Source organism: Heterodontus francisci, chromosome 2, assembly GCF_036365525.1.
Source record: "Heterodontus francisci isolate sHetFra1 chromosome 2, sHetFra1.hap1, whole genome shotgun sequence".
Classification (NCBI taxonomy): domain Eukaryota; kingdom Metazoa; phylum Chordata; class Chondrichthyes; order Heterodontiformes; family Heterodontidae; genus Heterodontus; species Heterodontus francisci.
Window position 1 is genome coordinate 116669285 of NC_090372.1, and position 72089 is coordinate 116741373.

The window sequence follows — 72089 nt, forward strand, 5'->3', positions numbered from 1 at the left end:
CTCAGTATTTTCCGATTAATTGTGTATTCCTTTGCCTTGTTTGACCTCAACAAATGGATCACCTCACACTTCTCCAAGTTGAATTTTATTCGTCCCTTTTCTGCCCATCTGACCAGACTATCAATATCTTCCTGCAGCCTACTGCTATTCTCCTCGCTATCTACCACACAGCCAATCTTTGTGTCGTCTGCAAACTTCTTGTCCCCTACATTTACATCCAAATCGTTAATATACACCACAAAAAGCAGGGGATCCAATACTGAGCCCTGTGGAACGCCACTGGAAACAGCCCTCCAGTCACTAAAACAGCCATCAACAATTACCCTTTGTTTCCTGCCACTGAGCCAATTTTGTATCCACCTTGCTGCATTTCCCTGGATCCCATGGAATTTTATTTTTTTAACCAGTCTGCCATGTGGGACCTTGTCAAAAGCCTTGCTAAAATCCATGTAGACTACATCAACTGCACTACCCTCATCTATCTTCCTTGTTACTTCTTCAAAACATTTGTTGGTCAAACAAGATCTTCCCTTAACAAATCCATGCTGACTATCCTTGATTAACCTGTGCCTTTCTAAGTGACAGTTTATCTTATCTCTCAGAATAGATTCCTATAATTTGCCCACTACTGAGGTTAGACTGACTGGCCTGTAATAATTCGGTCTATGCTTCGCTCCCTTTTTAAACAGAGGTACAATGTTAGCAATTCTCCTATCCTCCAGCACCACACCTGTAGCCAGCAATGACTGGGAAATGATGGTCAGACCCTCTGCTATTTCCTCTCTTGCTTCTTTTAACAGCTGAGGATACATTTCATCTGGCCCTGGTGATTTATCAACTTTCAAGGATGCTAATCTCATTAATACTTCCTCTCTCCCTATGTTATCACATCCACTACTTCAAACTCTTCCTCCTTAATTACAATATCTGCATTGTGCCCCTGTTTTGTGAAGACAGACGCAAAGTATTTATGAAGAACCATACCAATATCTTCCACTTCTACACACAGGTTACCTTTTTGGTCTTTTATGTGCCCTACTCCCTCCTTAGTTATCCTCTTACTCTTAATATGTTGATAAAACATCTTTGGGTTCACCTTGATTTTGCTTGCCAATATTCTTTCATGTCCTCCCTTTGCTTTCCTAATTTCCTTTTTGATTTCATCCCTCCACTTTCTATACTCCTCTCGACTTTTCGTAGTATTCAGTTCTCTATTTTTGTCTTTACGCCTTCCTCCCATAGGCATGGTTGATATCACGTGATCATGTGTTGATGGGGCGACTGACCAATGGCGAAACCCTGTTCACGGTAATTCCCATTGGCTGTCCTTGGAACCAAACAGCACATTGAACACCAGAAGCTCCGCCTATCTGTCAACGGTTGTCCAATGCGATATCAGGAATTCTCATTCCCTATTTGTCGTTGGATGTGATCGGTGTCAATCACAGTGAGCAGCTCAGACTCGTGGCGGGGGTAGTTGGGGTAGGATGAAGATTGTGCGCTGGCTGTTGAAGGGCCGGGGTTCGGCCTCGGCCCCGGTGCCAAGGCAGCTTGAGCATTTCTCCAAGTTCTCGCCATCGCCGCTTTCCATGAAGCAGTTCCTGGACTTCGGTAAGAAAGCGGCTCGGGCTTGATGTGCGAAGTGGGCGGTTCCATGTCTGTACTTGCCCCGCTTCCAGGGGTGTGAGGATTCTGGCCATCAATCTGGGAGAATGCCTCCGTGCCCTGCAGCCACCCCTCTCTTGGGGCCCCCATATCTCCATTCCTTGTACTTCTCCCTCTCCCTGGGAATGTAGAGATCCTACTCCTCAGTTCGGGGGACTGTCTCCTACTGAGGTCAGTCACCTCACCTCACCTCATCTCATCTCGTCTGGATGGAGATAATCTATCCGTGCTTTCACCTGAAGGGGTTCTCTGTGCCCCTCTGTGGGGTTCCCATCCTGCGGAGGAGCCATGTCCTGTACCTAATCCTTTCAGGCTGTGGGATTGTTATATGTGTCCACCTTCATTGTAGTATCCTTGCATTCTCTAACTACCCATCTCCTGAGAGGGGATCCCTGTGAGTTCTGGGTCCTGCACCTGCCCATCTCTCAAGTGAGATGTCCCTGTGTTTTGTGACTGCACCTATCTCCAGGGTTTCATGTATCCTGCACCCACTCCTCCACAGGTGTTTGTGTGCCCTGCATCTGCCCCTGTTCCTGGAGATGAGGTCCCTGTGGTGGGGTGAGGTGGATTGATCCCTGTGCCCTTTAACTTTGTTCAGTAGCAAAAACTAATGGGAACAATGATGTACAAACTTCATTAATTGTTTTGCTTATTGATTTTTGTGAGTTTTAGCTATTTTGTAATGTTTTGATTTTTGTAGTTGCTACTGATCATAAACTTCATTGAAGTTTATTCAAAGCATGGAGAACAATCACAATCTTGTGAATTATTTTGCAACAAAAATAAGCATGGTATAAAATTAAGACAAAAAAAGATGGCCATCACCGGATGTCGTAATAGTCATAATCTTGAGTTTATTTTTGGGTATTTGGAAATTCTTGTAATTTTTTAAAGACATTGTTGCATTGTGTAAAAAATAAGTATTTTGTTGTAAAAGTAATATAAGATTGCATTGTTCATGTTGGTATGCTGACCTTGATAGGTTCTACTGTTCCTTTTCAAAGTGATGTACAACTGGTGCTCTTTGCATTCTTGGCAGTGACAGGAGCCAGATTTAGCTGAACTTAATGTTAAGCAAAAGTCAGTCCAGAGCTATTATTACAAGGAATGCATATCTCTATTGTTCTATGCAATGCCACAGCGTTAAACAGCATATGAATTTTCAAGAAGGAAAGTCTGAAGATCTTTATATGTCTTAGTTTCTGAACCATCTGGCATCATGTTCCTATCTGCTTCAAACAAACATGATCATTTTCATAGTTTAAGGATTAAAAATAAAATTCCTAGTTAAGACACTATTTAGAAGTTACCTTGGGGGCAGTGAAGCAGTTCTGTACTTAAAAGTATGTTAGTAGTTAAAAGTCAGGAAAAAAACTGAGTTATATTTTAATAGAAGCAGGAGGTAAAAACTGGTTTTCGTTCATTAAACCTTTAAAAGCCTGTTAGATTACTGAAATCAAGAGTGAAGTGATTTTAGTCCACATACACAGGTGTTTTTCGGTCTACATCTTTAATTGTGCTGGTAGTGTGAGCAGTACAGCTGGAAAAAGCTCAAGCTGCTTCATTTATTGAATGTGTCTTAATGTAGATGGGTGTTTTGTACAATACAGATTTTAGCTGTACCCAGATTTAGACGTGTTCTTGAATACGTGCATCTGCATTCTTTGATGTGTCACTGTGTGCTTGATTTAGCTTATCAATAAAATTGACTATTTTGTATAGGGCATTTTTTTCTGTTCTCCCCTGCTCCTCTTGTATTTTAAGAGAAACCTTGAATACATGACAATCTGTAGAATATTCTTGATCAAAACACTTACCGGAGACTTGAATAGTATTTTTTCTCTTAGGTTCCACAAACGGTTGTGAGAAGACATCATTTGCATTTCTACGACAAGAACTTCCAGTACGGCTTTCGAATATCATGAAGGAAATCAACCTCCTTCCTGATAATTTGCTGGGAACTCCATCTGTTCAAGTTGTTCAAAGTTGGTGAGTGATAGAAATAAATAGTATAGAAAAGTGTTTTATGAGCTCTAATTAGATTTTTGTATGCTGCCTGGAGGTTGAATTTGAATAACAATTTTTTTGTAGGAAGGACTGGCATTAGTTAGCAGTATCCTAATGTTTGATTCCTTACAGCAGGTTAATTTTTCTGGACAATTAATTGAGCTTTGCTATAAGCATAATACCTGCATTTTAATCACGTTAGTTGCTTTTCTGTTAAGATACAGTAGAGTGAAATATCATTCCCAGCACTATTTTCTGTGATTGTTTTTAAAAGGTTATTTGGGAATAGCAAAAACATCACCTCAACTCCTAAATTTTGAATTTGATAACCATTTTGTGTTGTTACATTTGAAGAAATTGCATCCCTTGTCAGTAAATTTGGTTGTTCAAGAAGTTGTTGATGTTGAATATCATGAGTATTCAAATGCTAAGGATTCTTGCTCGTTCTGTGGTAGATATAATAGGGAGTGACTTATGCTAATTTTACCATATTTCTAGAGAAGTTGATTGAAAATTGGATGTTAAAGGCATTTTTTATTTTAAATATTTTATGCTATTTTCAAAAGAGGTTAATAAAATTTAAAAGGAAAGTAAAATGTTTCAGTTGATGTATTTAGATAACCCAAAAAGTATCCAAGTTGTATTAAAGAAAAGCGTGACCTTTGTAGCTGCATTAAATGCTGAGAAACAGAAAAAGAGATGAAACTGATGGAGCCTGGCAGAGAGTGCAGAATTCTTTGTTCCGTTGGCATTGAACTTGGTGGGGAGGGTTCGGGTGAAGGGAGATTTAGAAATCCACAGAGAAAGTTTGATGCATCGGAGTATAGCATTGTGGGTAAAGACAGGCAGAATGGGATAGGAAGGGACGGAGAGTTTAACAAAAATTGTACATCAGCGAATAAGGTGATTGCAGGCCATAGAAGTTTTAAAAAAATGAAATTAAAGGTTCTTTATCTGAAAGTGTGAAGCATCTGTAATAAGTGGCACAAGTAGAGATAAATGATTTAGGTGTATATTACAGAGACATGGGCCGGGATTTTATGTTGGGCAGACGGGAGCTGGCCACTGACTGAAAAGTCGGTGGCGAACCGGCTTCCGCCTCGCCAGGTGATCTATTCTGCATTTTGCGGGTTCCCAGGCTTTAATTGTCCCAAGGTGAACTTCCACCGCTTGATGAGGAAGTCCTGCTTCATTGAGCTACTGGCCAATCAGTGGGCTGGCAGCTGTTAGTCCCAGCAGTGTCACCGGGAGCGGTGGCCACTGCTGGGACTGCAGCCCAGCCGATCGCAGAGGAGGACTTGGAGCCGGGAGTTAAGGTAAGTTTGGGTTGCCTTGCCGGGGGTAATCGGTCGAGTCCCGGCGAGGCTAGGGTGGTGGGTTGGGGGGAAAGGGGTGTGTTGGCTGCTGGGGGTGGTTTGGGTAGCGGGGCTGCCCGATGAGCAGGCCTCCCCCTCCCGCCTGGGACAATCAGCAGCTGTCTGGTTTTCCCAGGCGGCTTTTCCCGGCTCCAGGACGCCCGCTTGCCGCGCATAAAATTCACGTGGAGGCAGGGGAAAGTCATTGTGGCCACTTAAGGGTCTTGATTGGCCTGGGGTGGGCGGTCTGTTTCTCACCGCCCCCCCCCTCCTCCCCCCCCGCTACGTAAAGGACGGCAGAGGCGGGAGTGGGTCGGGAAAGCCTCCCGGACCCTCCTGCTTCATTTTACGCCACCACCCCCATCCCCCGCCACCATCCCGCTTGTTGGGGTGGCATAAAATTCCATGGTTACATGGTGATCAAGGTTGGGCAATAAATATTTCAAGATGCATAATATTTTGGAAAGACAGACACAATGGCAAAGGAGGAGAGGTAGCTCTGATAGTAAGGGATGACATAAGAATATTAGTGAGAAAGGATCTCGCCTCAGAAGATTATGAAGTAAAATCAGTGTGGGTGGAAATTGGGAATAGTGAGAATCAGAAAACGCAGGTAGGAATAGTTTATAGGCCCCCTAACAGTAGCTGTACCATTGGACAGAGCATTAAATGAGAAATTACTGGAGCTTGTTGCAAAGTCAATGTAATAATTGTGGGGGACTTTTATCTTCATATAGACTGGGACAATGAAATTGGCAGAATTGGTCTAGAAGATGAGTTTGTAGAATATTTTCCAGACAGTTGTGGAATCAACCAGGGATAAAGCTATCTTGTGTAATGAAGCAGGGTTAATTAGTAATGTTATAGTAAAAGATCCACTGGGAAATAGCGATTATAATACCATTGAACTCCGTGTTAAGTTTGAAAGTGACATACTCCAATCTTAAACAAAGTCAATTACATAGCTATGAGGGAGAACCGGCTAAGGTAAATAGACTAAACGGTATGGTGGTAAATGAACAGTGGGAAACCTATTGAAGAAACAATTGAAAATGTTCAACAAAAATACATTCCATTGAAAAATTAAAACTCAACAATAAAGACCCATCCGTGGTTCACTCAGGAAGTTAAGGATAGTATTAGATTAAAAGAGGCTTGCAATGTTGCAAAAAGGAGTAGTAAGTCTGAAGATTGTGTTTTAGAAACCAACAAAGGGCCGCCAGAAAGATGATAAGGGGAAATAATAGAATCTGAGAGCAAACCAGTGAGTAATATTAAACAGATTGTAAGAGCTTTTATAGGTATATAAAAAGGAAGAGAGTAGCTAAAGTAAACATAAGTCCATTAGAAGCACAGACAGGAGAAATTATCATGAGGAATGAGGAAATGGCAGAGGCATTGAACAAGTATTTTGTGTCTGTCTTCACAATAGAAGACACAAATTTCATACCAGAAGTAGACCGTAACCTAGGGGCTAAAAAGGAAATTAATATCAGCAGAGAAAAAGTATTGGGGAAACTTGGACTAAAATCTGACAAGTCCCTGGAATGGCCTACAGCCTAAAAGAGATAGCTGCAGAGATAGTGGATGTGCTAGCTATGATTTTTCAAAATTCCATAGATTCAGGAATGGTCCCATCAGATTGGAAGTTGGCAAATTTTCCCTCCTTTCTTGAAAAGCAGGGTAAGGAGAAAAGAGCGAACTACAGGCCAGTTAGCCTAACATCAGTCTTTAGTAAAATGCTGGAATCTATTATTAAGGAAGTCTGGTCTGGTTGCCTGGTCTGGAGGGCATTAGCTATGAGGAGAGGTTGGATAAACTCGGATTGTTTTCACTGGAACGACGGAGGTGGAGGGGCGACATGATAGAGGTTTACAAAGTTATGAGCGGCATGGACAGATTGGATAGTCCGAAGCTTTCTCCCAGGGTGGAAGAGTCAGTTACTAGGGGACATAGGTTAGAGGGGATGTGCGGGGTAAGTTCTTTACACAGAGGGTGGTGAGTGCCTGGAACTTGCTGCCAGGGGAGGTGGTGGAAGCAGGTACGATAGCGACGTTTAAGAGGCATCTTGACAAAAACATGAATAGGATGGGAATAGAGGGATACGGATCCCGGAAATGCAGAAGGTTTTAGTTTAGGCAGGCATCAAGATCGGCGCAGGCTTGGAGGGCCGAATGGCCTGTTCCTGAGCTGTACTGTTCTTTGTTTGTTAACAATGCACTTAGAAAAGCACAGAATGATTAGAACAAGTCAACACTGTTTTACTAAAGGGAAATCCTGTTTGACAAGTTTATTAGTTTTTTGAGGATGTAACTGACAGGGTAGATAAAGAGGAACCAGTAGATGTAGTATACCAGAATTTCCAAAAGGCATTTAATAAGGTGCCACACAAAAGGTTAATGGGCAAGATAAGTGCTAATGGAGTTGGGGGTAATATATTAGCATGGATAGAGGACTGGTTACCAGACAGGAGGCAATGAATGGGCATAAATGGGGCGTTTTCAAATTGGCAGGCAGTGAACAATGGAGTGCTGCAAGGATCGGTGCTGGGGCCTCAGCTATTTACACTCGATATTAATGACTTGCATGCAGAGAGAGAGAGTAATGTATCTAGGTTTGCTGATGATACAAAGGTAGGTGGAAAGATAAGCATTAGGGAGGACACTGAGAGGCTACGAAGAGATAGACAGGTTAAGTGAGTGGGCAACATGATGACAGATGGAGTATAATGTGGGGAAGTATGAAGTTATTTACTTTGGGTGTAAGAATAGAAATGCAGAATATTTTTTATGAGGTGTGAAACTTGTAAGTGCTGCTGTTCAGAGAGACTTAGGTGTGCTTGTACAAGGAATGCAGAAAGTTAGCTTACAGGTAGAACAAGCAATTAGGAAGGCAAATGGCATGTTGGCCTTTATTGCAAGGGGATTGGAGTAAAGGAATAAGGAAGTCTTGCTACAATTGCACAGGGTTTTGGTGAGACCACATCTGGAATAGTGTGTGCAGTTTTGGTCTCCATATTTAAGAAAGGATATACTTGCATTGACGGCAGTACAGCAAAGGTTCACTAAATTGGTCCCTGGGGTGAGGAGATTGTCCTGTGATAGGCTGATTAAATTGGGCCTATATTCTTTGGAGTTTAGAAGAATGGGAGGCGATTTCATTGAAACATACAAGATTCTGAAGGGGCTGGATAGGGTAGATGCTGAGGGATTGTTTTCGCTGGTTGAGGAATCTGAAACACGGGGGTACAGTCTCAGTATAAGGGGCTGATCATTTAGGACTAAGATGACAAGAAATTACGTCAGGTTGTTCTTGTGAATCGCTGGAATTCTCTACCCCAGAGGGTTAGGGATCGTTGAATGCAATAAAGGCCGGGATAGACCGATTTTTGATCTCTGAGGGAATCAAGGGATATGGCAAGCGGGCAGGATAGTGGAGTTGAAGCCTAAGATCAGCCATGATCATATTTAGTGGCGGAGCTTTCTTGATGCCATATGGTCTACTCCTGCTCGTGGGTACGTGTGTAAGTAGGACATTCCACCGTCTCAAGAAAGAGAAGTGTGAAGTGATAAATATTTTCTAGGAAGAATGAAGAGAGGCAATATGAAGGAAATGGTACCATTTTAAAGGAGCTGCACGAACAGAGAAATCTGGGGGTGTATGTACACAATTTTTTGAAGGTGGCAGGGCAAGTTGAGAGTGCTTTTTAAAGAAAAGTGTGTGGATCCTGGCCTTTATTAATAGAGAAATAGAGTACAAAGACAAGGAAGTTATGCTAAACCTTTAAAATACACACTGGTTAAGTCTCAGCTAGGGTATTGTGTTCAATCCTGTGCACTACACTTTAGAAAGGATTGCAAAACCTTGGAGCAGGTGTAGAAGAGATTTACTAGAATGGAACCAGGGATGAGGGACTGCAGTTATGTGGAGAAACGTGAGAAGCTGGCATTGTTTTTCTTGTAGCAGAGAATGTTAAGAGAAGATTTGATCAAGATGTTAAAATTCATGAATGGTTTTGTTAGAGTAAATAAGGAGAAACTGTGTCAGACCAGAGGACAGAGATTTAAGGTATTTGGCAAATAACCAAAGCTGACATGAGGAAACAATGAGACACCTGCTATAGCTCCAGTTTAAAATGACATGAGGATCTGGAATATGGTGCCCGAATTGGTGATGGAAGAAGGTTCAATAGTAGCATTCAAAAGAGAATTGGATAAATACTTAAAGGGAAATCATTTACAGGGTTATGGGGAAAGAGCAGGGGAGTGGGATTAATTGAATAACTCTCCAAAGAACCAACACCGGCACGATGGCTGAATGGCCTCCTTCTGTGCTGTATCGTTTTGTGATTCTGGTATCGTGCTGTTCACGAGAACAGGATGTTGCAAAATGCTTCACAGCCAATAATGTAATTTTGAAATATAGTCGCTTAGTGATGAAGGGAAACACCGAGGCTAATTTCTGCAAGCAAATCCAACAAACAGCAATGACACGATAATCTGTTTTAGTGGTGTTGAGGGATAACTATTAGTCAGGACACCAGGAAAATTCCCCAGCTCTTTGAATAGTGCCATGGGATCTTTTATACAAACTGAGGGACACCTTAGCTCTCGAGTACACATCTGATCTGAATGATGGTGATTTTGATTGTGTGGCACTTCCTCAGTACAGAACTAGTGTTAGTCATCAATTTGCACTCAAGTCCCTGAAGTGGGGCTTTGACTCAGACAAGAGTACTATCACTGAGCCAAGGTTAACACTATTGATGGACTATTTTAACCTGGTTGAAGAGAGCCCATCTGTCTCTCTTTTTCCGTCCCCCTCCCCGACATTCCTAATTTAATGTTGTTATACTATATTTTTGGAACTTGTAACAGAAAATTGTTGACATGGACCTGCATCTAAATAAAGAGGATTATCTCCCAGAATTGGGCATACCTCATTTTTGCTATATATTAGAAGTCAGACTCCTTTTTAAACTTGTTTTTTTTCAAAAACTAGAGCTATAGCAGGTGTCTCATTGATTTCCACAGGTTGCTGACTGTTCATCCACACTTCTCCATGAGTGGAAATTAACTGAAACTTCCCAAATTGCCTGCTGGATGAAAGCACTGTGTAGTGTAGCACTATGCCATACTAACTAGAAAGTCCCAGATTCAATTCCCAGTCTCTGCTGAGTTAGTTTGTCTTATTTGGGGAGCATTTTACAATTAATCTTAGCACTGCAAAGAGAGAGCCAAGTCAGCCTGGTTTCAAAGGGTTGGAAGGTGATATCTGCCCAGTCAGGCCTGGAAGAGAAAGGAAAACCGGAGACACAGGGGACCCTCCTCCAGCCAGAATGGAAGCTGCTGTGAGCAAGAGCAAGACCCGGAGACCTGTGTGCTTCCATTGTAATAAGGCAGGGCATTTAAAAGCTGACTGCTGGAAACTAAAGGGGAAACCGGTAGGGTTAATCAGGGCACACCTGCTCAGTGCAGACGGGGACCTGATGCAAAACATAGAACAAGCTGTGGCTTTAACTGCAGTAAGAGTGCAACCCAGGAAGCTTACTGCGGCCAGTGCAGGAAAAGGTAATAGGATTCCTGAAGGATATTAGGGTTTTGTAATTAAAGGGAAAGTAACAAACCCTCGAATGGGGCAAGCAAGCCCGTGGTGATTCTCAGGGTCACAGGGGCGACTAGATCCCCCAGAGAGTGCAGTGAACACCAAAATGGTGGTGAATGGTTCTGGAGGGCCGTGTATGCCTGTACCTGTACACCGGGTGCACCTGGAGTGCGACCTAGTTTCGGGATCAGTGACTGCAGGGATTGTCCCTAGTTTGCCTGTGGACGGGGTTGACCTGTTCCTGGGTAATGATCTGGCAGGGGTGAAGGTAGTAGCCCCCCCCACCCCTGTAGTGAAAGAAAGACCGCAGGAGGTCAGAGAGACAGGGCAGTGGCAGGAGACTGTCCCCTGCCAAGTTCCTGAATGCGTAGTGGATCAGACCATAATCAAATCAGCTTCCCAAGAGGAGACTGCATAGGCACTGCAGGCAAATGACCATGAGGTCTGCCTGACCGAGACTTTCTTTCGAAAGTCCCGGGGAGAAATATTAAGAAGGGCCCATGAGACTACAGTGGCTGTACATGCCGGTATACGAAAGACCAAAGCCCGCATAAGACAGCAGTTTGACTGGCCAAAACTCCACAAAGATGTGGTGGAGTACTGCAGGAGTTGCGACATGTGCCAGGTTTAGGGGAAACTCCATCTACAGTGAAACCTGCACCCTAAGTTCTGGACTGGTGTTGGGACTCTCCAGCAGAGGGCTGGTGACCTGTAAGGGACCCCTGCCGAGAATAAAAGGGGACAGGCAGGCACACGGCTGGCAAAAGTTTAGAAAGAGAAGGGGAAAAAGTGACCAAGAGGGCAGGTTAAAGGAAGTCCTGGAAGAATCCCGGATGAAAACCCTACTGTCCAGTCAAACAACCCCGAACAATGTGAAATGTTAGACCCCCAAATCCTCCTATGTGAATGCAGACTCTAGAAGCGCCCCTCCAGAGTTGCTAACAGTATTTACAGGAACCTGCAGAGACAAAGAGAAACCTCTAGGGGACACAGAAATCGTGAGGGTGATGCCTCACCTAGCCAAGGTGCCACAGGAGAGTGCAGCCAAGTCTGCACAAATACCTGCAGGTAGGAGCGTCCCAGAGAACAAAGGGGAGAGTAACAAAGACTCCTCCTCTACAGTCAGAGGAAAAGGGAACTGAAGTGAAAAGTCTTTGTAAAGCAGCCCTGGCCCCCCAGAACAGACCATTTTTCATAAGCTTTAAGATTGGTGAATGAATGGAAATGAATGAGAGAAATGCATGTTTTTCTTTCTGTATCTTATATTTCTCTCAAACTCTGTAATGAAATGTGCTGTTTTTCTTCAAATCGCATTTCATTTCCCTGGGTGTGGAGGTGTCAGGCAAGTCCCCCACAGTAACAGACCCCTAGACACCTTTCTCACCTGGTCGTAACACCATGTTGAAGTGCTATATAAGTGTAAGTTGTTATTGTTCTTTGAACTGTCCCAATGGTTTGGTATGAGCAGAATAGGATATCTCAGGTTCAGTTACCAGAATGTATTGGGATAGCTAATGTCAGCATGGTGTTAATAGAGACACTGCATTTGGTCTCTGTCCACTCCCGATTCTGGGTCCTGTTATCAGACAAGACACTGTCTCCTGATTACAATCCATTTGACCTTGCTGGAAAATGTTTTTATGTGGACATTCACTGAGGGTAAGATTGGGCATGGTTATGATGTCCCTCTGCAGTCCAATAACATCCCACTACCTGTGCCTAAATTTTACATTTCTGTCACATAAGTGCATTTCTAGGGGACGCATGACTTCTGCCCACCAATTATATGTGCCCTGACAGAGAATGATTGGATTTTTTTTCTGGCCTTATGATCATATGAATGCTGGAGGTTGCCCCCAAATCGTTGTCTGGTAATCCTGTCGAAATACGATTTTGCTTGGTGGTCTGTTGTGTTGAGATGTGGGCAGTCTTCACAAAGTTTTTCAAACATTGCCTTGGCTTTTTGGCCTGTGCAATCCATCCCTTTGAAAAACCTGTCACGTAAACTTAGTTTCCACCATCTTTGTTACCTGGGGCTAATGCATCCAGCATAGCAGTGACGCAAATGGATGATAATATGCGAGTGGATGTTGTTCCCTAGTTTGCGTTTAACCCCTTCAATATGCCTGCTCATATATGAACACGGTGGAGCATGATTCTGAGCAATTTCCTGCTGAAAGGTGCCGGAGCAGTGGATGGAAAATCTAGGCCTTACTGCGGAGGCTTGCATGACTGATGCAGATGGAGCTGCAGTAGTTGGTACCCCCAGCAACAAACAGAGACTCTGATGTGATGGTTTATGACCTGAAAAGGTAGCCCCCTGGAGAGAGAGGAGAGATCAAGCTAACGCTTTCAGAACGCAGTCCAGTCAGAGGCTGTGGAAAGAGATCCAACCAAACAGGGAGAAGCCCTGCTGCTATTTCTGCACTTCAACTTGCTGCAGCAGGGAACTGCAAGCGACTACCACTTTCAGTCTGAAGTCTTAACCACCAGAAATTTACAACACCTCAACAAGTTCAAGACTACAAACAACCAGACCTGCATCTTAAAAGAGACTGACCTACTTAGAAGATTCAACAGGTTTACTGTAAACCACGAATACCTACCTCATGTTGAACTGCATCCAACCCTTTTCTCTCTATCTGTCAAACCTGTATGAGTGAATATGTGTGTGTGTGTGAGTGAGGTTGCGACCATTTTGAGAATTATGTAGAAATAGGTTTTCTCATGGTGATCTTTTGTTAAACCGATCATTTGTCTGTTTATTTGACCCTAGAAGACATTCCGGGACTAACTTTTCATTTTTAACAGAACACAATTGCAGTCAGTTGGGAGGCGCACATTGGAATCAAAAGGCCTGCTACCCGACCCGAACCCAACAGGACCCGATGACGTGTCGGGTTCGGGTTGGGTCGCTCCTCCGGCTCCGGCTTTTGGGCTGGGCCAGGTTGGGTCGGGTCTGGGTCGGACACACACAGGAAGTCTTGCATTTTGCTTTGCTGGAGTGGAGAGTGTAAAAGTTTTAAAAAAACTTACCTGAGCTGGAGTCCGTGACGTCAAGGAGGGAGACTCTGAGTCTGCGCAGTGAGCGTCTCAATGACGTCATCACGCTCACGCTGCAGCTTCCTTAATCCATCCATCCAAAAGCGGTACAGTGAGTACACTATGGAATCGAGGTAGGTAACCATTCCGGTGGTCGGGTCGGGCGCGGGAAAAAGTGGAGGGACTCTGGCCCGGGTCCGATGTGGTTCTGTTGGGTTCGGGTCGGGTTTTTATTTCCTGACTTGAGCAGGCCTTTATTGGGAACCACCCATACCTCTTTCAACCTGTCCGTAACGGGGGAATATTTCTTGGGCAATCATTTGCTGTAATATGGGCTAGTTTTAGGAAATTTGTTCCTTGTTGCTTCCCAGCATTCTTTGTGGAAAAGTTTTTAATGCTGCTAGCAATTGATATTTTTTCCTTGCCTTTGCCTAGTTTTTATGGCAAATCATCTACAAAAGTAAAACAGGTCCTGAGTAGTATGTAAAAGTGAGTTAGTATTCAGATGGTGAAAGAAATTCTTCTGTATAAAGCAAACATTTGACTAAGCATTGTTTTTGATTTGAATGCAGTATTAATAGTTGCATATGGTAGTGTAGTGATTATGTTACTTTACTAATAAGGCAGAGACCTGAACTACTAATCCAGGGAATTTGAGTTCAAACCACATCATGGTGGTTTGGGAATTTATATTCAGTTGAAAAATTCAGGAAATAAAAACCTAGTATCTGCCTGATTATGTGACTCCAGTCCCACACTCTCTTAACTGCCCAACTGCCCTGTTCACATCACCATCTCGACAACTAAGGATGAATGAAGAATGCTGAACCCAGCACCCATATCTTAAGAATGAACTAAAGAAAATAATAATACTTGCATTCTACTTCTGATCTGGAGTCTGGACTAGAAATTGGACACTGCTCGATAACGATCAAGAGTTTGAGGAACAGCATTCTAAGCAGGTATTACGAAAATATCATTGGTATATCAAACCTTTTTTAATTCACCATTTACTGCAGGTATTGCTTCTTGTACATTTTAGATGAAATAACACTGTTTTTTCTCCCCTTTGTTTTTTTTCCTCTTTAGGTATGTGCAAAGTCTCACCGATATTCTGGAGTTCTTGGATAAAAGTCCTGATAATTACAGAGTTTTGTCAGAGTAAGCTGCATTATAATTTTAGTATACTTTTTAAAATCCTAATCTGTTTCTCGAAATTCACTTGTGTTTTCAATAACATTTATGAGTATACAACTGAGGATATTATAATAGCTGGAAAGTAGTGAGTCAGCAAACTTTCCCTTTTATGTTTAAAAGTAAGATTCTTTTTGGAACATCCAGCCTCTCTCATTTGTTAGCTATAAATGCTCAATGGGTTGCAACTGGTTTCAAATACATAGAAAGCTCCTATGTCAGGCTATATATTTGGTACAATTCATGTGTCAACATTTACTTGCAAAACTAGTTACACCTACAGTTGATGCTTTGTTGGGCTTTTACTATGTTCAAATACTTATAACATAATTTTACATCCAAAAAGCCATTACTGGTACAGTTGTTACGATCCCATTAGGGATCATTAACTTTTAAAAAGAGCAAGTCGAATTCATAGTTATTACTGAAATAATTACGCCACAAGATTTCATGTTTTAAACAAAAAAAACTTTACTGTACAAGAGTTAAACTTAGCAAAACACGACAAATTTCACATTACTACTTGAGACATTTATATTTTAAGCTTAAAATCTTCACAACATGAAGACGTTTTCTTTAAACTCTAAATCTTAACAGAACACTCCTGTTTGGCTAAAATAAAAGCAAAATATTGCCGAAATCTGAAATAAAAACAAGAAATGCTGGAAATACTCAGTGGGTCTGCCAGCATCTGTGGAGAGAGAAGCAGAGTTAACATTTCAGGTCAGTGACCTTTCATCAGAATCCAGTGCTGATGAAAGGTCATTGACCTGAAACGTTAATTCTGCTTCTCTTTCCACAGATACCGCCTGACCTGCTGAGTATTTCCAGCATTTCTAGCTTTTGCTCCTGTTTGGCTTTTCTTTCCACCCCAAGAATTCCCTCTACATGTTACAGGATTTTGGTGGTTTGTTCACTTCTCCTAGGACCAATCCAAAGCGTATGACAGCTCTTGGGAATTCACTTTGGTTTCCTTAATTTCACAGCTGTCTTCCAAGGTTTGAGATTTCCTGGGGATTCTCCCTCTAGCTTCAGTTAGGCAAATCCTCCAGTTCACCTTCAACACCTCACACTTCTGGATTTCCCAGCTTGAGCACAGGCCTGCCTCAAAAGAGAAACAGCCCTGGTTCCTGATGACCTCTTTGTTCCTGAGTCCAGCTGCTCCCAAAACCAACAGCTTTTCCAAAATCCGACGGCTCCTTCTCTCCTTCCTCCTCCTCCTCCACTCCCCCTCCATTCTCCCTCAAATCCTCCTCTTCCTCCTCCTCCTCCTCCTCCTTCTACTCTTTCCCCTTCATTCCTTCTCCTTCTACTCTTTCCCCTTCATTCCTTCTCCTCCTCCTCTTTCCCCCTTCCCCTTCATTCCTCTTTCCCCCTTCCCCCTTCATTCCTCCTTCCCCTCTTTCCCCCTTCATTCCTCCTTCCCCTCTTTCCCCCTTCATTCCTCCTCCTCCTCCCCCTCCTCCTCTTTCCCCCTTCATTCCTCCTCCCCCTCCTCCTCTTTCCCCCTTCATTCCTCCTCCCCCTCCTCCTCTTTCCCCCTTCATTCCTCCTCCCCCTCCTCCTCTTTCCCCCTTCATTCCTCCTCCCCCTCCTCCTCTTTCCCCCTTCATTCCTCCTCCTCCTCCCCCTCCTCCTCTTTCCCCCTTCATTCCTCCTCCTCCTCCCCCTCCTCCTCTTTCCCCCTTCATTCCTCCTCCTCCTCCTCCACCTCTTTCTCACTTCATTCCTCCTCCACCTCCCCCTCTTTCCCCCATTCCTCCTCCACCTCCCCCTCTTTCCCCCATTCCTCCTCCACCTCCCCCTCTTTCCCCCATTCCTCCTCCACCTCCCCCTCTTTCCCCCATTCCTCCTCCACCTCCCCCTCTTTCCCCCATTCCTCCTCCACCTCCCCCTCTTTCCCCCATTCCTCCTCCACCTCCCCCTCTTTCCCCCATTCCTCCTCCACCTCCCCCTCTTTCCCCCATTCCTCCTCCACCTCCCCCTCTTTTCCCCCATTCCTCCTCCACCTCCTCCTCTTTCCCCCATTCCTCCTCCACCTCCCCCTCTTTCCCCCATTCCTCCTCCACCTCCCCCTCTTTCCCCCATTCCTCCTCCACCTCCCCCTCTTTCCCCCATTCCTCCTCCACCTCCCCCTCTTTCCCCCATTCCTCCTCCACCTCCCCCTCTTTCCCCCATTCCTCCTCCACCTCCTCCTCTTTCCCCCATTCCTCCTCCACCTCCTCCTCTTTCCCCCATTCCTCCTCCACCTCCTCCTCTTTCCCCCATTCCTCCTCCACCTCCTCCTCTTTCCCCCATTCCTCCTCCACCTCCTCCTCTTTCCCCCATTCCTCCTCCACCTCCTCCTCTTTCCCCCATTCCTCCTCCACCTCCTCCTCTTTCCCCCATTCCTCCTCCACCTCCTCCTCTTTCCCCCATTCCTCCTCCACCTCCTCCTCTTTCCCCCATTCCTCCTCCACCTCCTCCTCTTTCCCCCATTCCTCCTCCACCTCCTCCTCTTTCCCCCATTCCTCCTCCACCTCCTCCTCTTTCCCCCTTCATTCCTCCTCCACCTCCTCCTCTTTCCCCCTTCATTCCTCCTCCACCTCCTCCTCTTTCCCCCTTCATTCCTCCTCCACCTCCTCCTCTTTCCCCCTTCATTCCTCCTCCTCCTCCTCCTCTTTCCCCCTCCATGCCTACTTCTCCTCCTCCTCTTTCCCCCTCCATGCCTACTTCTCCTCCTCCCCCTCCTCCTCTTTCCCCCTTCATTCCTCCTCCTACTCCTCCTCCTCCTCTTTCCCCCTTCATTCCTCCTCCTCCTCCTCCTCCCCCTCCTCCTCTTTCCCCCTTCATTCCTCCTCCTCCCTCCTCCTCTTTCCCCCTTCATTCCTCCTCCTCCCCCTCCTCCTCTTTCCCCCTTCATTCCTCCTCCTCCCCCTCCTCCTCTTTCCCCCTTCATTCCTCCTCCTCCCCTTTCCCCCTTCATTCCTCCTCCTCCCCTCCTCCTCCTCCCCTCCTCCTCCTCCTCCCCTCCTCCTCTTTCCCCCTTCATTCCTCCTCCTCCTCCTCCCCCTCCTCCTCTTTCCCCCTTCATTCCTCCTCCTCATCCTCCTCCTCCCCTCCTCCTCCTCCCCCTCCTCCTCTTTCCCCCTTCATTCCTCCTCCTCCTCCTCCCCCTCCTCCTCTTTCCCCCTTCATTCCTCCTCCTCCTCCTCCTCCTCCTTTCCCCCTTCATTCCTCCTCCTCCCCCTCCTCCTCTTTCCCCCTTCATTCCTCCTCCTCCTCCTCCTCCCCCTTCATTCCTCCTCCCCCTCCCCCTCCTCCTCCTCCCCCTCCTCCTCCTCCCCCTCCTCCTCCTCCCCCTCCTCCTCCTCCCCCTCCTCCTCCTCCCCCTCCTCCTCCTCCCCCTCCTCCTCCTCCCCCTCCTCCTCCTCCCCCTCCTCCTCCTCCCCCTCCTCCTCCTCCCCCTCCTCCTCCTCCTCCCCCTCCTCCTCCTCCCCCTTCATTCCTCCTCCCCCTTCATTCCTCCTCCCCCTTCATTCCTCCTCCTCCTCCACCTCTTCCCCCTTCATTCCTCCTTCTCCTCCACCTCTTCCCCCTTCATTCCTCCTTCTCCTCCACCTCTTTCCCCCTTCACTCCGCCACCTCCTCCTCTTTCCCCCTTCACTCCGCCACCTCCTCCTCTTTCCCCCTTCACTCCGCCACCTCCTCCTCTTTCCCCCTTCACTCCTCCACCTCCTCCTCTTTCCCCCTTCACTCCGCCACCTCCTCCTCTTTCCCCCTTCACTCCGCCACCTCCTCCTCTTTCCCCCTTCACTCCGCCACCTTGTCATCATTTGCCTCCTTCTCATCCCTTACTCGTTATTCTTAAGTCTGTTTTCTTTTTCTCCCACTTGCCTACTGCTGCCTTCATCTTATTCATTCTCCTCCAACCCTGCCTGGGTCCATTTATTCCTCTGACCTATAACCTGCTTGACTTGAATACTGCCAGTGTCTTGACACAACTAGTGCTGTAAATAATCCAATAAACATGGTACTGTGATTTTTTAGGCTTCCTGTCTTGGTTATTCTCAATATCTGTTAAGTGGAGCTATTTCAAGTAATATAACCTACTATAGATGTTTTGATTTATTAATACTGTGTGTTTTAGCTTCTCAGATACACTGATCAACATTCGAAATCGGCACAATGATGTCGTCCCAACTATGGCCCAGGGAGTCATAGAGTATAAGGACGCATTTGGGGTTGATCCTGTAACTAATCAGAATGTGCAGTACTTCTTAAACCGATTCTATTTGAGCCGAATCTCTATCCGCATGCTCATCAACCAGCACAGTAAGTATGAGTGGAAAGCCTTATGGTGAACACTGGTAGCTTACCATAATTGTACTTTAACTAGCAATATACTGTCTGTTGTTGCCATGTCAAAACAACTAAAAGGATTGGTACAAAAGCCAAGTATGGCTGCTGGAAATCTGAAATAAAAACAGAAAATGCTGGAAAACACTCAACAGTCAAGCTGTCTTTATGTAGAGAGAAACAGAGTTACTGTTTCAGACTGATGAGCTTTCATCAGAACTGGAGGATTTTAGAAATTAACAACTTTAAAGCAAGTAAAGAGCCAGGGAAATGGATTTTGGAGGGGTGCGGGAGGTGAAAGAACAAAGGGGACGATCTTTAGGTTGATTGGAGTGCAGGAGTGATTAAATGACAAAAACGTTGTAAATGCAAGGCAAAGAGGAGAGGATAGTAATGAAACAAGTCCAGAGGAACTATAAATGGTTATAGCTGAATAACAGAGTAAGTATGAAAAATCTGAAAGAGGGGAAGGCTTCCACAACCTGGAATGTGGCAGAGAAAGATGGGTAGACCCCAGGTGTGCAGCAGTGTACCTATAGGTACTGCTCCAAGCACTGCCCACATCTCCTCCGTGTCTAGGTTATTTAGGAGTGGAATCAGTTAGTGGAAATTGGAACATACTCTCCCAAATGGCTGTGAATGCTGGGTCAATTGAAATTGAAACAAGTTAGGCCAGAGAATCAGAAGATATGGATCAAAGGTGGGTAAATGGAGTTGACGTACAGATCAGTCATGATAAGACTGAACGGTAGGATGGGCTTAAGGGGCTGAATGGCCATCTACTATTCCTATGTTTTCAGACCAGTAATTATTTGGTTTATAGTAATGACTACAAATTTTTTTAAAAACTTACAAAACTTAAAATTCTTCAAAATCATATTTTAGCTAAAAATGTACCCATTGTCCATCAGAATAGCTGTTGCCCTAACCTGGCCCTGTCTACCAACCTACAGTTCCTCGAGAGTTGTCTATATTAAGTCCCGTTATTTCTTCCGTTACCATATTTTAACTTTTCAGTAAGTTCCTCCCTTTATTTTTAGGTTTCATTGTATTGCTGGTATTTTGTCCTTTTCCTCTACTGTGAGGAATGATATAAAGTACTCTCTTAACAAGTCTTTATTTCCTTACTGTCCATTATAGTCTTACCTGCATCATTCTTTAATATCCTCACATTACCCCTTTTCACTTTCCTTTTCTTAATATATTGATAAAAGACGTCTGCATTTTGCACCTATTACCTTCTTTGTACTCTTGTTTTTTATCAAAAGTTTGTTTGGGAAGTGCTTCCCTGGAATCTTGAACTATTGCTGAAATTTGATTAGAAATAATTGACACTAATGTGTTTTTTTCATATCATAACATTTCTGGTAAAAAGTTTTGGACCCACAAAACTTATTATTTTCAAGTTCAATGGTGCTGCACTCATGCTTCTGGTGTTATGAGTTGAGAGTTAATAGCACTTTATACTTTTAGGCAAGATAATATCAATGTGAGTTGGCTACATACTAATTTGGTTTTGGAATAGAATTCATCAATATTTAATAGTTGAAAAATTGAGTAGATAATGTCTAATTTAAAGCATGCACCAGAAAAGTTTGGGGCATAGCCTTTCATAGTTTACCTGAGTGAAATTTAGATCTGAATAAAGGCACTGATTCCCAAGAAATTCTTGTTCAGGAAAAGTTTTAAGTAATGTAACACGACAAAGCCATCTAAGATTATTTTTTGTTACTTTGTGATCATACCAGCTCTTGTTTTTGATGGCCGAAGTAATCCAGCTCATCCCAAACACATAGGTGGCATTGACCCTAACTGCGATGTGGTCCAAGTGGTGAAAGGTAGGTAATGCATTGCATGAAATCCAGTAACTGAAATGTTCTAGCATTAGATTATCTATGTTACGTCACTATAATCAACCATATGGAAATCTAAATTTACAAGATATTCATTTAACATGTGTTACGCCAATGTGCTTTGTTGAATGATAATTTTCTTTCATCCACTGATTGGAGATCAGAATTTATATTTTTTTAAAAAGACAAGCTGCCAGCAAAGTCATCCTTTCAGCTTAAGTTGGCTACCTAATTTCCAACACTGTATCCTACACTACAATGCTTGTGAAGACATATGAACATATAAACTAGGAGCAGGAGTAGGACATTCGGCCCCTTGAGCCTGCTCCACCATTCCATAAGATCATGGCTGATCTGTTTGTGGACTCAACTCCATTTTCCTGCCTATCCCCGACACCCTTTGACTCCTTTGTTTGTCAAGAATCTGTCTGCCTTAATGAAATTCAATGATCCTGCCTCCACCGCTCCCTGGGGAGGAGAGTTCCACAGACTAACGACCCTGTGAGAGAAAAAAATTCTCCTCATTTCTGTTCTAAATGGGAGACCCCTTATTTTTAAACTGTGCCCCCTAGATTTAGTCTCTCCCACAAGGGAAACATCCTTTCCACATCCACCCTGTCAAGTCCCCTCAGGATCTTATATGTTTCAATCAGATCACCTCTCATCCTTCTAAACTCCAATGAATACAGACCCAACCTGTCCAACCTTTCCTCATAAGATAACCCTCTCAAGCCAGGAATCAGTTGAGTGAACCTTCTCTGAACTGCTTCCAATGCAATTATATCCTTTCTTAAGTAAGGAGACCAAAGCATAATACATAGTACATAATACTCTAGATGTTGTCTCACCAATGTCCTGTACAACTGTAGCAAAATGTCTCTACTTTTATATTTCATTCTCTTTGCAACAAACGACAACATTGCATTTGCCGCCTTAATCACCTGCTATAACTTTTTGTGTTTTGTGTACTTGGGCACCCAGATCCCTCTGCATCTCAGAGTTTTGCAATCTTTCACTATTTAAATAATATATTGCATTTCGATTTTTCCTGCCAAAGTGGACAAGTTCACACTTATACTCCATTTACCAAATCTTTGCCCACTCACTTAACCTATCTATACCCCTTTGCAGACTCCTTATGTCCTCTTCACAACTTACCCGCCTACCTATCTTTGTATCATCAGCAAATTTAGCAACCATACATTCTGTCCCTTCATCCAAGTCACTGATGTAGATTGTAAATAGTTGAGGCCCCAGCACTGATCCCTGTGGCACTCCACTAGTTCCAGCTTGCCAACAGAAAAACGACCCATTTATACTTGCTCTCTGTTTCCTGTTAGCTAACCAATCCTCTTTCCATACTAATAGGTTACCCCCTATATCATGGGCTCTTATTTTGTGAAATAACCTTTTTGAGGCGGCACCTTGTCAAATGCCTTCTGGAAATCCAAATACACCACATCCATATGTTCCCCTTTATCCTATTGCTTGTTACTTCCTCGAAGAGCCCTAATAAATTAGTCAAACACGATTTCCCTTTTACAAAACCATGTTGACTCTGCCTGATTGCATTGAGATTTACAAAATGACCTGCTATAAACTCCTTAATAATAGATTACATCATTTTCTCTATGCCAGATGCTAAGCCAATTGACCTGTAGTTTCCTGCTTTCTGTCTTCCTCCTTTCTTGAATAGTGGAGTTACATTCACTATTTTCCAATCTGATGGGACCTTTCCAGAATCTAGGGAATTTTGGAAAATTAAAACTAATGCATTCCCTATCTCAGCAGCCACTTCTTTTAAGACCCTAGGATGAAGTCCATCAGGACCTGGAGACTTGTCAGCTTTTAGTACTAATAATTTTTCAGTACCCTTTCCTTGGTAATGGTAATTGTTTTAAGTTCCTCCCTCCTTTTCAACTCTTGAATCAGTTATTTCTGGGATGTTATTTGTATTCTCTACTGTGAAGACAGGTGTAAAAGATCTGTTCAATTCCTCTGCCATTTCTTTATTTTCCATTATTAATTCCCCAGACACTCTCTCTAGGACCAACACTCACTTTACTTACTCTTTTCCTTTTTAAATACCTGTAGAAACTCTGACAATGCGTTTTTATATTTCTAGTTCGCTTTCTCTCGTACTCTAAATTCTCGTTCGTTTTTCTTTTAGTCATTCTTTGCCGTTTTTTTAATGTTCTGTCCAATCTTCTGACCTGCCACTACTCTTCGCTGAATTGTACGCTTTTTCTTTCAATTTGATACTGTCTTTAACTTCCTTAGATAGCCACGGATGGTGCGTCTTTCCTCTGGAGTCTTTCTCTCTCACTGGAATGTATCTTTACTGAATATTATGAAATATCTCCTTAAATGTCTGCCGCTGCATCTCTACTGACCTATCCCTTCACCTAATTTCCCAGTTTATGTTAGCCAGCTCTGTCTTCGGTCTCTTATTTAAGTTTAAAACGCTAGTCTTGGATCCACTCTTCTCACCCTCAAACTGAATGCACAATTCAATAATGTTGTGATCACTGCTAGAGCATGGCTACCCGAGCCGAACCCAACCAGGCCCAATGACGTGTCCGGTTCGGTTTGGGTCGCTGTTCTGGGTCCGGCATTCGGGCTTGGGTCGGGCTGGGTCAGACACTGTGACAGTCAGGTCGTCTAGGTGGGAAACGTGCATCCGGACTCTGTACTAGTCTGCAGTGAGCGATTCCATCCAAGGTAGAGCACAGCCTCTTTAATATAATCAACTTCATTCCGGGGGTCGGGCTCGGGTCGGATATGGTTCTTTCGGGTTGGGTTTCAATTGCAGACCCGAGCAGGCTTTTAATCACTGCTACCTAGGGGCGCCTTTACTATGAGGTCATTAATTAATCCTGTCTTGTTACACATTACCAGATCTAGAATAGCCTGCTATCTGGTTGCCTCTAGAACGTGCTACTCTAAGAAACTGTCCTGAAAACACTCTGTGAACTCATCATTAGGCTACCTTCGCCAGTGAAGCCCAATTTAATACCATATCTCCCTCCACATCCCAATTTTCAAGATATTTCAACTAAAACCACTGCCTGGTGACATCCTGAACGGAATAACTGATCTCCTTCCTGACTAGATATTTTGAAGTGTTGCATTCAGATTTAACACAAACACTTTGCATCTCTTTGATATTGCCAGAATTAAACTACTGTGTTAGATTGAGTCGGCACATTGTCACTCCTGTTAGCTTCTTCTCTCACCCAGGCCTTGCATTCTGCTATATTTTACATATAGTTTCAGTAAAGTTGCCCAAAGCCATTCTATTGTAGGTAAGAAATGATTTTCTGATGTAGATCTTTAGGCAAATGTATGAAAGAACAAAACAAATTGTATCACAACAGTAATCTATTCAGTCTAAAAATGCTACTTCATTCCTTTGAGAGGAATGTATTGCTGAATATGTATTTTAAAACTTCAGTGCTCAAAAGGTTGACATTGCTTTAATAAGACAAAGGGTTTCTAAAAATATAGTGTATTGGATGAATGTAATTCTGATTTTTAAGAGAGTTAATCAGTGGACAGTAACATATTCCTATGTCCGGAATTACAGATGCCTGTGAAAGTGCAAAAATGCTTTGTGATCAGTATTACTTGACTTCTCCTGAGGTGGTAATTAATCAATTCAATGGTAAGTTACAGTTGTTTCTTTCTTTCTGTTTCTGTGTGGTATTGCCTTCAAGATATTCATCCTACTATTCCAGGATCATCCTCGAGAGCAGAGAAACCCAGGCTCCTTTCCCCCAGGATTAACTACTCCCACTTCCCCGCCCCTTCACCTTCACGTCAAATACCAGGAGCCATTGTCTTTAAGATCAAGCCCGTCCAAGATGCCCTTAGCCTGAACCTCATCCTACACTCTTACGTACTCTGATCCTGAACCCTCATCATTTAAATTTTTTTTCCCCTCTCCTTCCCCCCCCACCCCTGCTGACCCCCCCCCCCCCCCATAAAATCCTGCTAGCCCTCTTCACGCTCAATTCATCCATGAGATTCACCCATTTCTTCCTCCGTCTCCTACCTACTCAATTACTATCCACCCTACGTTCCTTCCCTTTCCCCCATGCTAGCTGGCATCTGTTTCCTATTTCCTTTCCTGAGTCTCTGTCATCATCATCCTGTTCAGATAACCCACCTTTCACTCACCAGCTACTCCCCATTTCCAACCACACCTCCCGCTCTTCTGTCTTCAAATGTATACCAGGTCCATCCCCATTCCTATCTATTCCGAAACTCCCTGTTTGAATTCCTCTAGGCTGCTTCTACCTTTCTCATAGCATTGAAATGGGCCTAACCAAGGTCACATTTAAAATCTATTGTGACTGTGATTGTGATATATTATCCCTTTTCATCCGTGTTTTTCTTCATTATTCAATCTCATTGGCCATGCAGGTTCCTCTACTGCCTTTTTTCTGTCATCCAACTTTTTAGAATTGCTCTTGTATAGTTCCATGCCTAACTATTCCAATTCAGACAGTGCATCTCTAGCAATGGCTTCTCTTCTCACTTTGCATTGTCACCTCTGGGGTCCCCCAAGGATTCATCTTCTATGTCTATATGCTTCCCTTGGCAACATCATCTGCAAACATAGGATCAGCTTTCACTTGTATACTGATGATACTCAGCTTTATCTCTCCATCACTGTTCATGACCGATCAACTGCTGCTATACTGTCAGACTATTTCTCTGACATCAGATCTTTGATGAATCAAAACTTCCTTCTGCTCAATGTTGAGAAGACGGAAGCCATTATTTTGGCCCCCACCACAAACTCTACTCCCTTAGCACTAACTCCAGTCAATCTAACCATTTAGGATCTCGATATCTTGCTCAACTCAGAGTTGAGCTTTAACCCAACATCCAATCCTTTATTAAGACAACTTCAATATTAGACTCCACACTATTATCTGCCTGCAACTCTTCTTTGACCTCCCTGCTGCTGAAACCCTTATTCTTGTCTTTTTATCTGCTCCAGACTTGACTACTTTAACTATTTCCTTAGTGGCCTACCAGCCTCCACCCTCCTGAAACACAAATGCTGTAATTTTGCCATGCGGATCCCAGTCTGCATTAAATCATTAAATCCTGCTTTCCCATTTGTTTCCTTGTATCTGTTTGTGAAGCACTTTTGAGATGTCCCTTTACATTAAAGCACTCTATAAATAAAAGTTATTTCAGTTAAGAATGGTGGAAGCCAACACATGATTGTTTTACTTAGTTGTTTATAGTTTTGTCTGTGTTGCTGTAGGTTTTTAACAGCTGCCATCTTGGAGGTATTGGAGTTCAAGGCAAAAGGTGCAGAACTGCTATGATAGACTGTTCACAGTTCTTATATGTCCTGGCACAAACTCACAGAACTCTCTTTCCATCAGATATTGTTTGCTGCTGTGCATGCTTACTCTAGAGTTTATATAATAAATAAGATATGTGATTCAGTGCAGTAAAATCATGTTTAATATGATAAAATTTCACTTTATTGCATGTATTTTCTGTTAGTACTAGCACTATTCCCACTTATGCAGTACCAGTGTGAGAGCAGTTTCAAGATGAGTATTTAAAGCTAGCAGATAAAAATGCCACTGCACATTTTCTGTACCTCTGGTACTTAGCTCGAGATTATTGGAAAAAGTTCTTCATTTTTCCATGCAAACCAGTGGCTGCAGACCGGGAAAAATAAATATATATATATTTTTAAAAGATTCTGATCAAATTAAGAGAACTAGAAAACACATGCAAGTCTCTTTTTCCTCCCTTTCCAAGCATCCTCCAGTCCCACCCCAATGTACATGTGCAGAACAAAAATACCTGGTAAATGTTACCTCACAGAGATAACCCAATAGCTCCTTTGGGAGTTGAAGTTGAGCTTCTGTTAAACCATCCCAGGCTTCTTCTGTGGTGTCAGTGCAGCATGGTGCCATTCTGATATTCTGGGCCTCCTTTTGGGGCAGAAAGCACCCAAACCTCCCCCTTACAGGCATGATGTGCCAGGCAGAACAATCTAGTGACTCTCCACCTCCAATGATTTTGGATAGGATAGGATAGTATCCTTCAGTTTGTATAAGTAAATCTTGCACTGTCACGCTACTGCCACTGGAGCAGGGCCATTGTGACATCAGCTTCATGGTGTTTAACTCTTACTGCCATTAGGTCCAGTAAAACTCCTGTCTTTGTAGGCCAACGGGTTTGTAAGCTTTTAGTTTACATTTAGACATTGGAAATAGCACTTGTATTACTCTCATGAAGCTAAACAAGCAATAGGACATCCAGAATTACAATAATAACATTTAAGTGCTATGATTGAACACGCAAAACACCATTTTGTGTCTAAAAAGTTAAACCTTAATTCTGCTTATCCTGTATTCCCTTTTTTTTATCCTGTCTTTTTTAACTATATTTCTTCTCTCTTCTTAACTCATAAGTTTATAAAAGTAAAATACTGTGGATGCTGGAAATCTGAAATAAAAACAAGAAATGCTGGAAATACTCAACAGGCCTGGCAGCATCTGTGGAGAGAGAAGCAGAGTTAACATTTCAGGTCAGTGACCCTTCAGAACAGATCCAGTTCTGAAGAAGGGTCACTGACTTGAAAAGTTAACTCTGCTTCTCTCTCCACAGATGCTGCCAGACCTGCTCAGTATTTCCAGTATTTCTTGTTTTCATATAATAAATAAATTTATTGTCCTATCTACTTGAACCTTTTTTAAAGTTTAAGACAATTTACTTCTGACTGCTGCTCCGACAATCCATGTTGGAGGTGGGAGCAGGTTTGCAGAAAAATGTCTGCCGAGGACTGTTGTTCAGCCAGTTGAATGGTTAGGTTGTCATATTCACATCATAGATGTCTCTTTCTATGTCCAAGCAAGAATGGAAAGGTGTGCTTGTTGGTAACTGCCAGACAAATGCCTTGCATGGATGGGTAAACTCATCTGTGGCATGCTGCAGATTAATACAGCTTTGATCCAGCTTCCACACAAATAGTATTTTATATGCTGAGTTCTAGCATTAATGTGTAAATGTGATGAGAAGAAAACATACATTTTCCCTCCCCCGCCCCCCCACCCCTAGTTGGGAAAACCTGACTTACCAGCTTTATAAATGTGAAATTTGATTTTTGTGTTGAAGGAGGGGAGAATCTGCTGTTTTCGATTTAAACCAGTCTTTAAAACAAGCAATGGAGTAATAAAAATTAAATTCTGATACAAGTGTAGAAATTAATCACCCTTTAGATGAAACTTTGCTTTTTTGTTGTTTTTAACTTTTGAGGCTACTACAAATAACTCATTGCAGGACATGAAAATCGTAATTTCCAGTAAATAATTGAACAGCTCCTATGTAGGATAATGTTTTTCACAATTGTACATTGTGAACAGTGGTAGCCCTGCAGTGGTCCTGATATTCTGTTTTTATATATGAGATTACTTGGCTACCGACAGTGAACCTTGACTGCTCCCCCAACCATATCAAAAAATTGTGCGTACGTTAAAATTAATCATCAGAAAATAATGTACAGCACCAGTGATTTCCAGGTAATTGCGTGGCCTGCTGACAAGGCCCCCTACAGGTAGCATGCATTTGTAAAATTGGACCCAACAGGTAAATGCAGGTTTATTGAAAAGACACTAACTACTGTCTACCTGCCCATTCAGCAGCTACTCATGGTGCTCCCTCCCGTAACTTCTGTGACTCCTCCTCTCCATCGCTACTGTTCTGATGGAACAGTGCTAACTTTCCTGAAAAGAATGTTGACCTGTTTGGCTCACTTTTTCTCCCTCCAATTGTGATATAAATAATTTTCTTCCATTTGCTTCAGGCTATTTAACCATTATGAACAGCTTTATGCTTTAAATTATCTGATGGATCTGATCCCTCCTTGCAATATCTCTCTCTGACACAGTCTTTCTTGTCTTTCTCTATTTTGTTAATACCACGATGGTCCTCTGATCTTTACTGCCATTAAGCTCCAAAAACACAATTTTAAATCCTTTTATCTTCCCTGCATTCTACACTAACTCATTCTCAGGAGTTCCGAACTGCGAAAATCTTTTTTTCCTACATTGCTCAGAGATTTCATTACAGGTTTAGTATCACATAATCACGACTTCCTGATTTAACTGTATCTGTTGATGCACAGTGTGGTCATAAAAGAAGGGCATTGTCAATAGAGCGCAAAAGTTGGGAATTTGGTGACAGTGAGAATTCGATGCAGAGGGAAAGGAGATGGGGCTTTTTGCCTCCAGTGCCTGTTGTGGTTCATGTCAGCTTGAGGCAACGCCCACAGTGCTGTTAGAAAGTGAGTTCCAGGATTTTGAACCAACGACAGTGAAGGAGCAGAGATATATTTCCAAGTCAGGACAGTGTATGGTTTGGAGGGGAACTTGCAGGTGGTGCTGTTCCCAAGTGTCTGCTGCCCTTGTCCTTCTAGGTTGTAGAGGTTGTGGGTTTGGAAGCTGCTGTCGAAGGAATTTTGGTGATTTGCTGCAGTGCATCTTGTATATGGTATACACTGCTGTCAGTGTGCGCCAGTGGTGGAGGGAATGAATGTCTAAGGTGGTGAATGAGGTGCCAATCAAATGGGCTGCTTTGTCCTGAATGGTGTTGAGCTTTTTGAGTGCTGTTGGAGCTGTACTCATCTAGGCAAGTCTGGTAGACACTGTCTTGGTAAAGGGTTTGCCATATGTGCACCTAATCTCCAACCTACGTATGCAGAACAGGCAAACATTAGTCAGCATGCAACATTGATTTGACATCATTGCTGCCATTTTGGAACTCCCAGCTCCAACCTCTACCCCCTCTTAATCTCACACATGTTAAGCAACATGAAGGAAATGTCCCACCAGCACTATTCAAAGGGATCATCAGCTACTTATTAGTTACTTGCTGGTTTACTTCTTCTAGCTATTACTACAATTTTGAGTTTTGGGTGCTTTCTATAGTTGGTTAAAGTTTCAGTAGACTGCAGGGAGTGGTGTGGAAGGTGCTGAAGTACATTTTTGGTGACTTCAAGGTTTTGCACAGGCCAGTTGCACCCAGACATGGTGGACCACTTGGCCTTGAACGTGATTAGGAGAATGAGCAGAGGCCAGACAAAGCAGGACAAGGAGGAGGAGGGGAAGATGGGCTGTCAGCAGAGCGGCATATCTGCAGAGGGTCTTTAGGGAGAGATCTGTTGTTACCGGGAAGCTGCTTTGCACACTGGTTTTCAGAGCCATGATGGCAGCAGTTTGAGCTTCCATGCAGCATTCAGATGTTGGGTGGAAGCTGTTTGTGCTGCTATGGAAATTGAGACATCGGCCATCAGACACTGCATTATGGTGGGCACTACAAGTGTGTTGATGGAGATGGCCACCTATTTCATGTAGGAAAGGATTGGCTTTAAGATCTGTTCAAAATTTTGTGCCAAGTTGGTGCTGGATTCCTTCATGCTCCTTAACATTGAGGGCAGGCTTTTTGGCAGGGTTCCTAGTGCACCAAGCATTTGGATGTTTACATCCATCAGCCGCCTTCTATAGCCTTGCCCATCGAGTGCTGGTGTGCCTTCATCTTCACTGTTTTTTTGCTCTTCCTGCAATGCCTGGACAGGTTGGAGTTCTTCGGGTACGTGAAAGGACAAAGGGACAAGGATAGGGTTGTGGTGAGGGGAGAAGAGAAAATAAGAAGTGCGTACTTCCATCATCAGCAACTTGTCTGTCAGAAGAGATTGTGGGATGAGTGGTAAGTGGGATGTGAGAAGGAGGATTAGTTTATGAGAATATTGTCATCATCAGTTACTTCAACCCCACCAGTGGCTACAGCCTCAGCTGTGGCCCTTCCCATAATGACCGCATCATGTCTCTATTGGAGGTTAGAACATGCAGGCACACCTGTCCTCCTCAGGTTAATTCCTGCTGCCTCTGATTGTGTGCCACCTTCTTTTGCAAAAGAGAGGAATGTGTCATTGAGAGTGGCTCTCAGATACTGAAGAAGTCCGTGTAGAAATGCAGCAAGACCTGGACAATATCCAGGCTTGGGCTGATAAGTGGCAAGTAACATTCGTGCCACACAAGTGCTAGGCAATGACCATCTCCAACAAGAGAGAATCTAACCATCTCCCCTTGACATTCAAAGGCATTACCATCGCTGAATCCCCCACTATCAACATCCTAGGGGCTACCATTGACCAGAAACTGAACTGGAGTAACCATATAAATACTGTGGCTACAAGAGCAGGTCAGAGGCTATTAATCCTGAGGCGAGTAACTCACCTCCTGACTCCCCAAAGCCTGTCCACCATCTACAAGGCACAAGTCACGAGTGTGATGGAATACTCTCCACTTGCCTGGATGGGTGCAGCTCCAACAACACTCAAGAGGCTCGACACCATCCAGGACAAAGCAGCCCGCTTGATTGGCACCCGATCTACAAATATTCACTCCCTTCACCACCGACGCACAGTGGCAGCAGTGTGTACCATCTACAAGATGCATTGCAGCAATGCACCAAGGCTCCTTAGACAGCACCTTCCAAACCCGTGACCTCTACCACCTAAAAAGACAAGGAGTAGCAGGTGCATGGGAACAGCTCCACCTGCAAGTTCCCCTCCAAGTCACAAACCATCCTGACTTGGAACTATATCACCGTTCATTCACTGTCGCTGGGTCAAAATCCTGGAACTCCCTTCCTAACAGCATTGTGGATATACCTACCCCAAATGGACTGCAGTGGTTCAAGAAGGCAGCTCACCACCACCTTCTCAAGGGCAATTAGGGATGGGCAATAAATGCTGGCCTGGCAAGCGACGCCCACATCCCATGAATGAATTAAAAAAGAAGGTTCAATATGTTTGGCTAATATGGCTGTCATGATTGAATAGCTGGTAGTTTGTGCAAGAAATGGGTATGAGGCTTGCAACATTGTTAAATGTGTGAGGGTGAAGTGAAACATATGAATGTTAGGTACGAATCCTGATTGATAGAGACTTTTTGTAGTTGAGTGAAGCGGGTGTAGTAAATTGAGCTGTGGTTGAAGTTAGTGGTGCAGTTGGTAGGATACAGCATTTGAAGATGCATTCACTGACCTTGGCCACTCTTGTGAGGTCATAAAACATCTTGCAGTGCTGCACCAGGTCCTTGTAACTAAACTCATGGCATTCCCCTTCGTGGCTATCTATTTGCACTGCCTTTTCATTGTGTGGATACAGGACATCGCTCCTCCTTTTCATCTCCTCCAAGACCTGCAGTGCCTGAAAACATTGGTGCATGCTCTCTCCCATGGTTAGATGTTGTTGATTTGGAATAGTGTGCTGTGCAACAATGATCTCAGCACCTCCAGGAGCCACAATGTACTTTTTCTTAAAAGGTGCGGGCTAGCTTTAAGTAGTGTGAGGAAGTAATGATATTGGGTCCCCTGTTGATGCACGCAGCCAATGAACAGCATGGGGAGCACTGGCTGTCCGCATAAATCATTATGATGAGCAGGCAGCATGAAGTTGACATGCTGCCTGCATTACGCTCGACGAGCACTGGAAAATCGCACATAGTGATCCCTGTGCCCATTTTCTGGGGTTATCCAATTTAAGCCCCCTGATGTTTCCTTTGTTGCTGTTTGAAAATTTATTGAAAACCTATATAACTAATCCTTTTTGGCCTCCTTGTCCCAACAGACAATGGGTAAGCGCCTAGAGGTAGTGGTTTGTGGAGCAGTGCCTGGAGTGGCTATAAAGGACAATTCTAGAGTAACAGACTTCCACAGGTACTGCAGGTAAAGTTGGTTGTCGGGGCTGTTACACAGTTGGCTTTCTCCTTACACTGCTGTCTCTTTTCCTGCCAATTGCTGAGTCTCTTCGACTCGTCTCTCTTCAGCCCCGCCTGTATAGCTGTCCGCCAGCTCTGGCGATCGCTGGCAACTAGCTCCCACGACTTGTGGTCAATGTCACAGGATTTCATGTTGCGTTTGCAGACGTCTTTAAAGCGGAGACATAGACAGCCTGTGGGTCTGATACCAGTGACGAGCTCGCTGTACGATGCGTCCTTGGGGATCCTGCCATCTTCCATGCGGCTCACATGGCCAAGCCATCTCAAGCGCCGCTGGCTCAGTAGGGCATACATGCTGGGGGTGTCAGCTGCCTCGAGGACTTCCGCGTTGGAGATACAATCCTGCCTCTGATGCCAAGGATTCTCCGAAGACAGCAAAGATGGAATGCGTTGAGGCGTTGCTCTTGGCTGACATACGTTGTCCAGGCCTCGCCATAGAACAAGGTACTGAGGACACGGGCTTGAAGCACTCGGCCTTTTGTGTTCCGTGTCAGTGCACCATTCTCCCACCCCCTCTTGGCCAGTCTGGACATAGCAGAAGATGCCTTTCCCATGTGCTTGTTGATTTCTGCATCGAGAGACAGGTTGCTGGTAATGGTTGAGCCCAGGTAGGTGAACTCTTGAACCACTTCCAGAGTGTGGTTGCCAATATTGATGGATAGAACATTTCTGATGTCCTGTCCCATGATGTTCGTTTTCTTGAAACTGATGGTTAGGCCAAATTCATTGTAGTCTGCAGCAATCCTGTCAATGAGTCTCTGCAGACACTCTTCCGTATGGGATGTTAATGCAGCATCGTCAGCAAAGAGGAGTTTCCTGATGAGGACTTTGCATACTTTGGTCTTCGCTCTAAGATGGGCAAGGTTGAACAACCTGCCATCTGATCTTGTGTGGAGGAAAGATCCTTCTTCTGAAGACTTGAATGCATGTGAGAGCAGCAGGGAGAAGAAGATCCCAAACAGTGTAGGTGCGAGAACACAGCCCTGTTTCACACCACTCAGGATGGGAAAGGAGTCTGGTGAGGCACAATTATGCTGAATTGTGCCTTTCATATTGTCATGGAACGAGGTGATGATGCTTAGTAGCTTTGGTGGACATCCGATCTTTGCTAGTAGTCTGAAGAGACCACATCTGCTGACGAGGTCAAAGGCTTTGGTGAGATCTATGAAAGCAACGTAGAGGGCCATCTGTTGTTCGCGGCATTTCTCCTGTAGCTGGCGAAGGGAGAACAGCATATCAATAGTGAATCTCTCTGCTTGAAAGCTGCACTGTGCCTCAGGGTAGACACGCTCAGCCAGCTTCTGGAGTCTGTTTGAAACGACTTGAGCGGAGGCTTTCTCCACTATGCTGAGCAGGGAGATTCCACAGTAGTTGTTGCAGTCACTGCAGTCACCCTTGTTCTTATAGAGGCTGATGATATTGGCATTGTGCATGTCATGTGGTACTGCTCCCTCAACCCAGCACAGGCAAAGCAGTTCATGGAATGCTGAGAGTATAGCAGACTTGGCACACTTGATTATTTCAAGGGTAATGCCATCCTTTCCAGGGGCTTTTCCGCTGGCTAGAGAATCAATGGTGTTACTGAGCTCCGATCTTGTTGGCTGTTCGTCCAGCTCATCCATGATTGGCAGGGACTGGGCTGCATTGAGGGCGGTCTTAGTGACATCATTTTCCCTGGAGTACAGTTCTAGGTAGTGCTGCACCCAGCGGTCCATTTGCTTGCTTGGGTCAGTGATCGTTTACCCTGATTTAGACTTGAGGGGGGCGATCTTCTTGATGGTTGGCCCAAAAGCTTCCTTAATGCCGTCATACATTCTTCTGATGTTTCCGGTGTCTGAGGCCAGCTGAATACGGCTGCATAGGTGTTGCTAGTAGTCATTTGCACAGCGCCTTGCTGTTCTTTGTACGGTGCTTCTGGCGGCTTTAAGTGCTAAGGATGTTAACTCGCTGGGGGCTTTCTTGTAGTTCAGCCGTGCAGTGCGCTTAGCAGCTATGACTGGTTTCATCTCTTAAAGTAAGACTGAAACCAGTCTGCATTCTGCTTCTTGCGTTTGCCAAAAGTGGTCATTGCTGAGTCATAGATGACGTCTCTGATGTGGGCCCACTTGGTCTCTGCATCCCCTATAGGAGTGTTTTGAAGGGTTTTTCAAGCGAATTGAGAAACTTTTGTGACAGCTATGGGTAAGAAATTCTGTTAGTGTTGATGCGCGGGCGGCCATTCTGCTTGGAGTGATGCAGCTTCTTTGGTTTGTGTCTAACTTTACTGAACACCAGGGAGTGGTCGGTGTCGCAGTCCACACTGTGGAAGCTGCATGTGATTTGAACGCTGTTTAAAGAGGCTCGCCTTGTGACGATGAGGTCTAGCTGGTGCCATCGACGTGATCTTGGGTGTCTCCATGAAACCTGGTGACAAGGTTTAGTTTGAAAGAATGAGTTGGTGATGCAGAGGTTGTGGTAGGTAGACAACTCCAACAGTCTCTGTCCATTCTCATTCATCCTTCCAATGCCATAGCACCTGAGGCAGGAGGGCCATGAGTCATGGTCGGCCTCAACCCTGGTGTTAAAGTCCCCCAGCAGGAACAAATGTTCAGTATTAGGAATGCTACTAATGATACAGAGTTCCTTGTAGAACTGGTCTTTAACTTCAGGTGGGGAGCAGAGTGTTGGAGCATAGCTGCTGAGTAGGTGTACTGGACCAGAGGCGATGAGCAGTTGGATGGACAGTATGCGTTCCGAGCCATTTGTAGGTGGCTCTATCATGCTGAGCTAAGAGTTTCTGATGGCAAAGCCCACTCTATGCTGTCTTGGTTCTTCTGGATCCCTACCCTGCCAGTAGAAGGTGTAGTCTTGCTCCCTTAGTGATCCGCTCACACGGAGGCATGTCTCCTGAAGTGCTGCAATGTACACATTGAGTTTACTGTGCTCGTTGTTAATGATGGACATGTTAATGATATTTATGGACCCTGATTCTGATCTTGCCCACAAGTTAAATTTTTTTTATTTTATTAATTCATTCGTGGGATGTGAGCATCACTGGCCAGGCCAGCATTTGTTGCCCATCCCTGATTGTCCTTGAGAAGGTGGTGGGGAGCTGCTTTCTTGAACTGCTGCAGTCCATGTGAGATAGGTACACCAACAGCGCTAAAATGTTCTCTATGTCTACCTTATCAAACCCTTTTATAATTTTTAAGGCCTCTATCAGGTCACCGCTCGGCCTTCTCTTCTCTGGGGAAAAGATTCCCAGTCTGTTCAATCTTTCCTGGTAAGTTCAATAACAGATAACACTGGAACACACAGAAGTTGAGACACAGATAGATAAAGTCAGGTGAACCCTTGCAATAGAACAGCTTTGAAGAGTATTTAATTCAGACCTTAGCTTATGGGTACAGTTGTATAATGGTTATGTTAGTGGACTGTCTTTTGGTGAAGGATAGAACTGCAGTCAGTCTTTCCAAGCAGGATGCAGGCGGATGGCGGAAAGCCAGTCTTCACTCCCCCGCTTGAGGGAGCCATAGTGTGGATTCAGCCCCAACTCTAGCCCACTGTTGGGCCACAGGAAAGCGCCGGCGAGCGGCCACCGCTGGCACCTGGGCCATGGGCGCCGCCTGAGGAAAGTGACGCTGACCAAGCCCACCTTCTGCCAGCACTGTACCGACTTCATCCAGGTGCTCGATGGCTTCCAGTGAGTCCGGGGCCGGTCTGGGAGTCGTGTTTCGATGGCTGAGAGCCGGGGGGCGGGTGGGGGGGCGGCTTTGCTGGGGAAATGTCTCTGGGTGAAGGTGGATTCTCTTCCTTCGGCGCTCATTTGCCTCGAATTATGTCTGGGGATAGCACAGACTCGATGGGCCGAGTGGCACCGGATATTCGGGGGTTTTGCTGCGACTAATGTGGATGGTATCTTAGCATAGAGTGTGTACTCTACTTGTTAGGGACCCTGCTCAGGGAGGAGCTAACAACCCCACTGCTTTGTGGGTGTCTCAGGAGAGACTAAGGCTAAGGGAGTAAACCTTAACCGAAAATCCGGAGCGGAGCCCCTAAGGCGGTTATGTCGGCTTTGGCATGTTTCCGGCAGTTCATGCAGCCAAACTGGTGCCAAACGATGTGCTCTGCACCCCTTTGGAACCCACTAGGAAGGCCAAGAGAAGGGTTTTGACGCTTGGGCAACTCACAACCTCCATACATTTCGCCCAGGCATGCGACATGGAGAGGTCACTACATAGTCACCTCACAGCGACCAAAATAACACGGAAGGCAGCAGTTACGGGTTTTAAGTCAAGCTCAATTGGCGTAGAGATTGGGCGTCATGGGTTGCCTTTGTTGGTGGAAGAAGACGTTGCATCTCACTGGACAGCTACCGCCCACCTCAAACCGGGCAGCCCCCGGTCAGAAAGGTTCAGGTCCGCCACAGTCCACCTGCTTCAATGGGTGTTTGGAGCTCAGGGTCATTGCCTGACAAGTAATACCACACCAAACAGCACGACAAAAAAAAAAGAAAGAAGGTACCAGCCCTTCGTTTTGCAAGCTGGAACATCAGAACTATATGGCCTGTCGGAAGATCTTGCACAAATCGACGACTCTCGGAAGACCGCCATCATTAACAATGATCTAACTAATACACCGTAAGAAAGTTATCCTGCTGTAGAGTCTATTCATAATTTGAATTTTTTTTGTGCTAAAAATTTGAATTATAGAATAACTTGGAATGAGGAGTGTAAGCAAAAAGAAAAATGGGAATTTAGTGCTGATTATTGGATAAATTGAATGAAAATGAATGAACTATTTTTGCCTTTCGCAACTTCTTGACATCCCAAAGTGCTTCCCAGCCAATGAACTACTTTTGTTGTCACTAAATGAAGGCAAACACAGCAGCTAATCTGCGTAAAGAAAGGTGAAGATGAATGACCGGCTAACTCTTTTGGGGTTGTGTTGGTCCAGGGGTGAATGTTAGTTAAGCTCCAGTGAAAATTCTGTTGTTCTTTGAAAATGTGCCATGTGATCTTTTACATCCAGCTGTACAAGGATTAGGGCATCTGTTTACGTCTCCAATAGAAAGTGGCATTTCTAACACCGTAGCACTGTTTCAGTATTGCATTGAAACGTCTGCCTGGATTATGGCCTCAAGTTCTGGTGTGGAACTTGAACCCACAATCATGTGATTCATACAAATATATAGGAAAAACATTTTTTTAAAGTCTGGATATACTTTAGAAACGTAAATATATCCCACTCAAAACCAAAACTGGATGGATGGCAAACTCTTGAGAACTTTTTAAAATCAAAGATTTGATTTGCTTTTGTGCACTCTTGTAAATCCTGAACTAAATATTGTGCATATTTTTCTAATTCTGCTCAGTAATTAAGAAATCTACAGAAATCAAATTTGTTATTTTGAAAACTGCAGTCTTTCCATACTGAGGTGATTAACCTTGTGAACAAATTAGCAGAACAATTAACACTGTTTATTTACTTTTATATTATGGAAATAACTAAAAGTAGAGCAGAATTAAATATTGAACTTCATAATCTCAAGTACAGAAAAGCAATTGCCACATGTACATGAATTTTCTTCCCTCCTCTCCCAAAGGAAAAACCTCGGGGCATCCTATTCAAATTGTCTATGTTCCTTCCCACCTGTACCACATGCTGTTTGAACTTTTTAAGGTAAGGATCAGCAACATATTGCAAAGAGTGCCAACTGTAATTGTGAAATGTGTTAGCATGGCAACAGGGTATGTGAGTAAACCTACTTAGCAACTAGTTCGACAGGTAAATCCAGTGAAATTTAATGCTGGGCGTCACAATTGTAATCCACAGAGGCTGTGCAGAGTGGGAATGGGAAACATCCCTCAATTCTGTAATTTTAAATTCATTGTTGCTATACTTCTGGTAAAGCAGTCAAGTGCATTTCACAGTTAATATATGATTTTTAGTAGTATTGGGATTAAATCATAAGAACATATGATCATAAGAAATAGGAGCAGGAGTAGATCATTTGGCCCCTCGAGCCTGTTCCGCCATTCAGTAAGATCATACTGATCAGATTGTGGCCTTAACTCCACTTTCCTGTCTGCCCCCCATAACCCTGGACTCCCTTGTACATGAAAAATCTGTCCAACTCAGCCTTGAATATATTTAATGACCCAGCCTCTACTGCTGTCTGGGTAGAGAATTCCAAAGATTAACAACCCTCAGAAAAGAAATTCCTCCTCATTTCTGTCTTAAAAGGGATACCCCTTATTTTGAAACTGTGCCCCTTAGTTCTAGATATCCCACGAGGGGAAACATCCTCTCAGCATCTACCCTGTCAGGCCTCCTCAGAATCTTATATGTTTCAATAAGATCATCTCTCATTCTTCTAAACTCAATTGAGTTCAGGCCCACCCTGCTCAGCCTTTCCTCATAGGACAACACCTTAATTTCAGGAATCAGCCTGGTGAACCTGCTCTGAACTGCTTCCAATGCAAATATATCCCTCCTTAAGTAAGGAGACCAAAGCTATACGTGCTACTTTAGATGTGCTCTCACCAATGCCCTGTACAGTTGTAGCAAGACTTCCCAACTTTTATACTCCATCCCCCTTGCAATAAATGCCAATATTCCATTTGCCTTCCTAATTACTTGCTGTACATTTTATGATTCATGTGCAAGGACACCCAGATATCTCTGTACCGCAGCATTCTGCAGTCTCCACTTAAATAATATTCTGCTTTTCTATTCTTTCCGTCAAAGTGGATAACCTTGCACTTTCTCACATTATTCTCCATCTGCCAATTTTTTTGTTCACTCACTTAATCTATCTATATCTCTTTGCAGACACTTTGTGTCGTCTTCACAACTTGCTTTCCTATCTATCTTTGTATTGTCCACAAATTTGGCCACAATACACTCAGTCCCTTCATCCAAGTCATTGATATAGATAGTAAACAGTTGAGGCCCCAGCACTGATCCCTGTGGCATTCCACTAGTTACAGTTTGCCAACCTAAAAATGACCCATTTATCCCGACACTCTGTTTCCTGTTAGTTAGCCAATCCTCTGTCCATGCTAATATATTACCCCCAATACCATGAGCTCTTATCTTGAGTAGTAACCTTTAATGTGGCACCTTATTGAATGCCTTTTGGAAATCCAAATACACTACATCTACTGGTACTGATTCCCCTTTATCCACCTTGTTTGTTACCTCCTCAAAGAATTCTGATAAATTTGTCAAACAAGATTTCCCTTTCATAAAACCATGTTGACTCTGCCTGTTTGCATTATGATTTTCTAAATGTCCTGCTACTACTACCTTAATAATGGATTCTAGCCTTTTCCCAAAGAGAGATGTTAGGCTAACTGGCCTACAGTTTCCTGCTTCCTGTCTCCCTCCTCTCTTGAATAGAGGTGTTATATTTGTGGTTTTCCAATCCACTGGGACCTTTCCAGAATCTAGGGAAATTTGGAAGATTACAACAATGTATCCTCTATCTTTGCAGCCACTTCTTTTAAGACTCTAGGATGCAGGTCATCAGGTCCAGGGGACTTGTCAACCTTTAAACCCATTAATTTTCCTGGCACTTTTTCTTTAGTGATAATTGTTTTAGGTTCCTCCCTCCTTTTTGCTTATTGATTTTCCACTATTCTTGGAATGCGTTATGTGTCTTCTACTGTGAAGACAGATATAAAATACTTGTTCAAATTCTTTGCCATTTCCTTGTTTCCCATTATTAATTCCCCAGCCTCATCCTCTAAGGGACCAATTCTTACTTTAGCTACTCTTTTCCTTTTCATTTATTTGTAGAATCTTTTAGTGTCTGTTTTTATATTTCTTGCTAGCTTACTCTCATACTCTTAATTTCTCCTGCTTTATTAATTTTTTAGTCATCCTCTGCTGGTTTCTAAAATTTTCCCAATCTTCTGGCCTACCACTAAGTTTTGCAGCATTGTATTCCTTTTCTTTCAATTTTTTTTATTCATTTGGGGGGATGTGGGCGTTGCTGGCTGGGCCAGCATTTGTTGCCCATCCCTAACTGCCTTTGAGAGAAGGTGGTGGTGAGCTGCCTTCTTGAACCGTTGCAGTCCTTGGGGTGTAGGTACACCAACAATGCTGTTAAGAAGGGAGTTCCAGGATTTTCATCCAGCGACAGTGAAGGAATAGTGATATAGTTCCAAGTCAGAATAGTGTGTGGCTTGGAGGGGAACTTGCAGGTGGTGGTGTTCCCATGCATCTACTGCCCTTGTCCTTCTAGGTGGTACAGGTCGTGGGTTTGGAAGGCGCTGTCGAAGGAGGCTTGGTGAGTTACTGCAGTGCATCTTGGATATGGTACACACTGCTGCCACTGTGCGTCGGTGGTGGAGAGAGTGAATGTTGAAGGTGGCGGATGGGGTGCCAATCAAGCGGGCTACTTTGTCCTGGATGGTGTCGAGCTTCTTGAGTGTTGGAGCTGCACTCATTCAGGAAAGTGGCGAATATTCCATCACACTCCTGACTTGTGTCTTGTAGATGGTGGATAGGCTTTGGGGAGTCAGGAGGTGAGTTACTCGCCGCAGAGTTCCCAAACTCTCTCCTGCTGTTATAGCCACAGTATTTATGTGGCTGGTCCAGTTCAGTTTCTGGTCAATGGTGACACCCAGGTATTTGATAGTGGGGGATTCAGTGATGGTAGTGCCATTGAACATCAAGGGGAAATGGTTAGATTCTCTCTTGTTTGAGATGGTCATTGCCTTGTACTTGTGTGGCGCAAATGTTACTTGTCACATATCAGCCAAAGCCTAGATGTTGTCCAGGTCTTGCTGCATCTGGACATGGGCTGCGTCAGTATCTGAGAAGTTGCAAATGGTGCTGAACATTGTGCTGTTATCAGCGGAAATCCTCACTTCTGACCTTATGATGGAGGGAAGGTCATTGGTGAAGCATCTGAAGATGGTTGGGTCTAGGACACTCTCCTGAGGAACTCCTGCTGTGATGTCCTGGGACTGAGATGATTGACCTCCAACAACCACAGCATTCTTCCTTTGCGCTAGGTATGACTCCAACCAGCAGAGAGTTTCCCCCTCGGTTCCATTGATTCCAATTTTGCTAGCACTTCTTGATGCCATACTCGGTCAAATGCTACCTTGATGTCAAGGGTAGTCACTCTCACCTCATCTCTGGAGTTCAGCTCTTTTGTCCATGTTTGGACCAAGGCTGGAATGAGGTCAGGAGCTGAGTGACCCTGACGGAACCCAAACTGAGCGTCAGTGAGCAGGTTCTTGCTGAGCAAGTGCTACTTGATAGCACTGTTGACGACCCCCTTCTATCACTTTGCTGATGATCACGAGTAGACTGGTGGGGCGGTAATTGGCTGGGTTGGATTTGACCTGCATTCTGTGTAAAGGACATGCCTGGGCAATTTTCCACATTGCCAGGTAGATGCCAGTGTTGTAGCTGTACTGGAACAGCTTGGCTAGGGGCCCGGCTAGTTCCAGAGCACGAGTCTTCGTTCACATTGCCGGAATATTGTCAGGGCCCATAGCCTTTGTAGTATCCAGTGCCGTCAGCTGTTTCTTGATATCACGTGGAGTGAATCGAATTGGCTGAACACTGGCATCTGTGATGCTGGGGACCTCAGGAGGAGGCGGAGGTGGATCATCCACTCTGTCTTCTGGCTGAAGATGGGTGCAAATGCTTTAGCCTTGTCTTTTGCACTGATGTGCTGGGCTCCCCTGTTGTTGAGGACGGGGATGTTTATGGAGCCTCCTCCTGCTGTCAGTTGTGTAATTGTCCACCACCATTCAAGACTATATGTGGCAGGACTGCAGAGCTTAGATCTGGTTGTGGGATCGCTTTATTGCATGCTGCTTCTGCTGTTTGGCATGAAAGTAATCCTGTGTTGTAGCTTCACCATCCTTAACTTCCTTACTTAGCCACGGATGGTTCATCCTTCTCCTAGTCTTTCTTTCTTAATAGAATATATTTTCGTTGAGAGTTATGAAATATCTCCTTAAATGTCTGCCACTGCTTCTCAACTATCTTGCCTTTTAACTTATTTCCCCAGTCCACTTTAGTCAACTCTGTCTTCATACCCTTGTAATTGTCTTTATTTAAGACACTAGTTTCAGACCCAAATTTCTCACCTTCAAACTGAATGAATGTGAAATTCTTCATGTTATGAGAGTTATTTGTTTTTGTATCAGATTTCTATTTTTGTTTGGAATTAATTTCACGCCAGCTCTGAGAATTGTGCTGAATGAAACTATCAATGTCCTCAAATAGAAACAAGGTCTCCAATTTAGGACGAAAGTTAATCTGGCTAGAGCAGAATTTTGCTGGGTATAGGCTTTGTAAAATTTAAGTTTTATAGATTGTAGAGACTATAGAGTATTGTCTTTTTCATCTGAACTGAGATCAAGAGGGAAATGTTTCATTTTAACAGTGAGAGTGGGAGCTACGCCCAGCAGTAGCGCATATCAGAAATTTGTTTAGAAAATACACCCTGCTGGAAGTGTGCATTCAGAAAATTATATCAGAAATATCATAATTCCTATATAAATCACATCACTAGGTTTCTGTTCTATTTCAGAATGCAATGCGAGCTACAGTGGAGAATAACAAATCCAGCACCTCTCTCCCTCCTATTAAAGTAATGGTTGCTTTAGGAAATGAAGACCTCACCGTTAAAGTAAGTTGAGTGAATTCAGTTCAGACACACTGCCAAAGAGACCTGATTGACATTGTTATAAATCTTAGACTGACTCAAAACAAATAAATCTCCAGGGATATATGACATTAATCACAGAGTGCTGAAAGGGCCTGTGCACCGATTTGTGACAATTATGGGGGAGTCGTTCAACACAGAGACACAAGTAAATACGAAGCAGACTAATGTGGTTCCCATAGTCAAAAAGGGTGTTAAAACCGTCACTGGTAACTGCAGACCCATCAGTCTTATATTCCTCCTTTTTTTAAAAAAAAGGAAGGGGAAGTACTGAGTGGTGGTGTCTGAGGACTCAGTGCCGGGACCACTGGTGTTTCTAATTTACATTAGCGACCTGGATTCAGAATCTTTCAGACGATACTAGATGGGGAATTGCAATTGGATGAGGCAACTAAGGAGCTACAGAATAAGTTGGACAATATGTGCAAGTGGGCAGAACAATCGCAGATGAAACTTAATGCAAACAAATGTAAAGTGCTACACATGGGTGGTGTCTGAGTGGTAATTTTAAGAGGTATGTAACATTGTTAAGGGTAAAGAAAAAATTAACCCAGATATTACTTTAAACTGCAGAAGTAGAAAGACGTAGGTTCAAACTAGAGAGGAATACTATTAGGACAGGGATCGGAATCTTTTTTTCTTCCTGTATACAGTGATCAACATATGGAATAAGCATCCAAAAATAGTAGTCAAGGTAAAAGCCCTGCAATCATTTCAGAAACAGTTGGATGTTATGAGGAGGGAGGACTTAGGATCTCTGGATGAATCAAATGTGCTAAATTACCTTCCTCATCTCCATTATTATTTTGTGTATCTATTTGGCAGAATATCTGTTTGACTTGTTTTCCAATTTGGGAAGAATATATTCCACTAACTACTTTTCACTTTTACTTCTGAGTTTTTTGAAACCAGTGGTTATGATGATCAAAATTACCTTTTCTTTTAGATTTCTGACAGAGGCGGTGGCGTCCCTCTCCGTAAAATTGATCGACTGTTCAGTTACATGTATTCTACAGCCCCTAAACCAGTAATACAGAATTCCCATACAGCTCCTCTGGTAAGAAAGACCTTGTATATAAATGTATATAAATGTGCATCTCTTTTTTGCACCTGCGGCCCCCAAGTTTCTCCCCTCATCTCCTTAAAGTGCTGATTTTTGCTGGAGCCACACTGCATAGATGCCAGCAGCCTTCTTGTACCTTGTCCATTCTTTCGCCTGGATATTCTGTGTCAGATTTCAACTGTGGAGAACCCAATTTTGTTCTCATCTGAAGCGACGCACTCTCATTTTTCAGCAGATTAGCTATCACCAGCAAGGAGTCCAGCTATTTTCTTTTCTCTTTCCTTCGCCTAGGGTTATTGGGTAATCAAATCTGTGACTTTCTGTTCTGCTTTGTATAGTGCAATACCAGGCGTGTCCAAGGCTTTGTTTGTTTTTGTGGGCTGCATAGGCATGTAGCATGGAGCCATGGAGATAACAACATTTAAAATTTAATTCTATGTTCCATTAATTTGCATACATTTCAAGTTGCCTATGTTAACAGATCGCCGAGTTCTAATTTCAGATTTATTCACCTGCGAGGCATCAAGCTCATACATGACAGGTCACTGCAAAAGATCATCAAGCACAGGCAGAGAGCTATCCGTCTAACATGAGTATAGCTCTGAGTGGTTCTCTATCCTACCTGCTTTTGTAGCCACAGTTTTTATATGGCTGGTCCAGTTACGTTTCTGGTCATTGGTAGCCCCCAGGATGTTGTTGGTGGGGGATTCAACAATGGTAATGATATTGAATATCAAGGGGAAATGGTTAGATTCTCTCTTGTTGGAGATGGTCGTTACCTGGCACTTGTGTGGTGCGAATGTTACTTACCATTTATCAGCCCCAGCCTAAATGTTGTCCAGGTCTTGCTGCGTGCAGATATGGACTACTTCTGTATCTGAGGAGTTGTGAATGGTACTGAACACTGTGCAATCGGCAACGAACATCCCCACTTCTGACCTTATGATGGATGGAAGGTCATTGATGAAGCAGCTGAAGATGGTTGAGCCTAAGACGCTACACTGAGGAACTCATGCAGCAGTGTCCTGGGGCTGCGATGATTGACTTCCAACATCAACGACCATCTTCCTTTGTGCTAGGTATGACTGCAGCTAGCGGAGAGTTTTCCCCCTGATTCCCATTGAGTTCAATTTTGCTGGGGCTCCTTGATGCTAAGCTCAGTCAAATGCTGCCTTGATGTCAAAGGCAGTCACTCTCACCACACGTCTGGAATTCAGATCTTTTGTCCATGTTTGGACCAAGACTGTAATGAAGTCTGGAACTCAGTGGCCCTGGCAGAATGCAAACTGAGAATCGGTGAGCAGGATATTGCTGAATAAGTGCCACGTGATAGCACTGTGGGCAACACCTTCCATCACTTTGCTGATGATTGAGAATAGACTGATAGGAAAGTAATTGACTGGATTGGATTTGTCATGCTTTTTCTGGACAGGACATAACCTGGGCAATTTTCCATATTGTCAGGTAGAGCCTGTTTGTAGCTGTACATGAACAGCTTGAGCGTGGCTAGTTCTGCAGCACTCGACTTCAGTACTACAGCTGGGATGTTGTCAGGGCTCATAGTCTTTGCTGTAGCCAATACCTTAATACTTCTTGCTATCACATGGAGTAAATCGAATTGTCTGAAGATTGGCATCTATGATGCTGGGGACCTCAGGAAGAGGCCAAGATGGACCATCCACCTGGCACTTCTGGCTGAAGATTGTTGCAAATGCAACTTTTGCACTGACATGCTGGACTCCCCCATCATTGAGGATGGGGATATTTGTGGAGCCTTCTCCTCTTGTTAGTTGTTTAGTTGACCACCACCACTGGCTGTGGAACAACTGCAGAGCTTTGATTTGATCCTTTGGTTGTGGGATCGCTTAGCTCTGTCTGTGGCATGCTGCTTCTGCTGTTTCGCATGCATGTAGTCCTGTGTTGTAGTTTCACCAGGTTGGCACCTTATTTTCAGGTGTGCCTGGTACTGCTGCTGGCATGCTCTCCTACACACTTCTTGAACCACGGTTGGTCCCCTGGCTTGATGATGATGATAGAGTGAGGGATATGCCAGGCCATGAGGTTACAGATTGTAGTTGAGTACATTTCTGCTGCTGCTGATGGCCCACAATGCCTCATGGATGCCCAGCTTTGAGCTGCCAGATCTGTTCTGAGTCTACCCCATTTAGCACGGTGGCAGTGCCACACAACGCGATGGAGGGTGTCCTCAGTGTGAAGACGGGACTTAGTCTTCACAAGGACTGTGTGGTGGTCACTGCACCAAGACTATTATGGACAGATGCGACTGTGACAGATTTGTGAGGACAAGGTCAAGTAGGTTTCTCTGTCTTGGTTCTCTCTCCACCAGCTACAGGCCCAGTCTGGCAAACACTTTGTTGAGGATTCAGCCAGCTCAGTGCATGATGGTGCTCCTGAGCCACTCGGTGATGGGCATTGATGTCCCCCACCCAGAGTATATTCTGTGCCCTTGCTACTTTCACTACTTCTTCCAAGTGGTATTCAACATGGAGGAGCACCGATTCATCAGCTGTGGGAGGACGATAGGTGGTAATCAGCAGGACGTTTCCTTGCCCACGTTTGACATGATGCCATAAGATGTCATGGGGTGCGGAGTCAATGTTGAGGACTCCCAGCACCACTCCCTCCCGACTGTATACCACTGTACCGCCACCTCTGGTGGGTCTGTCCTGCCAGTGGCACAGGACATACACAGGAATGGTGATGCAGAAGTCTGGGACATTGGCTGTAGGTATGATTCGGTGAGTATGACTGTCAGGTGGGTGTTTGATTAGTCTGTGGGACAGCTCTCCCAATTTTGTCACAGGTCTCCAGATGTTAGTGTGAAGGACTTTGCAGGGTTGACTGGATTGGACTGGGTTGTGCTTTTGTTGTTTCCAGTGCCAAGGTTGATGCTGGGTGTTCTATCCAGTTTTATTATTATTTGAATTTTCTGTAGCAGTTTGACGCAACTTTTTTATTTATTTAGAGATACAGCACTGAAACAGGCCCTTCGGCCCACCGAGTCTGTGCCAACCAACAACCACCCATTTATACTAACCCTACAGTAATCCCATATTCACTACCACCTACACTACACTAAGGGCAATTTACAATGGCCAATTTACCTATCACCTGCAAGTCTTTGGCTGTGGGAGGAAACCGGTGCACCCGGCGAAAATCCACGCGGGCACAGGGAGAACTTGCAAACTCCGCACAGGCATTACCCAGAATTGAACCCGGGTCCCTGGAGCTGTGAGGCTACGGTGCTAACCACTGCGCCACCCTGTGTGGCTTGCTAGGTTGTTTCAGAAGGCAGTTAAGAGCCAACCACATTGCTGTGGGTCTGGAGTCACATGTAGGCCAAATTAGGTAAGGATGGCAAATTTTCTCCCCTGAAGGACATTATGAACCAGATAGGTCTTTGCAACAATCCAGTAGTTTCGTGATCATTATTAATGAGACTGGCATTTTATTCCAGATTTATTAATTCGTTGAATTTAAGTTCCTCCAGCTACCGTGGTGGGACTTGAACTCATGTTTCTGGAGCATTCTGGATTACTAGTCCAGTAACATTACCGCTATACAGTTTCATTAAAGTATGTTTAAACATAATTTATATTCCTAAACCAAGTTCAAGGGTAATGGCTGCTAAGCCACTCCAAGAATATTTTGCTTGTTAATTCTCTGAATTGGAGAGTGGGGAGGATATCTCAGCCATTGAAAAACTGGATAGTGGCTCCAGAGTGCGTTCTTGTAGGATTTCAAATGGCTTGTAGTGCCATTGAAAAGCAGTATTGGAGCTGCAGGAAGGAGACCTGCTGGCTTCATACCATTGTGCTAAACAGATTGGCTCTTGGTCACTGTGCTCCACCAACAGAAACTGCATGCAATGTACTCCTATCAATGCAATGTTGTCTCACTGAATGTCATTTTTAATGTGCTGTGAAGCAGTATACTAGCCCTTTACAGGCCACCAGTGTACTCTGGAAGTGTGGTGGGCTATAAAGGGCCAGTACGTCTTTTCTGTGGCTGATGTGTCCTTTGATCTGTTGTAGATCTTTTGGGTTTGTAGCTGTGTTCTGGAAAAATTCACTGAGGTGCAGAGTCTTCCTGCCACTGGCAGCACAGTGTGAACAACTGATCCCTGGATGCTGAATGTTCCTCATTAATGTTCTTTTGATTACCCCTTTCCTCTCTGATTGTAATGGTTTCTATGCATCAATCTAAGAAACTGGATGAAGGCACACTTTGTGAAGCTATGAATCACTTTATTAATCAATTGTGGGCTGCAGATGTGTTTATTATACAACCAAAGATGGGGAAACAGAAATTATTGTAACTTACTTTATGCACAGGAAACTAGTATAGGTACGAGTCATTCCACTTCAGATTTACTAAGTATTATTGAAAGTTTTGCCATATGAAGACTTTGTGCTCACCCAGGACATTTTCTTAAAAAGTTAATTAAGAAAACTTGAGATGTGCTGCTCTAACCAGAAAATCAAAGCGCTTTGCTATTAGTTATTTTCTAGCTTTTAAATTATGTGCAGCTTTATTTTCAGGTACTTGTAAGCTGCTGATTTGTTTTTCTGCAGATCTCTGTATTTAACACTTTGAAACTGCCAGCTCTCAGACAATGATGGTTCAGACCTTGCAGCCATTTTCTGTTACAAGCAATGTTGCTTTTGTACTGGGGAAAGAAAAGGAAAATGTGACCTACAGTTTAACATAACTAGCAGCACATTTGTACTCACACAAACTCCACAGTGCACTTTCTGTGACGTATCAGAGATATAGGAGTGATTCTTAAGTAGGAGAAAAAAAAGGCGAATTTGGGTTGGGTGTGGGGTTAATACGTCAGAAATCTGTTTCCTGACCCAAATCAGCCTCCAACCTGCCCATATATGGCTTTAACTGAACCTGGAAGATGGGCAGCCGACCAACCTGATCCAAGGAGGTAGGTTGCGCTTTAAATATGATAATGAGGCTATGAGCCTCATTTTCATGCAACCTTTAGACTCTTACAGCTGCTGGCTGTGTTTCCCCGAGTCGCGAACCCAACAGCTTCCTCAAAGCTAGGACTTGGTGGATTCAGGAGATGCTTTCACACTTATCCCCTGGATCCAGGGGTCTTCATGGGGAGCCTCAGTGTTTGGGGCCACACCCCCTCCCCCCCCCCAATGGTCAACCCCCTCCCCCCACCCCACCAAACAAATGCCTCCAACCTTCCCACTCAACCAGGCCTTGATCTCCCCCCACCACAGCCTGATCCTGAAAGGGTCACAGACCTGAAATATTAACTCTGTTTCTCTCTCCACAGACGCTGCCAGACCTGCTGAGTAGTTCCTGAACTTTGTTTTTATTACAGCCTGATCCTACCACTACAACCTCCAATGAGGTCTCGGATCCTTTGCTAAGGACCCGACCTCAGAAGCCCCCTCTGTTGCCTCACCCCCGCCACACTCCCAATGTATACTTGCCTGTTACTGTGGCTGTCAGTGACTGGCTCCCCACCTCCAGCAACAGGTATAAGATAATGTGACTTGGAATATCTAGTGTTCAGGGCTGGGCAATAAATGTGTGGTCTTACAACAGAAAACTGCCTGATAAACCTTTGCACACCAAGGGCTGGATTTTACTGTAGGCGGACTGAACTTCGCCACTGACTTAACCCACTTCCGCCTAGCCCAGGGATCCGACTCGTATTTAACACGTCCCCGGGCTTTAATTGTCCCGAGGCAGGACTTCCACCTGCTTGAGGGAGGAGGTCCTGCCTCAGTGAGCTGCTAGCCAATCAGCGGGCCGGTAGCTATGTGTCCTAGTAACACCACCGGGAGTGGTGACCACTGATGGGACTGCAGCCCAGCCGACGCCACGGAGCCAGGACCTCTGGTAAGTTGGGCTTGCCTCGCCAGTGGGGTAATTGGTCGTGGCAACAAGGTGAGGGTCATCATTTGGGGGGAGGGGGGCGGTCTTGGGTCCCAGGGGTGGGTTGGGAGGCGGGAGCTGCCCTCAATCGAGCACCCTGTGGTCGACTGCCATGTCACTCCCGGGCACACAGAAAGGCCGGCAGCTATTGCTGGGCGGCCTTTCATGTCCCCAGCATACCTGCTTGCCCCGGGTAAAATGCCCGTACAGGCAGGCAAGGGCAGTTAAGGGCCTTGATTGGCCTCGGACGGGCAGGCCGTTGTCTCCACCCCCCCCCCCCCCCCCCAACCTGCCTGACCACCGTAAAGTTGGCTGGAGGCTGGATGACCTCCCGGAGCCTCCCATCCGACCCGTTTGGGCGACGTAAAATTCAGCCCCAAGTGGCTGCAATATCTAACTGCAAGGGTGTTGACATTTAGTAATAAATTCTAAACATTTTTTATTGCTGCAGAAGTATATACTAAGCAGTTTCTTTGTGTATTGAAACTACCTTCCAGAAAGATACTGTATTTTAAGTCTTATTATTGGATGCTGGAAGAATTAATGGCTTTGCTTCTTTAACAGGCTGGTTTTGGATATGGTCTCCCTATTTCTCGCCTCTATGCTAAGTATTTTCAAGGGGATCTTAACCTGTTCTCTATGGAAGGACATGGTACAGATGCTATTATTTATTTAAAGGTAATGTAAAATGTCAATTATATAATTATATAAAAAGTAGGTGCTGACTTAGCCATTTCTTTAAATTTCCTTTAAAGAATTTATAAAGATACAGAAAATAATTGCCTTTTGCAGAGGGGGTAGTTAACTAAAGAAGTAGAAGATGCTGTATGTGAAGCTGGTCAATACAGTATTCCACAAATAAACTTTATATACAGCTCTTCCAAAAGTGCAATTAATGACAACTCATAAATCTGTTGGACCAGATTTTGCTGAGTGGGGGGTAGCTGGAGGGTGTGCTCATTGATTAGACTTACACTTGCACATTTAGGTTTAAAAAAATTTTGCCCACAAAGTTGCTAGAAGTGTGAGATACCAGGGTGTCTGGTACCTTGGTTAACAACCAGACAAACTGTATCTCTCAACCAGTGAGATTAAAGGATTGAGAAATAAACAAAGGAAGGAATGAGAAGGTGTGTGAATTAGAGTGGGTGAATTTGAATCAGAGGCAAGAATGTCAACACTAAGTCAAAGGCTCACTAGTTTTTATGTTGATGCAGCTCCATTTATAAACACTTTTAGCTTTTCCTGTTTTCACCACAGAATCTTGCCTCCTATTCTTTGCCTTCCTATCACCCTCCATAAGTACAAGGGTGACCGCGGTGACTGCATCAACTACTGTGGAATCTCCCTGCTCAGCATAGTGGGGAAAGTCTTTGTTCGAGTCATTTTAAACAGACTCCAGAAGCTGGGTGAGCGTGTCTACCCTGAGCCACAGTGCAGCTTTTGAGCAGAGAGATCCACCATTGACATGCTGTTCTCCCTTCGCCAGCTACAGGAGAAATGCCGCGAACAACAGATGCCCCTCTGCGTTGCTTTCATAGATCTCACCAAAGCCTTTGACCTCATCAGCAGACGTGGTCTCTTCAGACTACGAGCAAAGATCGGATGTCCACCAAAGCTACTAAGCATCATCACCTCATTCCATGACAATATGAAAGGCACAATTCAGCGTAGCGGTGCCTCATCAGACCCCTTTCCTATCCTGAGTGATGTGAAACAGGGCTGTGTTCTCGCACCTACACTGTTTGGGATCTTTTTCTCACTGCTGCTCTCACATGCGTTCAAGTCTTCAGAAGAAGGAATTTTCCTCCACACAAGATCAGATGGCAGATTGTTCAACCTTGCCCGTCTTAGAGCGAAGACCAAAGTACGGAAAGTCCTCATCAGGGAACTCCTCTTTGCTGACGGTGCTGCATTAACATTCCACACACAAGAGTGCCTGCAGAGTCTCATCGACAGGATTGCGGCTGCCTGCAATGTATTTGGCCTAAAATTCAGCCTCAAGAAAACGAGCATCATGGGACAGGACGTCAGAAATGCTCCATCCATCAATATCGGCGGCCACACTCTGAAAGTGGTTCAAGAGTTCACCTACCGAGGCTCAACTATCACCAGTAACCTGTCTCTTGAAGCAGAAATCAATAAGCTCATGGGAAAGGCATCTGCTGCTATGTCCAGGCAGGCCAAGAGAGTGTGGGAAAATGGCGCACTGACACGGAACACAAAAGTCCGAGTGTTTTAAGCCTGTGTCCTCAGTACCTTGCTCTACAGCAGCGAGGCCTGGACAACATATGTCAGCCAAGAGCGACGTCTCAACTCATTACATCTTTGCTGCCTCCGAAGAATCCTTGGCTTCAGGTGGCAGGACCGTATCTCCAACGCAGAAGTCCTCGAGGCGGCCAACATCCCCAGCATATACACTCTACTGAGCCAGCGGCGCTTGATTTGGCTTGGCCATGTGAGCCGCATGGAAGATGGCAGGATCCCCAAGGACGCATTGTACAGTGAGCTCGCCACTGGTATCAGACCCACCGGCCATCCATGTCTCCGCTTTAAAGATGTCTCCAAACGCGACATGAAGTCCTGTGACGTTGACCACAAGTCGTGGGAGTCAGTTGCCAGTGATCGCCAGAGCTGGCGGACAGCCATAAAGGCGGGGCTAAAGTGTGGCGAGTCGAAGAGACTTAGCAGTCGGCAGGAAAAAAGACAGAAGTGCAAGGAGAGAGCCAACTGTGTAACAGCCCCGACAACCAATTTTATCTGCAGCGCTTTTGGAAGAGTCTGTCACTCTAGAATTGTCCTTTTATAGCCACTCCAGGCGCTGCTCCACAAACCACTGACCACCTCTCGGCGCTTACCCATTGTCTCTCTAGACAAGGAGGCCAAAGAAGGAATTTGAATCAGAGTCTGCACTAAGTCAAAGGCTCGCTAGTTTTTATGTTGATGCAGCTCCATTTACAAACACTTTTAGCTTTTTCGGTTTTCACCACAGAATCTTGCCTCCTATTCTTTGCCTTCCTATCCTGTCTGTGGACTGAACACTTGTGTGGTACTGTACCAAAAACCTCACTATGTGAATACATCACATCCACAGAATATCCATTGACACCCATTATTTCTTCAGACTTCTAATAAAGTTGTGAGGGAAGAATTCTTTACCACAAAATCCATGCAATTCCTGTGTTATCATATCTATCTAAGTGATACAGCATTATATTGCTTTACCCGCAATCTGTGTTAGGCTTACTAGCCTGTAGTTTCCTGGATTAGCCCTGTGCTTTCTAAACATTGGTGTTCTGTTAGCTAATTTCCAATTCTAAGCACCTGTTTGTAAAGAATCCCTGATGATGTTGGAAAGGATTGTTGCCTTTACAATTTCTCTACAATAAGTAACCCAAGGCATTTCAGGTTATGTTCTTGCTTCTTAATTTGGTTGTTATGTGAGTTGGATAACCTGAGACAATTTAATGGTATTGACATAACAGAATGCTCAATTGCAACGAGGCAAGACTTGCCCTTGTATCTTTTGAATGAGTGCACATCTGTGTAGAGTTTCCAAACTGTCCTGTGGCAAAGTAACTCCATTTAGTTTATTAGGTATGTGGGTTAAATTCTGCATTCCATTTCATGATGTAACCTTTTATTAGGTTGTTATTAACCACAACATTATACAATTTTTTTGTAAAATTGTAAAGTTAGGTTCCTAGTTTAAAAACTGAAAATAGGGAACTGGGTGGAGTAATAGATTAGACATTGGTCTTTCACTTCTGGGACCCTGATATAAATTCAGGGCAGACTGATGGTATGAAAGTCTCCTCTGTTTCTCTGGCTGCTGACTGTAAGGGTCCTTTGTGCAATGAATTTGAGTATTCTCAATCCAGTTTCTCATCTTTCAACACAAAACTGCCCTTATTTTGGCATTAATTGGTAATGTTGCTGATTTAAACAAGTCCAAGAATAGTTAAGAAGTCAGCCATGGCTCAGTGAGAGCACAGTTGCCTCTGAGTCAGAAAGTTGTGCTTTCAACTCCCATCCCAGAGACTTAAGTGCATAATCAAGGCTGATACTTCAGTGCAGTACTGAGGGAGTGCCTCCTTGTTGGAGGTGCTGTCTTTCAGGTGAGATGTTAAACCGAGGTCCTGTCTGACCCTTCAGGTGGACGTAAAAGGCATTATTTCAGAGAACAGGGGAATTTGTCCTAATGTCCTGACTAATATATATCCTACAGCCGACATCACTTTTTAAAAAATAAACTAGTGTCATTATCTCATTGCTGTTTGTGAGACCTGGATACGTGCAAATTGGCTGCCCCTTTCTTATTTTAAAACTGACTATATTTATAAATGCTTAATAGGCTTTAAAGCACTCTGGAACTTCCTGAGGGTGTGAAAGGCACTATATAAATGCAAGTCTTTCTTTTAATTGTGACCTGCTGGGGCAGAAGGCACTTCATACTTTGACCTAAATCAGTGCTGTTTTGGGGTTGGGGCAAAATAGGATGTGCTTTACTCTACATCTAACTGGTAATGCTTGATGCTGTCACTGGGTGATGTGTACCATTCAAGCACAAAAATTAATTCCAAGATGTTAATAAGAAAAAAAATCACCAAAAAATATGGAGTAGATTTAGATCCAAATATGGAATTGTGTACTGTACACCGATCTCCTATGTCCCATGAATGATGTGATTTTATTACATGCCTGATGTCATTTAATATATCTGGAGAAAAGTCTTAAAATATATTTTCTATTTTAAAAGTCTGAGAACTGTATTACTATATTACTTTCCACTCTAATGTGGACAAGCATTCCTAGTGTTCAGATGCAGTGCCAACCATTCTGTGCGCCACCAGAATCATAGAATCGTTACAGCACAGAAGGAGGCCATTCAGCCCATCGTGTCTGTGCCAGCTCTCTGGAAGAGCAACTCACCTAGTCCCATTCCCCCCCACCTTTTCCCCACAGCCCTGCAAATGTTTTCTCATCGCACAATTATCCAATTCTCTTTTGAAAGCCATGATTGAATCTGCCTCCACCACACTCTCAGGCAGTGCAATCCAGATACTAGCCACCTAACCACTTGCTGCGTAAAATTTTTTTTCCCTCATGTCACCGTTGCCAATCAGCTTAAATCAGTGTCCTCTTGTTCTTGACCCTTCCACTGACAGTCATAGTTTCTCCCTATCTACTCTGTCCAGATCCCTCACGATTTTGAATACCTTTATCAAATCTTTTAATCTTTTCTCCAAGGAGAACAGCGCCAGCTTCTCCAATCTATTCATGTAACTGAAATTCTTCATCCCTGGAACCATTCTCGTAAATCTTTTCTGCACCCTCTCTAACGCCTTCACATCCTTTCAAAAGTGTGGTGCCCAGAAATGGACACAATACTCCAATTGAGGCTGAACTAGGATTTTATACAGATTTATCATAGCTTCCTTGTTTTTTTCACTCTATGCCTCTATTTATAAAGCCCAGGATCCCATATGCCTTATGAACTGCTTTCTCAACTTGCCCTGTCTGCCACCTTCAATAATTTATGCACATATACCCCAGGTCCCTCTACTCCTGCACCCCCTTTAGAATTGTACCCTTTATCTTATATTGCCTCTCTTAATTCTTCCTACCAAAATGAATCTCTTCACACTTCTCTGCATTAAATTTCATCTGTCACTGGTCCAGCCATTCCACCAGCCTGTCTAAGTCCTCTTGAAGTTTATCACTATCCTCCTCACAGTTCACATTGCTTCCAAGTTTTGTGTCATCCAAAACTTTGAATTTGTGCCCTGTATACCAAAGTCTAGGTCATTAATACAGACCAAGAAAAGCAGTGGTCCTAACACCCCGACCCCTGGGGAACCCCACTATATAATCTTCCTCCAGTTCAAAAACAACCATTCACTACTATTTTCTGTTTCCTGTCACTCAGCCAACTTCGTTTACATGCTACCAATGCCCCTTTTATTCCTTGGGCTTTAACTTTGCTGACAAACCTGTTATGTGGCACTTTATCAAATGCCCTTTGGAAGTCCCTGTACACTACATCAACCACATGATCCTCATCAACCCTCTCTGTTACCTCATCAAAAAACTCAAGCAGTTAAACATGATTTGCCCTTAACAAATCTATGCTAGCTTTCCTTAATTAATCCACATTTGTCCAAGTAACTGTTAATTTTGTCCTGAATTAACATTTCTAAAAGCTCTCCTAGCATCGAGGTTAAACTGACTGCCTGTAGTTGCTGGGCTCATCCTTGCACCCTTTTTTTTGAACAAAGGGAGAACATTTGCAATTCTCCAGTCCTCTGGCACCACCCCTGTATCAAAGGAAGATTGAAAGATTATGGCCAGTGCCGCCACAATTTCCACCCTTACTTCCCTCAGAATCCTTGGATACATCTCATTCGTCCTTGGTGACTTATCAACTTTAAGCACAGCTAGCCTATCCAATACTTCCTCTTATCAATCTTTAGCTCATCCAGTATCTCAACTACCTCCTTTTTCTTAATTTATGGATGACTTAAAAGATACCAGATTATGTAACTTCCAGAACAAACTCTAAAAGAGAATTCTTGTGGGTACTGAAAAGCTATAGTGGCTTATGTGATATGTTAATTGTTTTAAATTTGGAGAAACCTTTACATATAATTGTTTTCTTTTACAATTATTTTAATAGGCTTTATCTACAGATTCAGTGGAGAGACTGCCTGTTTTCAATAAATCTGCTTGGAAACATTACAAAAGTAGTACTGAAGCAGATGACTGGTGTATTCCCAGCAGTGAGCCCAAGAACATGGCTAAGTTCGATCGTCAAATTTGAAACAAGATGTTATGAAGTGGAAGGTTCAAGCTGGATCAAGCAATGTTCACAATCAGACCGTGGTCTTTCTGGATAAGATTACCAAAGAAAATGACTCATGGTGTGGTAATGAAATGGTAGTGAACTATGGGCTGTATAAAGTATTCAAACATACACCATATAGTTGTCATCAACTATGTGCATAGAAACTGCATTTGAGTTAATGAATTGGCCCTTGTTTACCAGACAAAAGGTAACAGCAATGTATGAAATGAATGCTTTATTTACAGAATGTGAATGGGGAGGGGCAAGTAAGACCAACCTATGTAGACATGCAGTTATTTAATCCTGTGGCTATATTATGATTTATTTTTGTTTGTCTGACTGAACTGGAAACTTGCCATCATGGGAGTTACAGGCTTAAACGTGTATCCTGTTGTGCCAGTGCCTGGGCTAGAGCTAAGCTTTTGGACCCTTTGGTGATTTTGCAGATGCTAATACTTCCTTTTCTTTCAGGGTGAATATAGACCAGATATCATTTAGTATCACCAGTCCCCTCAGTCAGTACCCTCAACACCCAGCATCCAGAAACTTGAGCATAATTTCAAATAACAGGGGTGTTCTCCCTAATGGGCCATATATATCCCTGAACCATCACTTAAAAAAATCTTTATCTAATTGGTGGTTGTGGAACTTTGCTGTATGCAAATTGGCTGCTGAGTGACTACTCGTCAAAAAATACTTCATTTTCTGTAAAACTCTTTGAGCCGTCCTGAAGTTGTGAAAGTATAGTACAAGTCCAAGTTCATTCTTTTCTGTGGTGCCAACTGTGCTTTCCAGTGCATAGCATTGTGTCACCCTTGGCCAGGGGTTCAACAGACATAACTCCTTTTTTTTTGGGGATGTGGGACAAAGGTCGTTCAGGGTTCCAAATATTTTTTAAAAATGTAATCATAGGGAGAAAAGTAGTGACTTGTGGCATGACAGGAGTCTTGGTGAAGAGGCAGTTTATCACTTTGTTTTGGATAAGGGTGGGGGTGGCATAGGTTGAAGATAGAATTAGTGAAATTATCAGCTTTAGTTTTTTTTTTACTGCAGTTGTATTCAGCTTTCACCTTCTTAATCTTTGGACACCAGTGCAAAGTATATACATAGAACATAGAAAATACAGCACAGAACAGGCCCTTCGGCCCACGATGTTGTGCCGATCCTTTGTCCTCTGTCAAGGACAATTTAATCTATACCCCATCATTCTCCTTTATCCATATACCTATCTAAAAGCCGTTTGAAAGTCCCTAAAGTTTCTGACTCAACAACTTCCCCAGGCAAGGCATTCCATGCCCCGACCACTCTCTGGGTAAAGAACCTTCCCCTGACATCCCCCTTATATCTCCCACCCTTCACCTTAAATTTATGACCCCTTGTAACGCTTTGCTCCACCCGGGGAAAAAGTTTCTGACTGTCTACCCTATCTATTCCCCTGATCATCTTATAAACCTCTATCATGTCACCCCTCATCCTTCTCCGTTCTAATGGTTCTGCTAGTTACCGGTTACCAGTGGTGCCTTGCAGTTAGTTTTAAAATTATATTAAGTTTTGCTTTTAAATGATCTGTGAAAGACTGAACAACTTGTTGTAAATCTGCCAGTATATCTTTTACATAACGGGATGCAGAATGTAGAAGTTCCATAGCAATAATAATTGAAGCTTATTTATCATGCTTGTGCTGAATCTGTGAAATCAAAATGCAGATGGGCTGCTTACTTTAATGTATAAAATAGTTTTATAATAACTTGGTGCATAATAATTGAGATGTGACAATTGTGGTATTGAGGTTAGAACAATGTGAGCAGCCTTTTTAGAACAAAGGCACTTTTTGATGCTGAAATGAAAATCTCCTTTTTGAATATTCAGATAAATGGATCTAAACTTTTGTAGCCTATTGGAATGTTAGTTATCTGTTGGACAACAAATGGTATTTAAAACACTGTTTTTGTTTTTAGTGGTGCCTACATTTCATAATGATTTATGTTAATGTGAAGAGAGGAGCCACGCAATTCAACAGCTACCTGTGATCTCTGGTTGGGTTATGTGGATTTTTTTTTACTACAAATATACACTGTGCCTGTTTACAGGTTGATGATTGTACAATTGGGTTAATTTCAGGATGACAGCAATTGGTATTGTAGTATTAATTTCCATCTTCCATTTCTAATAATTAAAAAGGTCAATTTAATTTTTTTCAAATTAAATTCTGTACTTTTGAGGAAATTTGTACCCATTGTGTTTTTCTCATAAATAAATTTCTCAAACAAGTGTATGTTGTTAACTGACTTACATTTGTTTTGTTTGCCCCACAAGTGCAGGAAATAAATAGTAAGGAGCTACAGATGTGAACAGAAAATGCATTCATGTTAAGGGCTTGAAAAGGAAATGGAAAGTTGAGCTGTTACTAATGCGTTTTTCATCAATGCTACTGCCTTTAGTGGTGGCTGTAATTTTCCTGATTTTCTAGCACCTGCTTTTATATTCCTGGTTACCTGCATCTGATTCTATGCCATTAGATTTGATTTTTGGCATGAAGCCGAACAGAATAGCTGGTTATCTGCAAAATGTAAATTGAACTGAAGAGCTTGCTAAAAGTGTTTGTACAGCCTTTCTCAGATAAATGTCATTGCTGCTATTCCACTAATGGAATGCCCTGGCAGATAAAATAAACCATGGTGCTTTTGAGAAGCAGCATTTTAATTCAAAACAACCCTTTACAACTTTGTTTCTTCAATGTTTTGTAATGTAATTTCTTAAAAGCTGACATTTAAAATCAATAAGCATCAAAATATATTTTTTTCTCACAAAGACTCTTACAGAATAACCAAAGTGCCTAATGACAATTCCAGAAGAATGCAGGGATTACTGATCTGTTTATCATCAAAACTTGAAGAGGAACTTGGAAGAAAAATTACCTACGCACACTGCCCTTGAATAAATTATGCTCGTGGGTGGGCCAGGTAATTTCAGTCCTCCCCCACCCCATCACTTGCAGCTATATGTGGCATAGATTTTATGAATTCCTGGCACATAGCAATTCAGGCCCAGAGAACAGCACATCCTGATAAAGTTAAAATAAATGCAAAGAAAATTGTGTGGGGCCTGCTGATCTCCTGGCTTAAAATTTTGGCATCCAATCCTGTCATACAATCTTCTGAGTTGGAAGCAATAGGTTTTAAAACCTATCCCAGAATCCATCATTCTAGGTGTACCTTTACTTTTTTTTCTTTTGTCGGTAGAATGTTTCTCACCCCAGATTACATTATTTATTGGTATTTTATTGGATTTCCTACAATTTATTTTATTTGTATTACATTTTTATTTAAAACATTTTGCTAAGCACCAGCATCTTCCCTGGACTGTAGTTGATGGTCCCTGAAGTCTCTAGTATTTATGACTAAAGAAATAGTCATATTTCTTTCTAACCAGGTTACAAGACCACGTGAACATGAAGAGGTCTTGGTGCTGGCACCAAGGAGCATGGGGCAGTAATCAAGGGGACTTTAATCTTCATATAGAATGGGCAAACCAAAATTTGCAGTAATAGTGTGGAGGATGAGTTCAAGGAATGTGTACAAGATAGTTGTTTTTAGATCAGTGGCTGGAACTTTACGCCCTGTGGCCCCCCCCCCCCCCCAACTCCTGTGGGAGTGGACTGGAGGTGGGCAGGGGGAAAGAGCGTAAAGTTGAGTGGGAGAAAGGGGGGTGGCATTCCCGTTGCCTTCCCACCCAGGCTGCAATTTTACGCGCGGTAGGGGAGATGACAAATGGCCCACCTGCCCCAGGCCAATTAAGGCCCTTAAGCAGCCAATTAATTGCCACTTAAGGGTCTTCCGCCGCCGCCGCTTGGATATTACCAGCAGCAGACAGGTGGCACAGCACCTCAGGAGGCCACGCAGTAAAACCTGACGGCCTCCTTGCGGGTTAGGTCGGGTCCTTCTGATCGGGTGCGGCCACCCCCCCCACGGCACAAGCTGCCCCCACTGAAGCATATTTCCACCACCCACCCCCGCACCTCGCCGGGGCCCAGCCGATTGTACCCAGTGAGGCCCCACACGCTTACCTTAATTTGGGACCTCCTGCATTGCTGCTCCTCTGATTGGCCAGCAGCTCTTGGAGGTGGGACATCCTGCCACAGAGGGGCGGAATTCCTGTCCAAGGCCAATTAAGCACCTGGGCCATGTAAAATCACGGTGTGGCTTCCAGGCCTGGTGGAGGTGGGCTTGCCACTGACTTTTTGGCCAGTGGTTAGGGCCTCCACCCTGATGTAAAATTCTGCCAGAATGTCAAAGAACCAACTGGGGAATAGGCTATTTTGGATCTAGTATTCTGCAATGAAGAAGAGTTTTTTAATAACCTTGTACTAAAAGGGCCTCCTAACGAAGAGTGACCATAATATGATAGAATTTTATATTTTGAGTTTCAAAGTGATTTAGTTAAGTCCAGGACTAGGATCTTAAACTGAAACAAAACAAACTAGTAATGTACAAGGGAAAGTTGGCTAACGTAGATTGGGAAATTACATTAAAAGATATGATGATATACAAGCAATGGCTAGCATTTAAAAAATTAGGATATAATTTGCAATAAATATACATTCTGTTAAGGCACAAAAACCCCACAGAAAAAGTGGTTCAACCATGGCTAACAAGAAGAGTTAAAGATAGTATTAGATCAAAGGAAGAGGTTTATAATGTTGCCGAAAAGTATAGTAAACATGAGGATTGCAAGGAGTTTAGAGTTCAGCAAAGGAGGACCAAGAAATTGATGAGGAAATATGAGAATCTGAGAGTAGATGAGCGAGAGACATAAAAACAGATTGTAAACATTTCTATAGGTATGTAAATAGAGATTAGTGACAGTAAACGTGGGCCCATTAGAGGCAGAGACCGGTAACATTATAATGGGGAATAAGGAAATGCCAGGGCCATGAAATACATTTTGGTTTTTATTCTTTCAAGGGATGTGGGCATCACTGGCTAGGACTGCATTTATTGCCCATCCCTAATTGCCCTTGAGAAGGTGGTAGCCTTCTTGAACCGCTGCAGTCCATGTGGTGCAGGTACACCCACAGTGCTGTTAGGAAGGGAGTTCCAGGATTTTGACCCAGTGTCAGTGAAGGAACGGTGATATAGTTCCAAGTCAGGATGGTGTGTGGCTTGGAGGGGAACTTGCAGATGGTGGTGTTCCCATGCACCTGCTACTCCTTGTCTTTTTAGGTGGTAGAGGTCACGAGTTTGGAAGGTGCTGTCGAAGGTGCCTTGGTGTGTTGCTGCAGTGCATCTTGTAGATGATGCACACTGCTGCCACTGTGCATCGTTGGTGGAGGGAGTGAATATTGAAGGTGGTGGATGGGGTGCCAATCAAGCAACACCTGGATGGTGTCGAGCTTCTTGAGTGTTGTTGGAGCTGCACTCATCCAGGCAAGTGGAGAGTATTCCATCACACTCCTGACTTGTGCCTTGTAGATGGTGGACAGGCTTTGGGGAGTCAAGAGGTGAGTTACCTGCCGCAGAATTCCCAGCCTCTAACTTGCTCTTGTAGCCACAATATTTCTATGGCTGGTCCAGTTCAGTTTCCAGTCAATGGTAACCCCCCAGGATGTTGATAGTGGGGGATTCAGTGATGGTAATGCCATTGAATGTCAAGGGGAGATGGTTAGATTCTCTTGTTGGCGATGGTCATCGCCTGCCACTTCGGTGGCGCAAATGTAATTTGTCACTTAGCAGCCCAAACCTGAATGTTGTCCAGGTCTTGCTGCATATGGAGACGGACTGCTTCAGTATATGAGGAGTTGTGAATGATGCTGAACATTGTGCAATCATGAGAAAACATCCCCACTGCTGACCTTATGGAGTGAAGGTCATTGATGAAGCAGCTGAAGTGGTTGGTCCTAGGACAGTACCCTGAGGAACCCTTGCAGTGATCTCCTGGGACTGAGATGATTGATCTCCAACAACCACAACCATCTTCCTTTGTGCTAGGTAAGACTCCAACCAGTAGAGAGTTTTTCCTGATTCCCATTGACTCCAGTTTTGCTAGGGCACCTTGATGCCATACTCAGTCAAATGCTACCTTGATGTCACCTCACTTGTTGAGTTCAGCTCTTTTGTCCATGTTTGGACCAAGGCTGTAATGAGGTCTGGAGCTGAGTGGTTCTGGCAGAACCCAAACTGAACATCAATGAGCAGGTTATTGCTGAGGAAGTGCTGCTTGATAGCGATGTCGACGACACCTTCCAGCACTTTAAAAGGGATGTTAGTAACATGGTTACAAAATTGGCTGAGTGACAGGAAACAAAGAGTAGTGGTGAATGGATGTTTTTTGGGCTGGAGGAAGGGTTGTAGTGGAGTTCCTCAGGGTTCAGTGTTGGGACCTTTGCTTTTCCACGTATATATTAATGACCTAGACCTTGATGTGCAGGGCACAATTTCAAAGTTTGTAGATGATACGAAACTTGGAAGCATTGTGAACTGTGAGGAGGGTAGTGTAGAACTCCAAAAAGACATAGACAAGTTGGTGGAATAGGCAGACAGGTGGCAGATAAAGTTCAATGCAGAGAAATGTGAAGTGATTCATTTTAGTAGGAAGAACATGGAGCAACAATATAGAATAAAGGGTACAATTCTAAAGGGGGTGCAGGAGCAGAGGGACCTGGGTGTATATGTGCATAAGTCATTGAAGGTGGCAGGATAGGTTGAGAGAATGGTTAATAAAGAATACAGTATCCTAGGCTTTATTAATAGGGGCATAGAGTACAAGAGCAAGGATGTTATGTTCAAGTTGTATAAGACACTAGTTCGGCCTCATCTGGAGTATTGCAACCAGTTCTGGACGCCGCACTTCAGAAAAGATGTGAGGGCGTTTGAGAGAGTATAGAAAAGATTCACGAGAATAGTTCCAGGGATGAGGAACTTTGGTTATGAAGATAGATTGGAGAAGTTAGGACTGTTTTCCTTGGAGAAGAGAAGGTGATTTGAGAGAGGTATCCAAAATCATGGGTCAGGACAGAGTAGAGAGAAACTGTTCCCGCTCATGAAAGGATTGAGGACGAGAGGGCGCAGATTTAAAGTATTTTGTAAGAGACGCAAAAGTGACGTGTGGAAAAACTTATTCACACAGAGAGTGGTTAAGGTCTGGAATGCGCTGCCTGAGAATGTGGTGGAGGCAGGTTCAATTGAAGCATTCAAAAGGGAATTTGATTGTTATATGAAAAGGAAGAATGTGCAGGGTTACGGGGAGAAGGCAGGAGAATGGAACTGGACGAATTGCTCTTTCAGAGAGCTGGTGTGAACATGATGGACCGAATGGCCTCCTTCTGCACTATAATAATTCTGTGATTCTGAGGTAGAGCAAGCAATTAGGAAGGCATGTTATGATAATTTTTGTTACAAAGGGATTGGAGTAGAAGAGTAAAGAAATCTTACTACAATTATACTGGGCATTGGTGAGGCCACACCCCTATTACTGTGTTAATTAAACACAATGAGATTGTAATAAGGAAGAAATGTGTGTGAAGTCAAATACCAAATGTGCTTTAGCCTCCTAAAGTCAAAACAATTAATTTGAAACTCAACAGCCGTTTGTATCAAACTGCTCATTTATTCTTGATTTCTAAGGGAAATTTTCCAGGAAGCTCATTGAATTTATTTTATACTCCGTGAGAGAAAACTATTAGGAAATGCTAATGTATTTCAACTTACTGCATGACTATGTCTTGGTCCAACTTAGGAAGATTTATCTGGACAGCATATGTACAGCTGATGCTTGAAGTAATCCTCACACCTAAACATTATAGTTTGCATGTTTCTGCCGAAGAATTTATGGCCAATGATCCAAGATCATTTCCATCAGAGTCCTGCTGTATCTTTGGGAGTTTGGCAGGAAACAGCCACAAACGCAACCAGAATTTGGATATGTAACGTTGTGAATTTGTGAATAATGTTGAGAATTTCTATTAAGGCCTTGTAGAAGCAAAGCCTCTGCCAGCCCCTACAAGCCCATCAGTGTAAGGACAGATGGAAAGGGTTCCCTGTCAGAAGTTCCCACATTTCGTCCCCAGCTGTTGGCCGAAATTTGCCTGGTTTCACCAAGAGTACCTACTTAACACCCAACAGAAGTAGGACGCACCTGGGAGTTTGGGCCTGGATTGCAGAGATTTGGGGAGTAGAATGACATCATCAATATCCCATTTACTTTTTGTACACTGTGATATCAGCCACAGCCAGGAACTCATCCAGCTCCGTTTGAACACTTACAATGATCTGCGTGAGCTAGCAACTCCAAAGGTCAATAACTTGCTCATCTCACCTTGTTCTTTGCTTATGTAACTTATGAGCATGTCTCTTGATTACCTCTAACATATCCAAATAGGCTACCCACATGAACACAGTCTAGTCCCGTCATCATTTTAAATATGTCAATTAGATCTCCCCAAAGTCTTTGCTTTGAGCCTATAGTTTTTAAAGGTTTTTAAACCAGGTTTCAATCCAATGGCCATCCTCGGAACCTTTTTGAGGGCCTCTACATTACCCATCATGTAAGGGGTCCAAAACAGGACTCAGTATTCTAGACGAGGCCTAACGAGGACACTAGTGCTTTTTGTTTTATAATGGATCGTCCTTATTATAGCCTTGTGGCACTGGTCATGAACCTTTGGAGAATTGTAATACATTCTCTTTTCCAGAATCCTGTATTGGTCCACATACAATCCTGCTGGCATTGGCCCTATCCATGTGTACAACTTGGCACCTATATTAAATGTCACCTGCCCACATTGGAATTCAGTATTATTTGAATCTGAGTGGGTGAGCAGATTACATCATAACATTATAGCCTGATTCAATGCCTTTGTATGATGCATGGTATAGTGATCTGGAGAGAAGTGGAACCAGTTAAATATGTTACATTAGCTTGTCTATAATGCATAAAAGGCATGAATAGTTTTAAGGAAAAGAATGCAAGAAAGAATAAAATCCTAGCTTACAACTGAAAACAATTCAGACAGCCTTTCAATTGGCACATTAGTCAGGAAACTATTTGACATATTCTTATTTTTAATGAAGTATGAGTTACTGCAATGATTGTTACGTTACCTAGTATTTTTATTCCAATTCATCAATTTATTTTCTGAATTTTCTCACCTAAGCATTTGAGTGCCACAATTTAAACATGTTAAACATGTTGAATCGAGCAGATGATAGAGATTTGCTGCCCTCTGCAGCACTGGTTGGAAAATCCATCAAATCAAAGTGCCAAGAAAGCATTAAGTTTAGCAATGTAACCACAACCTCAACCAAACACAGCATCATTTAAACCTGTACACTGTGCTTTGAAGAACATTTTTTCTAAAGGAGTCATTTTTGGAGTTCTAACTTAGATGAGCGTTTAACCTTAAGATTATGCAGTTTTGTCAGTGGAGAATTAAGTGTATGAGCATAAGAACATAAGAAGTTTTTTTAGTCTGTCATGGGATGTGGACATTGCTGGCAAGGCCAGCATTTGTTGCCCATTCCTAATTGCCCTTGAGAAGGTGGTGGTGAGCTGCCCTCTTGAACCGACAGTGACATGAAGGAAAGGCGATGTAGTTCCAAGTCAGGATGGTAAGTAACTTAGAGATGGTGGTGTTCCCATGCGCCTGCACCCCTTGTCCTTCTAGGTAATAGAGGTCCCAGGTTTGGAGGCAGCTTGGCGAGTAGGCCATATGGCTCCTTAAGTCTGCTCCAACATTCAGTAAGACCATGGCTAGCCTTTGACCTCAATTCCACTTTCCCGACCAATCTTCATATCCCTGAATTCCCTTAGAGTCCAAAAATATTTGTAACACAACCTTGAATATGCTCAACAAGGGCATCCACAGCCCTCTGGGGTAGAGAATTCAAAAGAGTCACATATAACCTCTCAGTATCTATCCTGTCAACCCCCTCAGAATCTTATAAGTTTCAATGAGATCACCTCTCATTCTCTTAAACTCCAGAGATTTAGGCCCAATCCACTCAAACTCTTATCAGAGGACAACCTCTTATCCCAGGAATCAATTTTGTAAGCTTTCACTGCCTCCAAGGCAAGTATATCTTTCCTTAGCTAAGAAGACCAAAATTGTTCCCAGTACTCCAGGCATGATCTCACCAAAACCCTGTACGATTGTAGCAAGACTTCCTTATTCTTGTACTCCAGCCCCTTTGCAATAAAGGCCAACATGCCATTCAAAATTGCTTGCTATATCTGCATGGTAACTTTCAGTGTTTCTGCTCTGTGGACACCTAAATCTCTGAACATCAGCATTTAAAAGTTTCTCACTATTTAAAAAAACATTTTGCTTTTCTATTCTTCCTACCAAAGCGAATAACCTCACATTTCCCCACATCATATTTGTTACGACCAGGTGAGAAAGGTGTCTAGGGGTCTGTTACTATCATCGCCTGGTCTTATTGTAACAGGGTTTAATTTTAAACATACTGTGTTTTGAGCTCCCACTTTGTGAATCCTTGTTCACAACTTTCCAATTATAAGCAAAGAAATGAGCACAAACCGGCTTTCTTTGGTTTAACGAAGAAAGATTAAATTTAATAAATCTTAAATTAAACTCTAATATGGTTATTGCCTACAGATATACGACTGCCCACGCCAGCATGCACACATGCAAATAAGGACAGAAAAGAGCAGAAGAAAAGATAAGTAGAACAGTTTGAGGCAATCTCTTGTTACTGTGCTTCAAGCTCACTGTAGTCCTTGATTGAAGACATGGTCTTGCGTTTCGTTGGGGCCCAGTATTCCTTTAAAACCTTGTTCATGTAGGAAACTTTCTCTCTCAGTTTACGTGTCTTCAATAGTTTCCGAAGCTGGTGAGAGTGAGATCTTATCAAGCCAGGAGCTTTGAGTTTGAATCCTTTGTTGGAAGTTCAAATCTCAACAGCCAGCTAGTCTTGTGACTAAAACTGGTCTGACCACTTCTTCTGTGTATTGGGGAAGCAACGACTGGGTCCGTTTGTTTCAACCCTGCTAATACTATGCAAATGTTCTTCCAATCAGGATCTTGCAGTTTTAAATTTTAATGTTCATGTGGTGAAATCATGTGTGCCTTAGTCTTGGCAGGTGGGCGGTTTGCCTGACACCTCCACACCCAGGGGAATGAAATGTGATCTGAAGAAAAACAGCACATTTCATTACAGAGTTTGAGAGAAATATAAGATACAGAAAGAAAAAAACCATGCATTTCTCTCATTCATTTCCATTCATTCATCAATCTTAAAACTTATTAAAAATGGTCTGTTCTGGGTGCCAGGTCTGCTTTAATTTTCTCTCTTTTTTTCAGGATAGTTAGTAGGGAGCAAGTCTATCCTGAACTTTGAGTCATGCAAAGACTTTTGGCTTCAGGTGGTTCCCTTTTCCTCTCACTGTGGGGGAGGCGTCTTTGTTACTTCCCCCTTTGTTCTCTGGGACACTCCTACCTGTAGGTATTTGTGCAGACTTAACTGCATTCTCCTGTGACACTTTGACTAGGTGAGGCATCACCCTCATGCTTTCCCTGCCCCCTTGAGGTCTCTCTATCTCTGTAGGTTCCTGTAAATGTTGTTAGCAACTCTGGTGGGGTGCTTCTGGAATCTGCATTTACATAGGAGGATGTTGGGTCTAACTTTTCACATTTTTCAGGGTTGATTGACCAGACAGTAAGGGTTTTCATCCGGGATTCTTCCCGGACTTCCTTTAGCCTGCCCTCTTGGTCACTTTTTCCCCTTCTCTTTCTAAACTTTTGCTAACCGTGAGCCTGCCTGGTCCCTTACACATAACCAGCCCTCTGCTGGAGGGTCCTCCTAATACCAGTACAGGACTTAGGGGTGCATGTTTCACTTAGGTTAGTGTTCCCCCTCAACCTGGCACATGTGGCAACTCCTGCAGTACTCCACCACATTTTTGTGGACTTTTGGCCAGTCAAACTGCTGTCTTATGCGGGCTTTGTTCTTTAGTATACCGGCATGTACAGCCACTGTAGTCTCGTGGGCCCTTCTTAATACTTCTCCCCAGTACCTCTGTGGCACCACTAACTGGTGAACTACTGTCCACTCCTTGTTCTCAGGTCTGTGAGGAGAACTTCATTTCCTCATCAGTACCTCATTCTTTAAATAGTAGCAATCAGGGACTCCCTCTGCTTCACTTTCAGATTGGGCAGCCTGTGCTAACTCTTGCAAAACTGGGTCGGCTTGCTGAGCCTCACCTAGGGAAAATCCATTTAATTCATTCCCTGGCTCTCCTAACTTTCCATAGAAAGTCTCGGATAAACAGACCTCATGATCATCTGCCTGCAGTGCCAATGCAGTCTCCTCTAGGGGAGCTGGTTTGATCATGGCCTGACCCACTACACATTCAGGGAAACTGCAGGGGACCGTCTCCTGCCATCGTCCTGTCTGTCTGACCACCTGCGGTCTTTCTTTCACTACTGGGGGTGCTACCACCTTCACCCCTGCCAGATCATTACCTCGGAGCAGGTCAACCCCATCCACAGGCAAACTAGGGACAAGTCACCGGTCCCAAAAATAGGTCACACTCCAGGTGCACCCGGTGTACAGGTACAGGCATACACTGCCCTTCAATACCATTTGCCACCATTCTGGTGTTCATTGCACTCTCTAGGGGAAAGGTCAGGCCTTTTCCCAGTAAAAGGGATCTAGTGCCCCCTGTGTCCCTGAGAATTACTATGGGCTTGCTTGCCCCACTCAAGGGATATGAGGTTACTTTCCCTTCAAATACAAAACCCTGATAACCTTCAGGAATCCTATTAATTTTTCCTGCATTGGCTGTAGTAAGCTTCCTGGGTTGCACTTTTTACTGCAGTTAATGCCACAACTTGTTCTGTGTTTTCCATCAGGGTCCCGTCTGCACTGAGCAGGTGTGCCTTGATTAACCCTACCAGTTTCCCCTTTAGTTTTCAGCAGTCAGCTTTTAAATGCCCTGCCTTATTACAATGGAAGCACACAGGTCTCCGGGTCTCACTCTTGCTCACAGCGCTTTCCATTTTGGCTGGAGGAGGGCCCCCATGTCTCCTGCTTTCCTTTCTCTTTCAGGACTTCTTGAGCGGCTATCACCTTCCAACCCTTTGTCCTTTTCGGATTTGTTGGGGTGATCAGGAAAGGTTCTTCCCTGGGAAACAGGCTAATAAATTAAAGCAAATTCATCGGCCAGAACGGCCACTTGCCGGGATCCCTGAACCCGGTGCTCCTCTACATGGGTCTTTATTGAGAATAGCAGAGAGTTTATAAATTCTGCTAACAGGATTACTTCTCTGAGAGTCTCATAGCTGAGCTGTATTTTTAAAGCTCTCAGCCACTGGTCAAAAACCAGCTGCTTACTTCTTTCAAACTCCAGATAAATTTGATTGTCTGGCTTTTTGAGTATTTTAAACTTTTGGCTTCGGGTACTAATTCATATGCCCCGAGGATAGCATTTTTGGTCAGTTCATAATTTGCTGAACTCTCATCTGGCAAAAAGGAATAAACCTCATGAGCTTTTCCCGTTTGATTGCTTTGCAGTAAAAGAGACCAGGTCTCAGCTGTCCATTTTAGCTGTCTTGCCAGTTTCTCAAAAGACACGAAAAATGCTTCCACATCTTCCTCATTGAATTTTGGAATTATTTGGGTGAGTACCCAGCGCTGAATTGTGCTCCTCCATATTGGCCATGCTTTCACTGGGGTTCCTCTGTCGCCCCCTAGCTAACTCAAGCCACTTCAACTCTCGTTCTTCGCATTCTTTCCAGAATATTCTTTCTCTCTCTCTCTCTCTCTCCTCCCTCTCTCTCATTCCTTCTCCTGCCTTTCTCTCTCTCCTGCCTTTCATTTTCTTCACATTCCTTTTGGAAGGCTCTCTCTTTCTCCCTCTGTCTTTCCTCAAATTCAAGTTTCCTTTGTTCCAATCGTTTCTTTGCTAACACTACCCGGTCGGATTCTGCTTCTAACACTGCTTCTGCTTCTGATTCAAGGAAAAAATGGTTGGCCACTAGCCTTAGGAGTTCAGACTTCCTAGCCTGGCCACATACAGTGATCCCACGCTGCTCAGCCATTTTTCTCAATAAGGCAAAGAAATTAGCACAAGCAGGCTTTCTTTGGTTTAACAAAGAAAGATGAAATTTATTAAACCATAGACTTAAACTCTAAGACAGTTAACGCCTACAAATATACAACACGCCCACGCAAGCATGCACACGCGATGCACACATACAAATAGGGACAGAGAAGAGCAGAAGAAAAGATAAATAGAACAGTTTGAGACAATCTCTTGCGACCGCACTTCGAACTTGCTGTCATCCTTGATTGAAGATATGGTCTTGCAGTTTGTTGGGGCCCAGTGTTCCTTTTAAACCTTGTCCATGTCGGAGAGTTTTTCTCTCTTTGGGTTCATGTGTCTTCAGTGGTTTCCGAAGCTGGTGAGAGTGAGATGAGGGCAGACAGGAGAGAGGTCCTATCAAGCCAGGAGCCGGGAGCTTTCTGAGTTTGAATCTTTTGTTGGAAGTTCAAATCTCAACAGCCGGCTAGTCATGTCACTAAAACTGGTCTGACCACTTCTTCTGTGTATTGGGGAAGCAACGACTGGGTCCCTTTTGTTGTTTTTTTTTCTTTGGCCTTCTTATCTCGAGAGACAATGGGTAAGCGCCTGGAGGTGATCAATGGTGTGTGGAGCAGCGCCTGGAGTGGCTATAAAGG

General features: G+C 43.7%; 1 protein-coding gene across 1 annotated transcript; it reads left to right on the top strand.

Moving 5' to 3' along the window:
• Window positions 1–1396: 1396 nt before the first annotated feature.
• pdk4 (pyruvate dehydrogenase kinase, isozyme 4) lies at window positions 1397–58286 on the top strand. The gene is made up of 11 exons (XM_068009845.1): window positions 1397–1611; window positions 3513–3654; window positions 14763–14834; window positions 18997–19181; window positions 20954–21043; window positions 24645–24722; window positions 38465–38541; window positions 43424–43522; window positions 44505–44615; window positions 51114–51227; window positions 57226–58286. Exons 1-11 carry the CDS (start codon window positions 1488–1490, stop codon window positions 57367–57369), a joined length of 1236 nt encoding a protein of 411 aa, XP_067865946.1. The 5' UTR covers window positions 1397–1487; the 3' UTR covers window positions 57370–58286.
• Window positions 58287–72089: the final 13803 nt, after the last annotated feature.

What these genes read in the sequence shown, in the direction of transcription:
- pdk4 (XM_068009845.1), top strand. Translation starts at nt 1,488, where the DNA reads ATGAAGATTGTGCGCTGGCTGTTGAAGGGCCGGGGTTCGGCCTCGGCC. An exon ending in TGCTGTTTGAACTTTTTAAG is followed by an intron (nt 38,542 to 43,423) that starts GTAAGGATCAGC and finishes GTTCTATTTCAG; the next exon opens with AATGCAATGCGAGCTACAGT. An exon ending in ATGAAGACCTCACCGTTAAA is followed by an intron (nt 43,523 to 44,504) that starts GTAAGTTGAGTG and finishes CTTTTCTTTTAG; the next exon opens with ATTTCTGACAGAGGCGGTGG.